This window comes from Delphinus delphis, chromosome 10 (genome assembly GCF_949987515.2).
Source record: "Delphinus delphis chromosome 10, mDelDel1.2, whole genome shotgun sequence".
Classification (NCBI taxonomy): Eukaryota; Metazoa; Chordata; class Mammalia; order Artiodactyla; family Delphinidae; genus Delphinus; species Delphinus delphis.
This window is the reverse complement of record NC_082692.2, coordinates 41,169,243-41,241,331: the sequence shown is the minus strand read 5'-3', so window position 1 is coordinate 41,241,331 and position 72,089 is coordinate 41,169,243. Positions and strand designations below refer to the sequence as shown.

Here is a 72,089-nt window from a genome sequence, read left to right as displayed (position 1 = left end):
TCTGAAAAAAATAGATGAGGGACTTTCCTGGTGGTCCAGTGGGTAAGACTCCGCATTCCCAATGCAGGGGGTCTGGGTTTGATCCCTGGTCAAGGAATTAGATCCCACATGCATGCCTCAACTAAGAGTCCACATGCCGCAACTAAAAAGCCCACATGCTGCAACTAAGAGTCCACATGCCACAACTAAAGATCTCGCATATTGCAACAAAGGATGCTGCATGCCACAACTAAGACCCAGCACAGCCTAAATAAATAAATAAATATTCAAAATCAACAAACTTAAAAAAAAAAAAGATAGATGAAATACAAACCCCAATTTTTTATTTTTAAAAAATGACCAAATAAAAGAAGGAAAAATAAAAATACATATTTATAATAATCTAGAATTAAAACTCTAGATAATATCAACGCAGTGGTGGAGAGGAGAAGCCAAAGGAAGATGAGATGACGTCTCTCAGTTGGAGTCCACTTGGGAGGCGGAAACACACAGCCATTGTTAACAGTGAGTATTGAACATAATTAAGGAACTGCTAGACAGGTTGCAAAGAACTGGAAAATCAAAAAGGGAACCATTACCACCCCTCAAGCCTTCCTTTCCCCAGCAGTGGAGTCCGTGCCAGTAGCAACAGTTGAGCCTGGTTTTCAGGGTTCCCGACATACCCCCAGCCAGCCTCAACATGATCCACTGAGAGCAACGCCACCTCCTCAGAACTGTTAGTCCCGCTCTGCAGGGCTCCTCCTCCAAATTTACAGATTTTAAAAATTTCCATCTCCTCTAATATTCTACAGAAATATTAGGGAAATACAAACACCACTTATTGAAGAAATAATTAAGGAATTTTCACTAATTTTTTAAGCAAGATAATAGCATTGAAGTTATGTTTCCCCCCAAAAAAGTTCTCATCCCTTAAGGATTCAGGCTGAAATAGTAACAGATGAAATAATATAATGTCTATGATTTTTTCAAAGTAATCTGACCAGAGGGATTGCTAAAGTAGGTGGGGCTATAGATAAAATAAGATTTGACAGGAATTGATCATTATTACAAGTGGATGATGCGTAGTTCATTTACTTTTGAAATTTTCCACAATGAAGGGTATTTTAAAAAGCATGCACACAACCGTACTTATATAATAAAAACACACACAAAAAAATTATGACTATCAAGTGCATTAGCAAGGTTGCAATTGCTGGGAGTGGGAAATAAAAGGAAATAAAAATGAATGAATGAACGAAACAGAAGAGTCTAGCACAGACTAATGGCCAAACTTTGCTATAAACTGAGGGGTACCATTGGCTTAACTTTTAGCACAATATAGGACAAAACAAAACAAAGTCCCAAGTCTTTAGATTGCCATTTTATGTCTTCTAGATTTGGATCTACCTTTTAAAACATTTTTTATCATTCACCTTGAAAATCTAACATTCCATCAAAATAGAATATTCACTGTGGATCATGTCCTCTGATTCCATGATGTAGTTCCTAATGGTCCTACTGCCCAAAACTCTGTGTCCATGTCCCAATCTCTACATAACAACTTTTCACTTGTCCTTCAAAGTCTAGCCCATGTATCACCTCCCACTGATGCCTCCATAGTGCCCTTCTCTTCCAGTGGAGAGAAATCTATGTACAAAACAAAACAGAGGGCTTCCCTGGTGGCGCAGTGGTTGAGAGTCCACCTGTTGATGCAGGGGACACGGGTTCGTGCCCCGGTCCGGGAAGATCCCACATGCCGCGGAGCGGCTGGGCCCGTGAGCCATGGCCGCTGATCCTGCACGTCCGGAGCCTGTGCTCCGCAATGGGAGAGGCCACGACAGTGAGAGGCCCACATACCGCAAAAAAAAAAAAAAAAACCTAGCACTTCATCAAAATTTTGCTTAAATAATTATCCTTTTCTAATTTGCACTAAAGTTTTTTTGGTATTTACCGTCGTTCTCAAGATCCAGTTCTTTGCAATGTAGTATCCTAGGAAACGTACCAGCTATATTCATCTCTGTATCCCATTAGCACTGTCTCAAATATTGCAAGTGTCTCCTAAATGATCAATGAAGGAAGAAGAAAGAAAGGGTGGGAGGGAGGGAATAAAAAGATTGGAATGAATGAATGAACTGCATTTCAATTCACTGGTTCTTTCAAGGGAGAAAACTGATCAAAAAAAAAAAAGCCAAACTCACTTAAAATCATAAGAACGAGTTCATAACAAAAGATGTCAGCACTTTTGTAACTATTTCTTCTCAGGTCTCTGGAGCTTCCTTTTTTTTTTTTTTTTTTTTTAAGCATATAAGTGCATATATCAAACGGGATTAAAAAAAGAAAAATACAAGGTAAAAGCTGAAACACATGTTCAGAAGCCTTTTTGTTAGGACACTGTCCCTGCTTTATGCCTGAAACAATGGCAGCAACATGAAAGGGGTGGGGTGGGGTGGGGGTTAAACCAGTTGCATTTGGAGGAAAGATGTGTTTCCCACTTCTTACTCCACCTCCCTCAGCTGATAGGCTCAGCAAGAGACAAAAAGAAAAAAGCCAGGAGGACAAAGAAAACTCAGTCTTCTTGTGGGCAGTGGCATAGAGAGTTTCTGGGTTCTCCGCCTGTCCGTGGTTTTCCTAGTTCTGGGACCTTGGACAAATCATTCAACCTCAAATCTTCTCTACTGAGTCTCTTAATTTTAAAATGGGGCAACAGCTATTGTAGTCTCCATTGTTCTTGCTGACTGCCTTTTCTGAATTTTCTTTTAAATGACTTGATGCGTTTTGGGGGAAAAGGAGGCCGCTGCAGTTTCCTTGTTCAGAGGGGAATGGGTTGGAACCGCCAGGACACTCTTAAGGAGACTAGTCTCTGAAAGGAAGGTGGGCAAAAAGGAGGGATGGGGGATCCAGGCGGCAATGAGGTAAGGAGGTGCCACAGAAGCGTCCCTCGGAGGCTTGGAGACCGTCTGGCTTCCAGCGGAGCCGCCTCCAAACCAAGTGCAGTTCAGCCCTGGAGACATCTCTCCCGGGACTCTGAAGCCGCTGAGATTCTGACGACTGTACACAGGTGGAGGCAGCATCCGGGGACTTCCCTGTCTATACAGACCTGGGATGTCTGAAGAGACCGTCCTTGAGGCACAGGAAGTGCAGTGGGTGTGGCCCAGACAGAGCGGGAGAGAGAGCATGTGGGTCCATCGCGGTGACAGGAGAGGAGGGGCTTATAAGCCTGGTGCAAGGCACCCCTTCCAGGACTCGCAGAAATACCTAGTGGGAAATGTGGGAAAGTGAGGGATGGGGGCAGGGGCTCAGGTCAATCAATCGCATTCTGGGGAGAAGAACCAGGGTAAATTGGATATTAAAAATTAATGATATTCACACACTACTATTATATAAAATAGATAAGGAATAAGGACCTACTGTATAGCACAGGGAACTCTACTCAATACTCTGTAATGACCTATATGGGAAAAGAATCTTTAAAAAGAGTGGATATATGTATATGTATAACTGATTCACTTTGCTGTACACCTGAAACTAACACAACATTATAAATCAACTGTACTCCAATAAAATTTTGTAAAAATTAATGACATTTCATTTTATACCCCAGGTGGAGGAAAGCAAGACTTGCTGCTGAAATCACTACGTACATCATGCCATATTTTGCCAATTCCAAGATCCATTACATTTGACCCTTGAATAAGGAAGGGGTTAGGGGTGCTGACCCTCTTCACAGTTTCACAGCTGAAAATCCGTGTATAGTGGACCCTCCATACCCCAGGATTCGACCAACAAAGGATTCTTGTAATACTGCAGTATTTACTACTGAAACAAATCCATATAAGTGGATCCAGCAGTTAAACCCCTTGTTGTTCGAGGGTCAACTGTAGTTGTCAGCTGCACCATCAATTTAAATAAGAAGGGTTGGGGGAAAAAAATTATTTTACCCCAGCCATAATGCTAATCATAAACAATGATCATAAAACAAATCGTGACTTCAGACTGTAACAAAGAAGAATCAGAACTGAGGAAATATATTTTTACCATTTAACAAGCTTTACTGTTATTCAGCAGTATTAACAGTTAAAAAATTAACAGTGCTTTTAATGGTTTGATAATTGTAAAATTTCTCACACACATTACTTTTACACTTTGAAATATACATACACCGTTTTACATGAAGGTTTTGCACAGAGGTAGGATGAAATATAAAAGATTTTGATCAATATTTATTCCCACTAATTAAGATAACTTTATCTTTAATGTAAAATATTTAAGGAGTAACTTTCAATAGGCCATAAGGTGATAATTCATACTCAAAAGGAAGGGCGAGTGACTTCCCTGGTGGCGCAGTGGTTGAGAGTCCGCCTGCCGATGCAGGGGTTCGTGCCCCGGTCTGGGAAGATCCCACATGCCGTGGAGCGGCTTGGCCCGTGAGCCATGGCCGCTGAGCCTGCGTGTCCGGAGCCTGTGCTCCGCAGCGGGAGAGGCCACAAGAGTGAGAGGCCCACGTACCACAAAAAAAAAAAAAAAAAAAAAAAAAAAGGAAGGGCGAGTGACTTCCCTGGTGGTGCAGTAGTTCAAAATCCTCCTGCCGATGCAGGGGACATGGGTTTGAGCCCTGCTCCAGGAAGAGCCCACATGCTGCAGAGCAACAAAAGCTGTGCATCACAACTACTGAGCCTGTGCTCTAGAGCCCACGAGCCACAACTACTGAGCCCACGTGCCACAACTACTGAAGCCCGTGTGCCTAGAGCCCGTGCTCTGCAACAAGAGAAGCCACCACAATGAGAAGGCCACGCACCACAAAGAAGAGTAGCCCCCACTCGCCACAACTAGAGAAAGCCCACACGCAGCAAAGAAGAACCAGTGCAGCCAAAAATAAATAAATAGGTAAGAGAAAGACAAATATCCTAAAAATAAAAAGATAGGGTGAAAGTACATATTTTATTGTATTTTTTTTGGAAAAGCTTTCTAAATGTTTTATTTGGCCATTAACTGTTGCTAAAATTTTATCAGTTTATTCTCTATGAAAATGTAGATATATCCTAAACCAAATATTTAAGTAACATTTTACTGGAAACAAAAGGCTATGTGGTTATATAAATAAGACTTAAAAATGAGATGTAGCCCACATATTGTAGAATATTAATATTAAAACAGATATATTAAATGGTGAGAAGATAATTTCTATTATATGTACAGAAGGAGTTAAACTTTGGTTAATTGGGGGATATGAGGAAAAGAGAAATCTCTTCACAAAACAATTGATATTTTATCTGTAAAAATCAATGATTATTATGTCTTATTCCAGGTAATACAAAGATAATAATATTTCCTTAAAATTTATAATTATAGCAGATATAGAAATATTCACTTACAGCTGAAATTTACTTTCAAAAACTATAGTATGCATATGTAATAAAAATAAATGCATTTCCTACTATTATGCATAACTTCCATCAAAGGTTAATAGTTACATTATTCTAGAATCATCAATATACAAGTATTTCAATATCAAACAGTCTATAAACATGTTTTCAATATCACTTTCTCAGAAGGGCCTTTTCTGAAACTATCTCCCATATGGGGATATATGTATATGTCTAGCTGATTCACTTTGTCATAAAGCAGAAACTAACACACCATTGTAAAGCAATTATACTCCAATAAAGATGTTAAAAAAAATCTAAAAAGTTTTTTTAAAAATTAAAAATAAAAAAAAATAAACTGTATCCTCCTCTCCTTATTCCTTTCCATAGCACTCTTCTACTGTCCTAAGACATCATAACTTAAAGTTATGCATTAATTCACACATCTCTTTATTTAACACCACTTTCTTTCTACCCAACTTGGCTGTAAACAGAGAGAGAACTAGTCTGCCTTTTGTTCACATCTTTGTCCCAGCACCTACCACAGTATTGGGCACCTATTAGGCAATTAACTACTACTCATTAGATCTCTTCATATTTCCCTAGTACCCTTACTTTACTCCTTTTCCTGCCTCTTTTCCCTTTTTTAAAAAATTATTTTTTATTGAAGTATAGTTGATTTACAATGTTGTGTTAGTTTCAGCTGTAGAGCAAAGTGATTCAGTTACATATATATATATTCTTTTTCAGATTCTTTTCCCATATAATTTATATACAGTAGTATGTATGTTACTCCCAAATTCCTAATTTATCCCTCTTTCCCGTTTTTGAACCCTGACACTTCCCAGTTCCTCCATTAACCCCTGAAAAGTATTCACCAACCTCTGGAACTAGGAGAACATCACTGAGAAGCAAGCCATGGATGCCCTCAAGGATGGTGCCACCACCCCAAGAGGGGAGAAGGAACACAGACACCCTCCGGAAATGCTACAGGAAAGGGGGACGGGTAGGGGAAAAAGGTCTCTGATTCCACAGGGCCAACAGCAGACTTTGCAGGAGAGCCCTGGGCCCCTTGCCTTTGAGCCCCTACACACTGGGGAAGAGCAGGTGTCACAGGTATGCTTGGAGAGCTGAAGTGGAGAAGCAAGGTGGTGAACACCTGGACTTGGAATTGAACTCTGACATTTACTAGATATGTAACTTGTAAATATACTTAAATCCTTGAAGGTTGCTTTTTTCAGCTGCCACGTGGAGCTGTGGCCAGTTGCCATTGCTGGCCCCATAGAGTGGTTGTGAGAATTAAATGAGAGTATGCTTAAGAGTTTGAACACAGTGACGGACACATACTATGGCCTCAGTGAATGGAACACAGCCTCCATAATTATTGGATCCTGGCCTTGAATTGGATGAATCAGTTTCCTTCACCTTTAACTGTCTTGTAGAATGAATCACCTACACAGTATCTTTTGGTTTCTTTGTTTTGTTTTGTTCGGGGGGGTTTGGGGTTTTTTGTTTGCTTTTTACAATAGGCACTAATCAAAGAGATACTGTTCTGTTCCTCCTGCACCCACATGCACCCACTTGAGTATTGAGACACTGCAAGTTTCCTCACAAGATAAAGGATGTTCATCTTACTCTCTGTGCCTGAGCCTGGCTTGGAGGCCCCTCGAAATACCTCAAATATAGTTTTAGAAATAAGATGGTAAATGGGCCTGTACCTTTTATTAATACAGGCGCACCTCGTTTTATTGCACTTTGAAGACATTGCATTTTTTACAGATTGAAGGTTTGTGGCAACCCCGCATCAAGCAAGCTTATTCATGCCGTTTGTTCAATAGCATTTGCTCACTTTGTGCCTCTGTGTCACAGTCTGGTCATTCTCTCAACAGTTTACACTTTTTCATTATCATTATATTTATTACAGTGATCTGTGATCAGTGATCTTTTTTTTTTAACATCTTTATTGGGGTATAATTGCTTTACAATGGTGTTTTAGTTTCTGCTTTATAACAAAGTGAATCAGTTATACATATACATATGTTCCCATATCTCTTCCCTCTTGCGTGTGATCAGTGATCTTTGATGTTATTACTAGGACTCGCTTAAGGCTCAGATGATGGTTAACAATTTTTTGGCAATAAAGTATTTTTTTAATTAAAAATTTACATTTTTTAAGACATAGTACTAGACTACAGTATAATGTAAACATAACTTTTATATGTACTGGGAAACCAGAAAATTCACGTGACTCACTTTATTGACATTTGCTTTATTGTGGTGGTCTGAACCGCAGACTCTGAGGTCTGCCTGTAGTATCTGCAGAGAACTTTCTTCTGTAGAGAAGTTTTTCGAAGCACTTTCATATGTTATGCTGTTTAAACTTCACAATAACTCTGTGGCTGGAATTATCATTTTCAATTTCTTTTCTTACGTTTTTTCTTAATCTTGTATTTTTTTCCCCCAGAACCCAGGCTAAGATGTTAATGTATTTGCCCAGAGTCCTGTCACTAGCACACTAATATCTGAAAGAATGAGTTGGTCCGTAAGGAACCAAAGACACTGCTCCAGGCTGTCCCTGGTTTTTTTTTTCTTCTCTTTCTCCCTTTCTTCTTTCTTTCATTTTCCCCTCAATTCTTTCCTCCTCCCCCTTTTTCCGGTAACCCCTCATAATCTACACCAGTTTTCATGCCCTTCCTCTGGGAGTCTGGAATGCAATACTAATGCGATTACTAAACTGCAAGCCTCAGAGGAAACAAAACACAATAGTCTTTTTTTTTTTAATTATTTCAACAGTCTTCTTTCTCAGTTAAAAGAAACCCAGCTTTCATTAATCATGCAACATGTTACCTGAATTGAGCTGTTAACAGACTTTTAAAAGTCGAAATAAATATTTGCAGGCTTACATTGGCACTTCTTTTTGCCTTTTAAATAAACTACCCTATAACCATCCGAATATAAAACAGCGCTAAAACTATATAAACTGGCCATAACTTGAAAATGAAAACTCAGAAACCTCAGAACATATTACCCTAGTTAAAATGGGATGACCTGAATCTCCATTTTACAACTAGAAAATACAAAAATGGATAAAAGAGAAAACTCTTGCTAGGGTTCCATCTTGAAGCAGAATTTATGTTTGTCTTTTATGAGAAGAGGAAAAAAAAACAGGATTTATAAACAACCTTGGGTGTAATATAATATGGATTAAAATATTTATTTCTTACAAATTTGACCTCATCAAATGTACCAAATTTCAGTTTCCCCATCTCTAAAATGAAGTCAAATATCTGAAAAACGGGACAATTTGCACTTTTTCCCTCTGTTTTTACATTCTAGATGCCCTTCCCCACCCCGTGTTAGGAACTTTCTATCAATGTGGTCTCCATGTAGAAGAGCAGAGTCTAATGTTAGCAAAGGCAATATCACTAATTATCATTTTCAATCCAAGTAAATTTTGGAAAAAAAAAACCCTGACCCAAGTAACATGTCAAGTCAATTTAATGAACATCAAATCAAATATTCTTTGACATTTTGACACTATTTTGACTTACTGAATAAATCCCATCATAAATCTTTCTTAAATACTTGAGGTTTTAGAAGTTGTTAAATGTTGTTTCTAAGATCTAGAGATGCATAACAAACTATCAAAGGTAACTAAAGCATGTCTTTCAATAACAATTACAATGATTATCTCATTTTGAAGGATTTTAGGAAGGAAGCTATATGCCCTACCTGAAGGAAAAGAAGGAAAAAAATCTCTACTTCAACTAATAGATTTTTATCCCCAGCAGGAGCAAAGGAAAATACTCTAGAGCTGGTAGCTTTTTGGGGCTGCAAAATCACAGCTCTAGTAGTTAAATCGTTAGCAAAACTAACCAGAAGAAGGTCTGACATACGCAAATCATCAAATAGTAATAACTTCTCTCTATTACTTTCTTCAAAATGGCACCTAAAATCACTGTGCTTATTCACTTGTTTATTTTTTGTCTTCTCCCTCTAGAAGGAAAGCTCATGAGAACAGAAATGTTGTCCTTCAGATTCACCCCAAATCCCCAGTACCAAGAACAGGACCCACATAGAGTGGGTACCTAGCAAATATTTGTTAAATAAACAAGCACACATTTAATCCGACTGGCAGAGAATTGCCTTCATTATATAATCATGGAACTTTATGTATTGTCTAAATTTCCAAAAGTTCTTTGTAGCCCAGATCAACATTGGTACTCATTTCATAGCTAGTTTATGGACTTATTTAATCCATGTTCTTAAATATTAAAAGACATCTGTAAAAGATTTCTTAGTTATTTGTTTTGCAAAGTGAAAACAAGAAGATAGTGCCTAAATCTACTTCAGTAATAATCTTAACTTCAAGGACAAATTCTCACATTCAAGGTTTTAGCTATCACCCTTGCAATTTAATTATGACTCAGAAAACCCACTGAATTTCCCCAAAATGGTTCGTGAGCTCTCACAAAAGTTACATACGGTTTTCCTGGGCAGGAAAAAGGGCTGTGCTATGTGCTTGAGAGACACCTCTGGGCAGAGAATTTTATTTTCAATACCATGAGTTTTAGTGAATGATACTGAAAAGGAGTGGCCTGTTTTACATCTATGGGTTTACTTTAAGGAGTGTAGTTATTGAAGATTTTCCTTTAGAAAGAAATCATTTCTTGAGAGTCTTCTCAAGGTCATCCAGCCTTTCTATCTTCTTCCATCAGCACATGACTTAGGTAATTATTCTAATGCCTCAAAGTTCTGGACAAAGAAATTAAAAGGCATAGAGAAAGAAACAGAAATTTATAAAAAGAAAAAAATCAAGTTTAAGAATTTCTTTTGTACAGTCTTGAGCCAGCAAGGATGATTGTCTGATTCCGAAAGTCTCTACCGAATGAAATGACACCATCGTAATTAGGGCAAGGAGGGTCCTGATTTTTCTGTCAGAAGACCCGGGTTTAAGTGTAGGTTCTATCATTCAACTTTTCTCCAGCTCAGTTTCCCCATCTCTAAAATGAAGTCATATTAAAACTCTACAAGATTATATAAACCAGTTGTGAAAGGGGGGCGTATATATTAAGGCAGCGTATTATATGTTATATTAAGGCAGTCTATGTGTAAAGGCAGCCTGCAGGCAGGAGTCAGGTGAGGGTACTAGGAGGAAAGACTTTGGGAAAAGATGGGGTGAACCTGGGTGGTCAAGCCATCACCCGGATGAAGAGAGACACTGACCTTACTACCTGCCCCAGGCCAGCAGCTCCTTTACCCAGAGAAGAAAGCCATTTCCTGGGCCAGCCTTCTTTTTGTATTAGCTCTTAAAAGACAACTGATTGGGGACATTTTGTTTGTTTGTTTTGTTTTTCTGTTTTTTGTTCTGTTTTCTTTTTTTTTTTTTTTTTTTTTTTCCTGTTGATCGGGAATATTTTGAAAAAGAAGGGAGGGAAAACTATGTGCTAAGCTTCAACTCTTGAAGAACTGGGTTGGTGATGAAATACTCATGAATCAATGCCCACGGCCAGGTGCTGGCAGGGTTGGAGAAATAATGTGTGTTCTAATCCCAGCCTGGCCTTATGCTAGTGGTGCCACTTTGGGGCAAGGTAGGTAACCTCTCAGCCTCAGTTTCCTCCCTGTAAAATTGCCCTACTCCACACGTGTGTTATAAGAATCAAATGAGATAAACTATGTGAAAGCTACACTCTCATACACAAATATGAGTTATTACTGTGCTTGTTCTTAGAACTCGTGAGGTACAGAGAGAAAATAATGAAAGGGCAACTTAAATTTGTAAAAGAAACCAAGACCATCTACTATAAGTTTTGTGAATCAGAAATTCACACTGTTAAGAAGATTAAATAAAATGGTTGATGGAAAGCACCAGATGCAGTGTAGGTATATGAGAAATGTTCGTTCCCTCCCCTCTTAATTCTCCCTTTCTTCTGTCAAAGCACTTGGTAGGCCATAAAAGCCTAATCAAAATTTAGGTATTACTGTTTATATGGTTTGGTTTGGTTTTTAGCAGTGTGAAGAAGGTGGAATGAACTTGGACTTTGAAGGCAAACAGGCCTGGTATCAAATCCTGGTTTTGCTGTTCACTTGCTGTTTCTAAGTGTGGCCTTTGAGGATGGAATAATCTGTGAGCCTCAGCTTCCCCTTCTGTAAAATGGGCTCATACCTCACAGAAGTCTTTCCCAAACTTTTCCATAATATTGCACACCTTGAAAAGGAGAATATTTTTACTGCAAAGAATGTTGCTGCCCACCATGAGATGTGACCATACCAGGTGGCAGTGATCACCCAGATCAGGTGCTGCTTTATTTGGTTTGTGGGGAAGAATAAATGTGAGCCTTCCTGGTCATAACAGACGTAGCATGATTTCTTAGATCCCTTTCCTTCCCTAGATCAAGGACAAATGGAGCAACCTACTTGGCTGACGTGCATCTCCCAGGCTGAACACTCCTCGGAAGGGCAACCGCAGGCTCTACCAGGGCAGGGCTACCCATCCCAAAGTGATGCTTTGTGGCGACTCTCTTTGTGAACTCACTGGCTCACGTGCCATGTGAGCTGTGGCCTGTCCTCCTTGAAGCCCCTACAACGCCCCTATCTGAGGCCATGGGGCAGCTGCTGTGTAGCAAGCTGTTCTCTACTTTGTCCAGGCTACTTCTTGGGGAGAAATAAGGTAGAAAACCCATAGAGATTTGCCTGAATGACACTTCCAGAAAAGACACTGGCAGAAGTCACAAAACCTTAAAAATGAAAGTCCCAGAGAGGCAGTTTTCAGTGGCCAGGGGGGAGTTTTAACCCCAGCTTTTACAGGTACTGAGCTTTTGAGTAACAAGGGAGTGTCATTCCAGAAAAATCTAAAACTTCTTACCATTCCAGCCATGGCTGGAAGATGCTTCGCGAGCTCACTGCTATTTGAGTGTAGTACTGTTTGTTACTCCTGAAATTCCTACCCTGCCTTGACTGATGCAAAAGAAGTACCGTTTCATGAGCCCCACTATGTGTCAGATGCTCTGCAGGTTATTTTCAATCTTTACAACTACTCAGCAAATTAGCACCCAAGCCTTCTTGCAGTATGCTGTCGGGCTGCACCCCGCAGTTTGCCCAGCTTCAAGACCGAAGAAAGAGCCCGGAGTCAGCAACAGAGACATCAATGGCTTAATGGATTGGGGAGCTTACACACCAGAAGCAAGGTCCTAGAGCGACACCCCACTGTGTGGCAGTCTTTGCTGGGGTTGGGGGGTGGGGGGTAGGAGGGATGTGTGTGCTGGGGGCAGGTTACCAGTTACAGGGGGAACTGACGTCCGCTTGGCCATGGATTACCAGGGGAACTAGCAGAGGGGCACCTCTCCCCACCCCTTTGATAAGTATCATGGTAGAGATGTTCTTATCTAAAGTTAAAACAATCACTAGCTGGGGCAGGGCCAAGTATGTATCAATAGGAAGGTCAGTCACGGGAGTAGGTGTAGGTGAAGCAGGTATTGGTCGAGCAGGGGATGTACAGGGAACAAGAGAATAGCCATCTTGGATGCCCTGATCATACATATGACATATTCCCTGTCCAGGAGGAAAAGAGCTTTTAAGAAAGCTAATGAGTTTTCATTCTTTAAACTGAATTTTTAAGAAATCTAGACAGGGGACTAAGAACTCTGCAGTTTAATATTAATATTGGTACAAATATATAACTAGCCTCACATGGACAGGAAATAAGATGCTATGGAGAGGAGACCGGGATCGGATGACTAAGAGAACACGAGGAAAAGAAAAACAGGACAAAGTAGGGGCCCTAACCTCACCCTCCTATCATAAGCTCCAGAAGCGTACTACAGACTGAGTGTACTAGACAGCTGTATATATCTGTGTTCATGGTAACTGCAAATAAAGTGATACTAACCATTGTATATATCCAGTTCGTCTCAACTAATCATTCTGATGACCTTAGAAACCCTTGCAAGGATTTAAGGAAAGGCATCCACGTAACACACAGAATCAATCCTGATCCATGTAGACCAAGATTTCTCACCCTTGGCACTGCTGACATTCTGAGATGGATGATTCTTCACGTGGATTGTAGGATAAGTTGCATTTAGGATAAGTTGCATTTTAGATGAGTTGATTTTTTTCCCCCAAAGGTACCTATTACATTTCAGCCTAAGTACTAAAATAAATGGCAGGGGTATTGTGTGTGGAAAAACACCTTCAGGAAGTAAAATTACGTTATTCCTTTTTTTTTTTTTTCTTTTAGGAACTGATCTTATCAAAGCAAAATTGCTCAATATTTAGTACAATTGCCTTTTCAAGTATATGTAACTACAGTTAGCACCTTTTCACATCTCATCATCCACAAATGATGGGCTGCTGTGTGCCAAAGGTGAATTATTTGATGCTATCTAATCTACAATGAAGTTTACATATGTCTGTGTGAACCAGTGTAAGCGAAATGGGAGGGAAGGGGTGTAGACTAACATTAGGGATCTTTAAAAGGGTAAATACATGCTTGAAAATCCTTATTCTCCTTTTGACAGTGGGCCTACTTTGACCATAATAATTATCCATGCCAGCTATTGTGAAACAGTTTATACTACATGTGACAAGCACAGTTTTTGGTTTTGTTTTTGGCTTTGTTTTTAAATGCAAGGTCCCATAATTTATAACAATAGCTAGAACATTTGGAATAAAAACCACTGGATAACGTCAAGCGTCTCCAATTTCTGCACGAAGGACACTGATTTCCAGTAAGGGATTAGCCTACTGCTCATTCCTTCCTGTCTTCCTGGATCGCCCCTCATCCCTACGTTCCTCTTTTTTTCTTTAGCACTCACTTAGAGCTAACCACTTGAGATCATACTCAGTAAGATTTGATCTACACTAATAAGAGGGGGTGAATACCCAAAACAAGATTAGCCGTGCAGTGATACTGAACATGGGTAAAAGGTATGTTACACTATGTTCTCCCTACTTCTGTGCTTGTTTGGAAATGTCCATCAAAAAGAGCTGTGTTTTGGGCTTCCCTGGTGGTACAGTGGTTGAGAGTCTGCCTGCCGATGCAGGGGACACGGGTTCGTGCCCCGGTCCGGGAAGATCCCACATGCCGCGGAGCAGCTGGGCCCGTGAGCCATGGCCGCTGCGCCTGCGCGTCCAGAGCCTGTGCTCCGCAACGGGAGAGGCCACAACAGTGAGAGGCCCGCGTATCGCAAAAAAAAAAAAAAAAAAAAAAAGTCAAAAAGAAAAAAAAAAAAGCTGTGTTTCTTTAACTATACTCCAGTGAAAAGAGTGAGTCTGTGGAACTCAGCTACCACATTGCCCATCCCAATACATCTTCCCTAGCATCTCACAGGAAGACGATACTATTATTTAAAAAAAGAAAAGAAGCTCACCTCTTTACGTGTGCTCTGGATCCCATCAAGTCATGTCTCCTGAGAGATCTTGCCTCTAAGGCATCCTTTCTCACTCCCACATCTTTAACCTCATCCCCAGCTGACTCCTACCCGTCTTCTTTACACACTCACGCTTCCCCAGCTTAATAAAGGCTTCCCTTGACAAGCAGATCTTTAGTAACTCTACATGAAAATGAACATGTTTATACTTTTTAAATCCATATAAACTAAAAATTGGCTTTTAGAAACTAAGTTAAAAGAGGTGTTTCTTGGGACTTCCATGGCAGTCTGGTGGTTAGGACTCTGCGCTTCCACTGCAGCGGGTGTGGGCTGGATCCCTGGTCAGGGAACTAAGACCCCGCATACAGCACAGTGCGGCCAAAAAAAAAGGTTTTGTTTTCTTTTTACTAAAAATAGCAATTGCGCGTCTCAGCATCATGCGTTAGAAATACTACACAATACAAAAAGGTTTGCACTTTTTTAACTAATCTAGTAGTATTAACATCAGAGAACGTTTAGGTTGGAAGGGAAACCACATTTCTTCCAGATTCTCATTGGAACAGGTGAAGAGGTAGGGGTCCCCTATGATACATACAACGTTGCTTAGCTCCACCCAGCTGCTTACCCTCTGAGCTAACATGAAGACCCCAATCTCTCGGCTACTGCTCTTCTATCATAAGGTCCTGGAGGCCTTCTTTAGTATAATCAATTCAGATTCAAAGTACAGTGAAATTGTAGGGAGAAACACCTTTCCACAGCTTTTGGATTTTGTATTACATACACTCAAGTTAACTGTCTTTCTACCAATTAATGAAAATAAAAAGAAAGTCTTAAGCCCCTCACTAGCAGACCAGAGGTCTTTGGGGGGAAGGGTGTGTCAAAGGAGGAAGGCTGTAGGGCAGGAAGCATCAAGAACCAAGAGTCCCACTGCAGGAGGCCATAAGCTTCACGCAGGATGTGAAGTGCAGCAGAAAGTGCACAGGCTTTGAAATCACACTGGAGTTCCAAGTCCCTGCGTAGCAACTACCTGTTGCTATTACTGGATCTCAGTTGCCTCGTCCATAAAACGAGACAACCACCAGGACTGCCTCACAGATTTCCAAATCAAAGAGCGTGGCATTAAGCAGGTGCGCCATAAAGAGTTAGGTACTGACACCACCTAAGAGACCATCTAGGGGATGCTCACGCCAAACGGAGCAGTAAAGGCTGGTGCGGGTGACCGCAAGTAGCCTGAACCTCAGAGAGCCCTAGGCACAGCCCTTCTGCTGTCCTCATTCGCCCTGTGCAAGGCCAGCTCCGGGTTCTCCGCGGAGCCGCTGACTCAGGGGAAACTGGGAGCGGCGTGGCCACAGGCAAACATATTTTTTTCCTCTTTGACCGGAGGCCCGAAAACCGACGAGACTGAAATGGCTGCCGCAACATCAGCAGCAGCAGCCCCGGAGGCAGGAGTGCAGGACCACACTTCCACCTTGGCCAGCCTCTCCGGGATTGACTTCTAGCTCTGAGCCGGCACAGAGTGCTGAGTCACGGCGAGGCGGCGCTGTGCGCGGGGGCCGGACCCGCGCAGTCACGTGTCGGGGGCTGGACCACAACACCGTCTCGGCGTGCAGCGCCCGCGGCCGCACCGCTTCCTCGCGCGAACCGCCGGCTCTCCGAGCATGCTCAGAGCGGCGCCCGCTCCCCGCCCCTCGGTTCCACCGCCCGGATTTTCCGGGCGGCCCTGGGGGCGGAGCTTTCGGCCTCCCTGGATACCCCGAGCGCAGGATGCGGTGTTTGTACTGTCGCTGGGTTCCGGCCCAGTGGGTCTTGCTGTTTTGTGCAGAAGAACTGTCCGGGAATCCACCTTTGGTCAAGGCTGATTCTGCACGATATGCGCGCCTTCTTTTCGCTTTAGCCATCATTAAGGCCTTAAACGTTCTGTGCGGGGCTGTCTGCAGAAAACCCTCTCCCACAAGTCGAAACCCAGTCTTGGGTGCAATCTACAGAATGAAATCGAGAAGTAAACCAAAGAAAATGCAAAACACTATCAAATAGAGGGGAATGACTTGTTAAATATGACGTCTGTTGATCTGTAGTTGTTTTTTCCCCTTGTAACAGCAATTACAAGTCACCCTGGAGGTCAATTAATTTAAGTAATATCCTATAACATATCCAAAATACTAGTATAGAAACATGTAATCAATATAAAATTACTAATGAGATATTTACATTCTTTGTGTGTACTAAGTCTTTGAATCTGGTGTGTGTATTACACTCAGCTCATTTCCAGTCCAATAAATTTTCTTTGGAAATACTTGATCCGTATTTAGAGTTCATAAAATTTACAGATGAAAAAGTGGATTTCACATTCCCAATCTGTTCCAGATTTACTTAGAAGCTTTCCAGTAGCCAAATGGAACATCAATTTTACAATTCCTATTTTACTGGATTAAAACAAAAGTAAAATTCACTTTCTCAAATTAGCCACATTTCAAATGGTCAACCACATGTGGCTGATGGCTATTGTATTGAACAATGCCAGGGTATGCAGATGTGAGATGAGATTATGAGAATTACAAAATGATCCTTTGGATGCCTCGCCTGGATGTGAATGCCTCGTGAAACAGTGACCAATACTATCCCTCCCTCCCCATCTCCACACTGCCTCTTTCCATTTATACAAAGCACTTTTCTAGAGTTAAAGATACAAAAGGCGTGAATCATCTCTATCCCAGAGGAAGTCACTACCTAGTGTGGAAATATTTTTTAAATGATTCTATCATAACGTAGAAATAGTGACATGTACAAGTGCAACCAAAAGACAGAGAGGAGTAACTGGGACTCAAAGAATGAACAGGATTGTGTCAGGTGAAGAATTCCAAGCAGAAGAAACAGCAGAAAGCCAGGACCGCACAGGTCTAGTGAGGTTGGTGGGGAGGGTACAAGGAAGAGGGGGCTGTGGACAAAGTAGAATGAGGCTTGGTTTTTATCCTGGCTGTTGAAACAGATGATTGAAACCTCATCTACTGAGCTTCAAACCCCCTCACATCCCCACCCACACTCCAGACACATACACAGACACCCCTGTGGACATTACAGCCAGACCTTGGGTATCCATGTCCCCAAGCCCTGAGATGGGCACAGCCAACATGAAGGGTGTGGGAGAAGAGACTTCTAGGATCATGTACCCATTTGTCAGTCATTAAGTGGTCACTAAATGTTAACTTTGTGGTGTGAGGGAAGAGGGCAAGTAAGTACACACTTTCTGGTCTCAGTACACATATGATCTAGTTGCCGTCACTTTTCCCCTGATCTGTCATCTCATTGCTCTTTTGACATATTTTTTGAACAACTACTTGGGGGCGAGGTACCTCGTTCCTTCCCTTTCCTGCCAGGATAAGGCTAACCCCAGCTGTTTCTAAAACCTTCCACCCCGTGGTAAGCTCACATGAGCATCATTTTAATCACTTGATGGTTGAATCCTAGGTTTGGATGGGGGATATACTTTGGAGATGATTCCTTCTAACGATCCTTATGGAAATGTTGACAAAGCTCCTTTGGTTGCAGTGAATGGTGTCTGTGCCATCCAAAGAACATATGTCATCAAATAAATAGTTAGAGACTACACAAATAATATGTACACGTCTAAAAACCTGGAGACAAATTTTCTTGCCACACCCTGCTGCTCTCACCCTGGTTTTATAAGTGTGAGGCGCTTCTCTCCATAAAAAATAATATGGTGGATTCTTCATTTATTCGAATAATCAAACTTCTTCCCCAACGCAGAGTTTCTCTCTTTGGATTAGATTTTTACACATCGCGTTTGCTTAAAGCGAGGCCGACCCCGGCCTGGTGAGGCCCTCCCCTTGGACTCCGCCCTAACCACGCCTGCGCACGCCTACCCTACAGCCGCCGAGTCTCTGCGGGTGCTCGGCCACGCCTCCTCGGCCGCACCGCCTCCTTTCCCCGCCCCAAGCCCGCAGTCTATAAAATCCGGAGCGGCGGATCGAGCTGGGGAGCGGCGAGCGGTTGGGAGCACTGGGCATGCTCAGCGGCGCAGGTTTTGGTCACAAGTAGGAAGGAGGTAGTGCAGGACACCGGCAAAGAGAAGCGGGAGCCACCGCTGCACCGGGGCTGTGGGTACCGCCGCCGCCGCCTCGCAGCAGGAACGGGGCGGGAGCCGGAGCGGGCGAGGGGCCAGGCCGTCGGGCAGAGGGCCGTCCAGCCGGCCCCCCCGGTCCGCAGCCTCCGTCCGCGCGGTACACCCAGCCCCTGGGTCGGTCCCCCGGGGGGCGAGGAACTCGCGCGGCGGAGCCGGAGCTGACCGGACCCTTCCTCCGCCGGCTGCGGCCCGAGGGCGCCCCCTCGGGGCTGAGCCGCCGCCGCCTTCCGCGGGGAGCTGAGTGTCCGGCCCGCGCCGCGCGCCGGGAGCCCGGAGCGGCCGCCGCCGGCCCAGAGGGCGAGGAGAGGGGGCGGCCATGGGGCTACTGTCCCAGGGCTCGCCACTGAGCTGGGAGGAGACCCAGCGCCACGCGGACCACGTGCGGCTGCACGGGATCCTCCAGTTCCTGCACATCTACCACGCCGTCAAGGACCGGCACAAGGACGTGCTCAAGTGGGGCGACGAGGTGAGCGCCCGGCCCCCGCCGCTCCGCGCCCCTTTGTTCGGCGAGGCCCCTGCGCCCTCGATCCGCGCCCTGCGCTGCCCTGAGGGTCCCCGCCGCGCCCCCGAGGGTCCCCGCCGAGCCCGCGGGCGTCCAGCGCTGTCCAGGGCCGTGCTCCGAGCCTTTGGCCGGACTTCTCTCTCCCATTCATTCATTCGAGGTTCGTTTCCATTCAGCAAGTGCGGAGTAGGCGCTCGGAGGGCGTGAGCGTGCAAAAGTGTGACACTGGGTGCCTGGAGGAGTTTTCAGGCTGGGGTGTCTGCCCACCGCCTATCGACCCACGGTCCCGTCTCAAAATGCCATTAACGTGAAAGGGACTAAAGTTGTCCTAGAAGGCCGGTTGCTGTTAGGAATCAGGTCTTCAGGATTTCGCTTCCGCCCCACCTTTTCCTGGTGCCTTTTAAACCTCCAGCTTCTCCTCATCAACCACCCCCCGACCACCACTTTATAGATATAAATTTAAAAAATCATGGCTTGGTTTAATTCTAACTGGGAACTCTGAGAGCTTCAAAATTAGGATCTGTTAGTGTCTTTCCATGGCCCAGATCTAGTATATAAACTTTCCGAATCTGTGCTTCCACATGTGTGCTGCTTCGAAGTGAAATGCCTCTAGATTCTCAATATTGAACCATTGTTTATTGGAATGATTTGGAAAGCACTGCCTCCTGTTAGTTTTAAAGTCTTTTCTGCCAAAGCGTTTTATGCCTTTCCGTCCTGTTTTTTTAAAAAAGACGTGTATATACAGTTCAAATAATCAAATGACTTCTGGAAAGGTTCGTTTATATTTTTCGTGTTTTTACCTTTTGCCTTCCATGGCTTGCTCAGGTGTAAATAATTTATCTCCTTGTCAGTGTTATCACTCTTCACCTAAGTGTCAAGGTGCTGCTACACCAGTGCCGAATCTCTCTCCTTGCAAAAAGTTAGTTTTTCTATGATTGGAAAATAATTCTGCCTGTCATTTGAAGGAATTGTGCTCTTGTAAGCTAGAAAAGTATCATGACTAGTAATTCACATTTCTACTGTAAGTGGTTTGCCATACTTTATTGGACAGAAGAGGGGTACAGTATGTTTGGTGATGATTCTTCAGTTTTAGACTAAAACTCTTTTTTTTTTTTTTTTACAGCATCCGACATTTTATATATTCGTGTATTGTGTTTATTTTATGATCTATCCTCTGTTCCCTCTAGATGTTTTTTTCTCTCCCACACCTCCCTTTCCCTTTTTTCCACTAACAAACCCATGTCCTTTGGAATGGGGAGTTTACTGTTTAACAGAAACCATGGAGTAGAAAAGTTATCTTAGATTTAAAAAATAACCCACTGATTATTTATTATTACTTTAAATTCTGCTTCAGTCATGTCTGGGTAGAGTGTAAGATTTTCAAAAAGAATAAAATTCCTGCCTGCCAGTATTGACAGTCCTCTTGGAAATAAGCAGTATGACCCAAGGGGAAGAATTGAGGTTGTGAAGACTTCCCCCGTGGTTAAGAAAAAAGCCTCACTCTTCCTACTCCTGGAATAGGACTTCATTGAAAGCTTGGTCTCCCCCAGTTTGATTCTGTAAATCAAACAGGGGCTAACTCTCCGTTGTGGTACCTCTGCATCTCTGGACAGCGATGTGACTTGGGTGGGGGAGCGGGGGTTGTCTCACACCTAAGCATTTGCTGATGCTTCTGTTCCTCCAGCATCATGTAAAGGTAATCACTCTTATGTTACAGAAAATTACTTTTCAAACTGGAGATCATGATCCATTAGTGGGTTGAGAAATAAATTTAGAAGATTTTAGAAGTCTGAAATTCGTTGTTTCTTTACAGTATCTGACATTTTGACCCTTGAAAAACTAGAGTCTGAACTGCTCTGGTTTACTTATACGAGGTTTTTTTGTCGGATAGTGAATACAACCTGATCCACGGTTGGCTGAATCCACAGATGCTGAATGGAAGGCCAACTATGGGACTTGAGCCTCTGCGGATTTTGGTGTCTCTGGCGGGTCCTGGCACCAGTCCCTTGTGGATACCGAGGGACTACTGTGTATTATTTGTGTATTGTGTGTATTTTATGATCTCTCCTCTCCCCCTAGATTTTTTTCTCTCCGAGACTTTAAAAATGAAAATGGGGTAGGATGAAGAGTATTGGTTTATCACACGTAGTGAGAATATTATGTCAAACTTGAGTTATTTGAGAGTGTGTGTAGGGGTGGTATATTGGGTGCATGTAAATTATTTCTTACTGTGGTTGCAGTTATGGGGTTTGAAAGTCAGAGTCCCACATTTATCATGGCAGGCCTCCCTGACGAGGTGAGCCTCTGAGAAAGAGCAGGCCGTTAACACTCTTAGCATTGATCCTTGCGCATAGTGGGAACTCCCTGTCACGTCTACTGAGTAAAAGTCTGCAGGCAGAATCAGCCTGCAAGTGAGCTTGTTTGGATGCAGAAGCCTAGGGAACAACCAAGAATCAGGCTGGGCCGATAAAAGTGGAGAAGGGTGTGGTGGGTGCCGTGGCCCTGGAGATGAAGGATGGCCCCACCAGACAGAAAAGGGTGTTTGGGACGTGATATGTTGGGCTGGGTCAGCGTGATATCAAAATACTGCTCTTTGTGGAAGTTTTGATGTTGTGCTTACAGGACCATGGACTCGGATTAAAAAAGGAAAAAAAGCAGCCTAAACCTATCATTGTAGATCTGGTTGGAAGGAGAGCCTGCCACTTTGGAAATGCTTGGCGCTAGGACAGTATTTGTCTCTGGTGGTATTTATCAGGAAGAACTTGGATTTGGAGTTGCACTTGTGTTGTATTCCAAGGCTTGCCAACCACCTTGGTGGTTGTGAACCTCAGTTTCCTCCTTTGGAAAATGAGAGGGTTGTTCCTCTTTGAAACTCGCCTGGGATCATCTTTAGACTGCTGAGTGAAGAGAAGGCTGCCACCAGTCACTGTGGTAAAAATGGTTGTATTGTACAAGTGTGTGTCTGCTGGCTTTTTGGAATTCAGAAGTATTTTCCTGTGAGAACCTTAGAAACAGGCAGATTCCCAGGTCAGCTTACAAATGCGAGTTTCGCCTTTAGTGTGGCTGGTCCCAACCCATTGATCATGCTGTTACTGTGGGTAGTCGAAGTTCTAACTCCCAGGTACTGGGAAGATATTTCATGCTGCCCCAGATGGGGGTGAGGGGGAGGTGAGATGGGTGTTCCTGGGGGCCCTGATGCCTGCTAAGCGTTCTTTTATGCAAAAAAGTAAGCACTTCTCTCTTCACAGCCCACACACAACTTTTTAGGTACAGATTTTGTAAGTTGGAGTATGCACATTAAAAGACAAACCTAGGAAGTTTATAAACACTGCAAATGTGGCAGTAAATTCGACTCTTGAATGCTTCCTAATATCCCTCTAGTGTCAGCTACCTGCCAGGCTCTTCAGCTACTCAGTGGCAGAGGCATATAAGAATTGAAATCTGTCTGACTTCACGGTCTACTTCTTAAATACATTACACCAGGTTTTGGAATATTTACAATGTATGAGATTTCATCAAATCTTTTTACAGAGTTCAAACTCTCCAGGTTACAGATGTGTCAGAAAAACATTTTAAAGGAAACATCTTTTCTGATTTTTCTTTTTTGCCTTTCAAAGGCAAGAAGGTCAATTGTACTCTAATGAGCAGATAAATCTATGAGAACTTTGAGAGAAATATACATCTTTAATATTTATAAGTGTGTTATTATCATGTGTAAAACCAATAAGAACTGAGATGGGATTTATAAAGGGCTGGCATATCATTCATAGTTAGAACTTCAAATTACCTATGTAGGTTAAGAATGCTTACATGACTAATTAGAAAATGCATAGCTTGTTAATCAGTAAGCTTATGATCCTATAGCAAAAATAACATCCTGAGCTATAAATCTAGAATGGACAAAAGCATAGTCATTTGAGTCTAATTGAAGGTTCTGTGTAGCTTTGGACGAAGTGCTTATCTCAGTTTTGTCATCTGTAAAATGGGGAGAGTAATACCTTCCTTATACAGTTAGTAAGATTAAATGAGATAATGTTGTTGGAATGGTTTACAAGTAAGTGCCTAGTCTTTTAAGTAAGACTCATAAATGTTCACTTGGGAATGTTTAAATACCCAGGATATCTCATTTAAAATATATCATTTAAATAGCCATGGTTATTGGGGAATGAGGCATTCCATGTTTGCCGGTTTTTAACTGAAATTTGCCCATTCAGATATAATTGTATTCCATTAGCTTAGTAATTGTTTATGGTATTTCTAAACTGCATTTCAGAATCTAAATTGTGTTTTTAAAATGCATTATTTGACAATGACTTCTTAGAATAAGGTACTGAGCAAAAATTACTCTGAGAATTCATGAAGATTCCATAGGTCATTGTGTGCTCTCTGCACACGAAGCACAGTTGCTGCATCTTTCTGTCTCTTGCTGTCACTGTGGGCATCAGTTTATCCACATTTACTGATGTGTCTAAAGCACGGTGGTGAAATCGAGGAAAAAGAGTAAAATATGGTTAGAGCTTTCTGGTGATTTTCTTTTTTTTTCAAAATTATCTTTTATAACCAAGAGGTTCATTTTTGAAGGTTAGGGAACCAGAAAATTGACTGTGTGTACAGTTGAGCTTTAAATAACATGGATTCGAGCTGCACTTGTCCACTTATACATGGATTTTTTTTCAATAAATAACGTAATAGAGTACCACATGATCCAGACCATAAAATTTATATGCAGATATTTGGCTGTGGGGAGAGTCAGCATCCCTAACCCTCTCATTGTTCAAGGGTCAACTGTGTATTAGGAATTGAGGCTAAGAATTTAAGCTTGGCTTAAATGTGAGCTTGACTATCACTTCTGGTGTCCATCTCAGTTTGGAATTATTTCCCCCTGTTCATTTCGTGTTATATAGTTTTATGTGGGCTTTCTTTTTAAACCAATTTCATTGAATTATGATTTACATACAATAATATGCACCCATTTTAAACATAGAGCTCAATGACTTCTAACAAGTGTATACAACCAGATATCTGCAACCACAGTCAAAACAAAGAAATAGGAAACATCTGTATACATATAACATTTCCATCACCTCCAGATGTTCCCTTGTGCCCTTTGCAGACGTGTGAGACACACAGCACCCCAGGTGATTGTGATGCTTCAGGCACCATCTTTGGGAAGCTGCCCTAGAGAATTAGGATCGTTATTTATATGAAGAGAAGGGAAGAGAAGGGAAGGATTCCAGGCAAGTGAACAGTGTAATAAAGGCAGAAAGGTGAGAAATAGCATTGGTGTGTGAGCGTTCTGTGTCTGGTGGTGGTGTCAGTGCGGTGAACAGGTAGGATTAGTTTGTAGAGGTCTTTGGATACGTAGAGGTTTTGATGTACTTTAAATATGGCGAAAACACAATGGGAGGAAAATGTTTATTCCTTCTGCACACGTGGCTCCCCTAAGAACATGTTTCTGGGCTCCTGAACAAGTTACTGTGACCCCACCACATCACTGTTGAATTCTTCTTTGTGAAGAGGAATGTCCAGGATATCACTTCTAAAGGTACCACTTCTAGGAATGTCTAGCAGTGGTGTTAGCAAATGTACTAACTAGAACTCTGTAGCTTCATTTTGAAGGAGAAACCTAGGTAATGTTCAGTGTAAGGCCCCATATCTTGAGAAAAGATGTCAGAATATTATCTGAGCCTCTAACATAGAATTTGTATTTCTGTCTAGGAAATCTTTCATTATCTAAGGTTTTCTCCTGTATTTTCCTCTAGAAGTTTTATGGTCTTAGGTTTACATTTAGGTCTATGATCCTTTTGGAGTTCACTTTTGTATATGATGCAGGGTATGGATTTTTGGGTTTGGTTGCTTTTGCACAGTGCCCCAGCACCACTTGTTGAAAAGACTATCCTTTCTCCACCGCCGAAGGCCCTTGCACATTTGTCTGATATCAGTTGCCTATGTGTGGTTTCATTTCTGGACTCTTTGTACTGTTCCATTGCTCTATTTGTTCTTATGCCAATACCACACTTTTTATTGCTATAATTTATAATAAACTGTGAGATCAGGTAGTCTTACCTCTCCAACTTTGCTCTTTTTCAACTCATTTTGACTCTTTTAGGTCCTTTGAATTTACACATGAATTTTAGAACATCTTGGCAGTTTCTACCCAAAACAAACCCTAGCGGGATGTTGACCATGGTTGCGTTGAATCTGTAGATTGTTTGGGGAGAATTGACATCTTAACGATGCTTCCAGCCCATGAACAAGTATATCTCTCCACTTGTTTAATTTCTCTCATCAGTGTTTTGTAGTTTTCAGTCGACAAGTCTTTCATGTCTTTTGTCAGATGTATCACTGAGTGCTTCATATTTTTTTTATTGTAAATGGTATTACTCTTTAAGTTATAATTTCTGATTGTTGTTGCTAATATATTAAAATAAAATTGATTTTGTGTATTTATCTTGTATCCTGCAACCTTACTATACTGCTTTTGAACATAGGGAATACAGTTCTAGTAACTGTTTTAATGTCTTTGCTAATTCTATCATCTCTGTCATTTAAAGTCAGGTTCACTTGACTTTTTCTCTACATTTTGAGTAGGTTTCTCTGCTTCTTTGCATGCCTGGTAGTCTTTGATTGGATGCCAGACATTGTGAATTTTACCTCGTTGGGTGCTTGATATTTGCGTTTTCCTAAACGTATTCTTAAGCTTTGTTCTGGAATATAGTTATTTGGAGATGGTTTGATCCTTTCAGGTCTTGCTTTTACAATTTATTCAGCAGGTCCGGAAGAGTGTCACTTTAGGGCTAATTATTCTCTTCTGCCAAGGCAAGGCCTTCAGGTGTACCTTCCTCAATGCCCTGAACTAGGAGTTATTCCATGCTGGCGGGGGGAAGGCACCCTGTCCCAGCTTTGGGTCCTCACCTCTCACGTGTGGGTTGATTTACTACTGAGTCCTTAAGGGGGGGACCCTCTGCAGATCTCCGGAATTGTCTGTGCAGCTCTCCTCTCTTTGGTACTTGGTCCTGTGACCTCTAAATTACTTGATTTCCTCAGATACTCAGCTCTATCTCTTCAATTCAGGGAGTCCTTCCCCCCATCAAACCCCCACTCCACCGTGGGCTCTGCTTCACCTCCCTGCCCATGGTCTAGTGCCTCTCGCCAGGCAGGAAGCTGGGGCATTTGCAGGGCTCACTCACTTTAAAATTGTCCCTCCTATCACGGGGATCTCTGCCCTTTGTTATCTGATGTCCAGTGTCTTGAAAATTCTTTTATATATTTTCTCTCTTTCTCTCTTTTTTTTTTCAGGGTGGGGGGTGTGAAATTGATCGCTATTACTCCATCTTGAACAGAAGTGGAAGTCTTTCTACCTTTTCTCTGAGCTCTGCTCTCCTTTGTCTGTAAACTTTGTCCAAAGGCTAGCTACCCTCATGGTTATATCTCCAGCAACCTAGATATAGCCAAGTTTTTTAAGTCAGGATTTTCTTTGCCTTTATGCTGTAATGTTCATCACTTAGTACCACTGTTATCATCCTATGACTGGGTATTTGGTGAAAACACAATTATTTTGAAGTTTGCATACATGTTTAAGAATGGACTAACTTGAAGATGGGAGTGCAGCCGCAAGTCTTCCTCCAAACAGTCGTGTGATCTTAGATACAGAACTTAAATTCTTTGGACCACAATTTCCTCATCTGCAAGAATAATCAAAAAATTCTATCATTTGGTTTTGAATTGCATGCTTTTATATGTATATATAATTTCTAATTGTATCTTTTAACAATTTGACTGTTTCGGAATGCTTTAAATGCCACACAACTTACAAAAATCAGGAAATGTGTACAAGAGACAGTAGAATCCGTTTCCTTATCCCGTCACCTTTTGGGTTTTAGGATTTTTCAAAGAGAACGTACTTTACTGGCTACTGAAAAAGTAATCTAATTACAAACCCATAGATACTAGGTTTCTAAAATCTTTTCCTTAACTTCCTAAGTAAACCTGTTTGAACCCCATAATGTTTCTATTAAAAAAAAATAAAAACAAGATATTATCGCAGACTGTTTCCTTCAGAAAAACTGAGACTTAAGCTTCACTTACATGTGGCAAACACTAAAGGCTTTATTTCCATGATGGATGACTTTTAAGTATTTATTGAGTGACTCCTGTTTATCAAGGACTTCCTGTGGTAGGTCATGGGCTTGAAGAGAGAAACCAAGAAAAGGGAGAAGCTCCCTGCCCTTGAAGAACTCCAGTGGCATGGCAGGGTCAGGGGACAGGCTGGAGAGAGGAGGGGAGGAGTTTACTCTCTGCCTGGAGATCCTGGGAGTCTTAGAGATGGGGGGCGGAGTGGGGGACCTTCTGGGAGGATCTCAAAGGGAGACAGCGCAAGGGAAGGGTGTGTGCAGACGTGCGACTGTGAAGTGCCTGAAGTTGAGGATCACTGCCGTGGTGTGGGACCAGAGCAGGGCAAGGGGAGTGGCTAGAGGCTGAGGCTGTCGAAGGTCCTTTGTTTTTTGGGGGTTTTTTGTTTTTGTAATTAATTTTTTTATATTGGACTATAGTTGATTTACAATATTGTTAGTTTTAGATGTACGACAAATTGATTCAGTTATACATATATCTTTTTTTAGAATTTTTGAATTTTATTTATTTTTTTATACAGCAGGTTCTTATTAGTTATCCATTTTATACATATTAGTGTATATATGTCAAGGTCCTTTGTAATGGACCATGCCAGGAGACGTGGTATTGTCAGTCCAGGAATCGTACCGGGAGACTAATCCTGGGTCTCTTCGGTGGTGGTGGGGAAAACGGGCTGGGAGGGTAACTAGAGGCTGGCAGCTCCCACTGCAGAGGTTACCTCGATGCTGAGGGAGGGGAGAGAGTGTAGCCTGTGGGGATAGTTCCTGGGGAACTGCTTGGATCTTCTGGTTTGGGACCTCCTAGGTGAAGGAGCCCAGTGCTCATACAGTGGAGATGCGGGGTAGACAGTGCAGAGGGAGCTGGAGCAACATCTGAGCTGGCTGTGTGTGTGGCAGGGCAGCCACGGGCCTGAAGATGGGGTTAAAACCAAGGAGGAGAGCGAGATGACTAACCCAGAGAGGAAGCATGGCCATCCCCTCCGAACCCTGGTGATACACACAGAAGGACCTGGACGTGTGTGGGATCTGGAGAAGGACCAGTGGGGGCAGTAGGACTGCCCTGGGGGCAGGAAGGATGTCAGGCTTTCGAGAGGAGTGCAAGGATGGGAACGGAAGTGAAGCCAGAGTTGGCCGGTTAGGGGACTGGAGGCTTTGGCAGCGACCTATCTCGAACATACTAGAACTTGGGAAAAGAGCAAAAATTGGTTTCCAGCCAAAATAAATGGCTCAAAGCCCATGCATGTTTTCACAGCTTGTAGGGTCCTTGAAATCTTGGTTATGATTTTCAGAAAGAAACAGAATTGAATTGGGAAAGCATATGGGAAAGCATTTTGGTTACTTAGTAGCCACGGGGATTGTATATTGAAACTGATCATAAAGGACTGAGTAATTTAGAATGATGACCCTGAATCTCCTCCACTTAAGGGCTGGGTTTCTCAGACATTGTTTCAGATGTTTCAGGAGTTAAGGAAACATAAATAAGCATCAGACTTCTAGCCAAAAGAGCACATCTTTTATAGGTGTCCAGAAAACTTGGTTATCTAGGTTGGTATATTTTTGCAGCATTCATATGGCCACGGCTCTACTCTGTTGGACACTGTTTGGAGAGCTTGCTGTGTTCTTAGATGTTTGTGTCTGTTATGGTCAGGATTTAGTAATTAAACTTATTTCCACAACAAGATTACAAAAGAACCCCCAAACCAGATGTTCCTAATTACATAAATGTTCACACAAACCCACTGTCTTGTCTCCCATCCCCCAGGCCCTTTTTTCAGTCCTTTGGATTTAGTTAACACCTTCCTTTTTTTGTACTGGATGATGATTTAGCAGAGTTAAAACAAACCCTGAAGGCAAGAGCCTCCGTGAAAGTTTACATTTTTTAATTTAAAAAGTTTTTTTGCTTGAAAGGATACACTGAGCACTGTAAGCCTCAGAGGAACGTTAAAGAGGTTATTTGGGAGTGCTTCCCTCATTTCCCGCTCAAGCGTTCACGTATTTACGCAAGTCGGGCACTTGGAAGGCATATCGTCCAACACACCATGCGGCAGCAGCCCTGCCTGTGGTCCTCCCTCCATGGCTGTGTGAGTGGTATCCAGGGCTCAGGAGCTGCTGGCCCCAAAACACAGACAGCGAGAACTAGGAAGCAGGCAAAAGCCCTCTGGGTACAGAGTGCATGCACTTTACTCCTGGAAGCCTGTCTCAAGCCCTCACCCGGAGATTGCTCACTTTGTCCACAATTCCTGCAAGCTGGTCATTTCCTTCCACGGTTCAGGATGAACTACAAAAAATCAGTCGAGGCAGCAATCAGAGACCAAGTCAGAGAGCAGCTTGGAAAAGCAGATCTCGACACGGCAGCCGGTGCCTCCCAGGGCCTTGCTCTGTTAAAGAAATGAAATTGCCCCGAGTCTGAAGCCTTAATAAAAAAAGTGGAAGTATGTTTAGTATCTTCTTATTGTAGCAGAAGAGGATGTAATCAATTTTAGAAAGATTTCCACTGATGTATGCATACAATTTAAAAGATCATGTGCTTAGAAGGGGTGAGCTTTAGGTAGCAAGACGATGCATTTGAAAAAAATTCCCTTCCTGGCAATGCAGTGTGTGCTGTCTTATCTTTGAGAGGGAAAGAAAAATGGATGGTTTTATACCACAAGAACTTCTGGAAGAGTTTAATGACAGACATAGTAGTTTAGAGTTGGAAGGGACACTTTGTTAGATTAGGACATGTTCCAAATGTCCATAATTGTAATATTTGTGAGGAGAGAGGGGAAATTAAGACTGCTCTGGCCTGGGTAACCACTTCCACAACTCCACAAGGCACTAGTGTGGGTGGCACCCCTGGGCATGGGACAAGAGAGGTCCTAGTGTTGGGGGTTAGCCAAGGTTGCTCCGAAGAGGTAGCACGTGACTAGAGCCCATCGGGAGCCAGCTACTTGAGGGGCTGCGGTCAGAGCTTTCCAAGCAGAGAACAGCGGTGCTGTCCAGGCCCTGGAGTGGTTGACTGGCGGAGAAGCAGAAGGAAGGCCTGTGTGGGGGCAGCCTGGGGGGCGGGGCTGGAGTGGAGGGGCGGCACACGTGGTGAGGGTGCTAAGATGTGCTGAGTTTGAGCCATTTGAAAGTGTCCGGGAGGGGGGTGACTTGACCTGTGCCCACTGTCGCAGAGCTGGCGGTGTTCTGCATGAAGTCTTTCCTTTTCCTGAGACCGCGAGTGCCTGAAACAAACACAGCGCGAAACGGTATTTGGGTGAAATAGTACTTCTTTTCCATGAATGACATATTCTGGTATTTATTACTCATTTCAACGTTTTTTGGTAATGTTGATTACAGGCCACCATGGACCCATAAGAACACTTAAAAGACACTGTTCTGCCTCAATACGTGTGTCCCTGCCCGAGAGCTAGAAAATCATCACTAACACGTGAGGATATGTGTACTCAGCTACCACTTTAGGCACTTGACACATTACTTTGTGTGCTCCTCCCCGGTGGCCCCTTGAGGTAGGCGTTATCCTCATTTTATAAAAGAAAAAAACACAGATGTTACTAAGATTCAAACTAGGCTCCAACCCGAGGCGAGGCTGGAGGTGGAAGGGAAAGGCGTAGAGTGTGGGGTGGGGTAACAAGGCAGGTGGGCTGCTTTGATAAAGGTCTCGAGCAACAAGTGCAAGCTTCGGTGTTTTTGGTTACCAGATGATCAGTGGTTCCCTCCTAGTGAAATGCCAGCTACACTTTCAGATCTGAAAAGTCGAGGATGTGTGGTCAATTTCTCGGTCCGCAGGGCAAATGCTAACAGGTTTAGCAATGTGGCTGCGGCCTTTCCAGCTAATCTTCTGCTGGCAGCCTAGCCCTGTGAAAGGGCAGACACGGATGAGCCTCTGCGGGGATGAGGCTGACCTCACTTGATAGCTATGCTGCCAGGCGGACCTTGTCCCGGGCCGCAGGTAGTGGGCCAGCATCAGAGCCCCAAGTCAGGAGCTCTGGTTTAAACTCAAACAGAGATTGTAATCCTTTCCCGTGAATTCCAGGTATGGCCGGAAGGGGTTTGTCTTAGCACGTCTTGCATCCTGCAGACCCTGTCTTCAGCAGGTCAGAATTGCTGTCTTGGTGGGACCTGCCTCAGCATCCAGGCACCCTCAGATGCGGTTATGAAGGAGACTCTCACTGTGGTGGAATGGCATTGCACTTGGAGGTCTGGAATCGCTGTCACCTGCCCCTGGGGGCCCAAGGGCCCCTCTGAGCACAGCAGTGACTTAGGAGTTGCACGTCCTGTTTCGGCACTGGATCTAGGTCTCTTTAGAAAGCATCACCCTCCCTTTGTTGGGTGGGTTAATCTATCACCAGTTCCTAAGAACTAAAGCCCTGAATTTCTTATCTCTCGATGGTGGTCCCTGAATTTGGGCCAACTTCATCTCTAAACACACTTACAGGGACCTAGCTTGCTTTGTCAGTCACCTGCTCCAGGAGTGCCTGGGGCCCTGAGCCAGCCCTGCTGAAGCCCTGAGTTCTCCTTTACCTCGTGGGAGTCCTTCAGGGGCCCTGACCTCTCACTCCCTCACCACCCCCTCCCCACCTAAGCACTGCAGAGCAGTTGGTCCAAGACACCCTCTCTTGTCAGCCGCGCGGTGACCAGGACCCTGTTCTCAGGAAAGAAGCAAAGAATTCACTTGTCCTCAGAACCCAGAAGCTATAGTACTAACCTGCAGGTGTTTTGAGGTAAATAAGAACTATTTATATTTACAGTATTATTTCTTTAGGAGGACGTGTCTTCTGGCTTAGGTTTCTAAGTTGCAGAGTGCCCGTGTTGGTGGCCACAGCAAACATCTCCTTTGGTAACTTCACGTGATGTGCTCTCTTTTTAGAGGTTAATTTGTGGGAGCAGACTGGTTGGGTTCTACTTTGGTTCAGAAATAAGGTAGGAGTGACTTAGCCTGGTCTTTGTAACCATCAGAAAATGAAAACTGACACACGCCTGAAGTGTAGTGGCATGGTTAAAAAAAATCAGCCAGTGTCAATTCAGAGGCCCAGAAAGTAAATGTCTCACACCATTTGTAGGACATGAAAGAGCAGATCGGCATGCGGGGCTTTCCTTTGCACCAGCAGTAATGCATCAGTAAGTGTGTCCAGATATAATTCCGAGAGGTGATTTCTCTCGGGTTTAAGTCCAGTGCTGTCCAGTACAACTTCCTGCAGTAATTGAATTGTTTGCGATATCGTTAGGGACTTGGGAACTGAAATTTTTATTTTACTTTAATTTAATTTTATTTTTTACAAGTTTATTTATTTTATTTTTGGCTGCATTGGGTCTTCGTTGCTGTTTTCTCTAGTTGCAGCAAGCCGGGGGCTACTCTTCATGGCGGTGCACAGGCTTCTCATTGGGTGGCTTCTCTTGTTGCGGAGCTCTAGGTGCATGGGTTCAGTAGATGTGGCACATGGGCTCAGTAATTGTGGCTCACGGGCTCTAGAGTGCAAGCTCAGTAGTTGTGGCACACGGGCTTAGTTGCTCCACGGCATGTGGGATCTTCCTGGACCAGGGCTCCAACCCGTGTCCCCTGCATTGGCAGGCAGATTCTTAACCACTGCAACACCAGGGAAACCCTACTTTAATTTTAAATCTAAAAAGGTCACACGTGCCTAGTGTCTACCATAAAGGAGAGGGTGTTTTTTTTTTCCTTTCCTTTATCGAAAGGTGTCATTGTCCCCTTTATGAGATTCATCACAATTTTCTCTGCTCTCTACTGAATCTTAAAATTTTTCACTGAGGCTTCATATTACTAATCTTGGCATGTGAAGAATTTGTTTTGGGAATGATGCAAGGAAGTTACTTTACGTAATCGTATAGGAAATTCATCATTTTACGCAGTGTTAAAATTGAGATTAAAGAACCTCCTGCTCTGTTAGCTGAAGTCCTGGTCTAGGACACTGGAGGAAGACCAGGCCAGGGCAAGGCCACGTTTATTTTGTGTAAACTTCCCTGACGTGCACCCTGTGTTATTCTGTGGTATGAAATGGCATTTCATAGTGGGGGAAAAGTCAGAATATAGCAGATATTATAAGAATTTGATGTAACTTTATTTTTGGCCTGTGTGTTTCTTTTTTTTTTTTTTTTTGAAGTATAGTTGATTTACAATGTTGTGTTTCAGGTGTACAACAAAGTGATTCAGTTATACATACATATATATACACATACATATATGTGTATACACATATATATATTCTTTTTCAGATTCTTTTCCCTTATGGGTTATCACAAAATATTGAGTATAGTTCCCTGATGTAACTTTAGAGTAAACTACGAAAACGTTTCCTTTTGGGGAAAATAGAGCAGTTTAAAATAACATTTCAACAGTTATAGTCTAAAATGTCACCATATACAAAGGGTTCCTGGACCTGTGGTGGTCACCTCAAGTTCACCTACTGTTTCAGGCACAGCTGCTCTTCTGGTCTTGCCACACAGGTCTTCCCTAAATCACTACAAGTGATTTTGAAACCAAGTAGCATCACCATTGGTTCTAGGACCCCTTTGGGTGCTCCAGGCTTGAGTGTCTTGCTAGATACGGAAATGGGGGCCATCCAACTGGATGGTTGAAAGTGCTCAAAAATACTGGTCATTACTATTTGGCTGTGTGAGGAAACCATCTTCTGGGCAGAAGGCACAGTCACTAGCTTTAAAACAGTTTACAGTCTAGAGGCGGGACTACTGTGACATGGTCTCCAGGGATGGGCCCAGTTTAGTTTATCTGCATCTCTGGGCAGCCAACCAGGTGATTACGCTGCAGTCAGGGTGGTGGTCAGGGGAAGCTCAGGGGTCAGGAGTGGGGGCTGTATTTATGACGACCCTCTCCTTTGCCTGGCCACCCTCCTCCCCCCAGGAAACCTTCTGATACCCCAGGCGGGACCAGACCCTCCTGTTACACGTGCCCCAGACCATTTAGCTCCCTTGAGTTGCTGGCTGTCATTTCAGCCACCTGTGAGCTTGACAGCAGGAGCCACATCCACCTGGCTCTGTGCAGTGCTCCCAGCACCTGCCGACCACAGGACTTTGGGTGAAAGGACAAAGGGTGTGGAGGCAGCAGGACGCTGTGTTTCAGCACTGATGGGTCATCAGCTAGTTAGAGCCTTATCACAAGATGGCTGCAGGCTTGTTCAGGAGTCGGTGTAAGGAGAAAACCAGGTCTCTTAGATGCAATGGGTGGTTCCCACCGAAGTCAAGACTGCTTACTGCTTGGGCCGGTGGAATGGAGGAGCTGGCCCTGAATCCTGAATTGTGAATTCCTTTAGGGTGGCTGCGGACCCCGCCCTGCAGCCCAGTCCTCCTGGGCTGAGTTACCCCGCACCTTCCCCCTCCTCGGCCTGACCACCTGGTTGCAACCCCTTCTCCAGGGTGCAAGGAGGCCAGAGTCTTCATCCCAGTGCCTGGGAAGCAATGTAGGACCTCACTGTCCCACAGGGACGCAGTGATGGGTTCCCTGTCTCCAGAGGTCAGACGCATGATAGGTTAAATACTTCAGAGAAGTGGCCCAGAGACCTTTGTATAACATTGTTTCAAAGGAATTTGAAAATTCCTTTTTTCTAATGTACACAGAAATTGACAGGGGAGCTTTCTCAAAGTACAATCTCCCTAAATAGGGAACTGCCTGTAGCTGCTTCTGAGTCTTATGGAACTAGATTGTTACCAAATTAAGTGCTGTTTTCACCTCAGCGCTGATGACTTGAACTCATCAGTAAGACAAACTCTCTTGTCTGTTCAGGCTGCTGTAACAAATACCACAGACTGGGTGGCTTAAACAACAAACATTTACTTCTCACAGTTCTGGAGGTTGGAAAGTCCGTGGTCAGAGGTGCTGGTAGATTTGGTTTCCAAGTGAGGTCCCTCTTCCTGGCTTACAAAGGGCTGCCTTCTCGCTGTGTTCTCACACAGTGGAGAGAAATCATCTTTCTCGTCTCTTCTTATAAGGGCACAAATCGCGTCACAAGGGCCCCACTCTCCTGATCTAATTACCTGCCCCCCCCAAGGCCTCACTTCTAAATACCATCACATTGGGGGTTAAGGGCTTCAACATAAGAATGGTGTGGGGGGCACTAACATTCAGTCCATAACAACAACTAATAAAAATTCATCAAAAGTTTATTTTTGTTGTCATCTAAACCTGCCAGGCTATTTCCCTATGGTTACTAACATTTTTTCCCCCTTTTATATTTCTTAGCTGAAGGGCAAACCAGTCTCTTGAATAGTACTATTTCTGTGATAGGGAGGACTGACTCAGATGCCTTCCACCTGGGACGGTGGGTCTGCAGACCAGAGCCCCCCTCAAAGGGGGGCTGCCCAGCCCCAGCCCCTCTGGACCCAGGCCTCCTGCTGGGCTTCTGCACTTTGGTTTGTTTTTAAGGCTGGGATCTGGATTTACATGTGAAATGTCAGGTAGATAAGGTAGATAGTGGATGTATTGTTGCCTTTCTCTTTTATAATAAGCCAAACAACGTACTTTCTGGGGGCTGGTCTGCCACGTGCCACAAGTTTGCCATCCGTGTCTTGGGGTCGTGTGCGAAGGGTGCTCTCAAGGGTTTGCCTGACTGATCCAGCTCCAGTCTTTTCACCTACCTTTGGATGATGTGTGTCTATATTAACCGTGAATAGGGAGTCACAATCTTCATTATTAATAGCAACTATCATGACTTAACAGCGTGCGATTTCACGGAAAACAAATGCAGGTTCTGTTTGTACTCTGCCCAGAAAAGTCTTACTTTGGTATTTCACTCTTGATTTTTTATCAGAATTCCACCAGGTATTGTTATGAATGCACTAGTGCACCTTGCGTTGTAAATTCTGTATGAGTTCAGAGTGGGGAAGTGGTCTTAAATTATTCCTGAAAAACCAAAACAAAATTGCCAAAACTCCTAAACTAATACCTCTACATTGGTGTATTTGATTTTGATTTAACTGTCCATTAGTGAGGCTCATAGTGGGATGATTAAATAACCTACCAGTGAGGAAGGATAATCTACCTTGATTAGAACGCTCAGGTAACCCCTTTCATAAACTTACAGTAAACCCACCGAGGAAATACGTTGTAAACTGCGACTACTACGTGCAACTGCGATTTACAGAATCCTGGCTTTGAAATACTTCTTTCTCGAAGGACAATTTGTCAGAATGGGCATCCTGACCTTTCTATAAGGTGTTAAGTAGAACGAGGGAAGACGGAATCCCGTAAGAGTCCTTGTACTCCCACAAGGCCACTGTTGGCCATTCTCTCCAGGTTTTTGCATTATGCAAACCTCACTCAGTAAGCACCGTTGTGTAAGCAGATGTGACTCCTCAGGACACTGTCATCCTTTCCAACCTTCACGTTTCCCTACTTTTCCTAAAGGTCACATCAAGCACGAGTCTGGAGGAATGTTCATCTTTCTCTCCTTTATTTTCAATAGGTGGAATACATGTTGGTATCTTTTGATCATGAAAATAGAAAAGCCCAACTGGTACTGTCTGGAGAGGAACTTCTTGAAACTCTGCAAGAAAAGGGGGAAAGGACAAACCCAAAGTAAGCTGATGTACTGAAGGCTTCTTTGAGAGTTTCTGAAACTGTTAGAACCACTGGAATATCATCTCTCCTCCCACATACAGGAGACAGGAGAGCACAGCAGTTTAGGGCTCTGGCTCTGGTTCCCAGTTGCCTGGGTTCAAATCCTGCTTCCTCTGCTTAATAGCTGGGTGTCCTTAGGTGGGGTACTTAACTTCTCTGTGCCTCAGTTTCCTCAACTGTAAATCAGGGATAATAATACCTACCTCTTAGGGTGTAGACATTCTAAATACGTTAGTAAGCACTTAGAAGAGTAAACTCAATATAAAGTTTGTTTACTATTTAAATATTTTTTTAAAAAATTGGCAGTTACCAAGATCACAGACCATGGTGTCAGGGAAAACTTGCAGATGGGTTTTGCTTGGCTGGCAGGATATTTTTAAAATATTTCTTTATTTCAGTAGACAGAGGTGAAGGGGGCATGTACCTCCAGTTCATTTTTCTACCCACTACATTTTGGGAGGCTGGGTTTGCATTTGGAACCCAGTCTTAAACTGAAGGAGGCCTTAAATCCCCACGTCCTTCCCCGCAGAGTGGACAGGCTTGCTTGCCTTGGACAGCGCATGCCCTGTGTGTGTCTCAGTTACTTATAAATATTTTAGACCCAGCACTTGTAACCCTTATGTAGTTGAAAAGCTGTGGAAGATTAACAGCCACTGGGAATTGTAAAGAGTTCTTGGCTTCTTGTATACCCAGTCGTTTCTAAATTTTTGGAAGCAACTTTTTCAAAACTAAAAATGGAGCAGACTGCAGCAGAAGAATAAGATGGACTGAAACCTTTGCTCCTCTGTAGCCACCCTACCCTTTGGAGACCAGAGTATGGGAGCTACATGATCGAGGGGACACCTGGCCAGCCGTACGGAGGGACCATGTCTGAGTTCAACACCGTCGAGGACAACATGAGGAAGCGCCGCAAGGAAGCGACATCTCTGCTGGGGGAAAACCAGGCCCTCTGCACAATCACTTCGTTTCCCAGGTTAGTCCCTGTGTCAACGTGCATGGCTGGCATTTCAGAGCATCCGGGTATCAAGAGAGCAGATCACAACCCAGCACTTGACCCCACAGCTCTCATGCTTTGCAGACAGTTCATCCTCATCACACTGTGTCTGGTAGAATCTGTAACATTAGAGCTGCAGGCAGAGTCATATGCCAGCCTCTGCCGGTGGTGGTGGTGGCCGGGGGGACTGTGGAAGGACCCGAGGGCCACAGACTCCGCAGGCCGAGGGGAAGGAGCAGTGCACAAGGAAGAATGTGCGTTACCCCCAGATCAGATCAGGGGGCCCCCCGACGGGGGGATGGCATCAGCGCTCCCAGGGTCTGTTGATACATATTAACAAAGAACAAGGGAGTCACTGGGTCACGTTTGGATTGTGCTGAAAAGATTTAGGATTTGTCATCAAATCTAGTTATGGCTAAAGTTTCATAAGAGTAAATATAAGGTAAATATGAACAGTGAAATTCTGTCCTTAGCTTAGTATGAGGTACGTAAATATCACACAGTTAGTTATACATAGGACCTGTATGCAAGAATGCAGTTCTACCAAATCGTAAATCTGGTTATCTCTGCTAGATATCTGTCAGACTGTGGCAAAGTATGCTTACCTCCCCAAAGTTCAAAAGCACTTTGGGGATTGGTATCCGTGGCCTGGAACACTCTGAACTATTTTTATGCTTTCTTTTTCTTTCCTGATAAATGTCCACGATGAACATAGGCATTCACAGTCACACCACTGGTCTTAGGACACTTAAAGGGAATTTTGTTTTTTAAAATCTCCATGGTCACATATAAATAGTTGAAACCTTATTTAAGCAACTCATCAGACATTTAGAGAAGTATCTTTTTCCTTCTCTTAAGTTATTATGAAGGGAGGAGAGTTGAGCTAGGAATAAGTTTTATTCTAAAAATCTAATTTTTTTTAAAAAGCCTAACCATATCTTGTGAGAGGGTATTTTTGGATTTGTAAACAAAACAAAGATAATAATTATTTGTTTACATCCACAGTTAAATGATAAGGGAAGTTTTATTTCGGGATCAAGAGGGAGAGCAAGACTCAGTTTCTTCAGTGTAAACAGGGTGATTCTCTTTCCGTAAACAGGTGCAACTGTAGTGTGGCCTAGCAACCCTAACAGTGGTCGTGTGACTGTTTACATTTAAATCAATCCGACTTGTATACAATGAGAAGTTCAGTTCCTCAGTCTCATTCGCCTCCTTCCACCTGCTCAGTACCCACCTGGGCAGTGCAGGTCGTGAGCATTTCCATCCCTGCAGAGGTTCCGTGCGACGGTGCTGGCCTGGAGGAAAAGTGGGGCTGGGGGTGCGGGTCTGAGTCCTGGCTGCCCGCTTCCTGCCAAGTACACACGTGCTTCTCCAGCCTGATTCCGGTCAGCAGAGAGACCCCCAGATCTCAGTTTGTCACTCTCTGCAAGGGCTTTTCCTAAGGCTGCAGGCTGTCAGTGAATAATGTACGGAGCTGCAGGAGCTCTGAGGAGCCCCATCATAGCTGGGGCTGTTTTCCAGATAAGATCAGCAAGTTCAGTTTTTGTTCACAAGGCGAACATGGGCGGCCAGTTTTATAAAAGGTGAGGTTGAAAATAAGGCACCGGCTAGTCTTGGCTCCCAAGCCAGAAGTTTCCCACTGCCGATCTACACCCTGCTTTGTTTCTCTGTTGGAATTAAAGCTCTTCCTCAGGTCAAGTGAGATAATAGGGTTGGGTTTCAGCCTCCAGAGGGAGATCCTGGGGGTGGACAGGGGCACCGGCAGAGAACCTGCCTGATCTGGACGGAATCATGAGGTGCCTGGCAGAGGCAAGGAGCAGGAGGCCTGTCCCAAGTCGAACCAAGCTGATGGGGAGGTGGTAGTGTGCAGGGGTCAGAGCTGGTAAAGGAAGACGCCTCAGAAACCGCGTGGGGGAAACAGCCAAGGCAGCCAGGACGTAAGTAAGCGCTCTGCAGACCCTGAGTGGACGGAGGCTTCTGATAAAATCGGCAAAAGGGCTGCAGTCACAAGAGAAGAGCTTGGTGAGCAAGGCAGACTGCAAAGGCGTGGCTGCGAGGGGCACAGTGTTTGCAGAACACCTGTGTGCCGGACCCCTGAAAAAGGCAACATTACACATGCATGTTTTTAATCCCTGAAGACAGATTCTATCTCTTTAGTTCTTCAATTTCTTGTAGATTAGGCTGCCCTGGGTTCACACTGCCCGAGTTCAAGCCCAACCCAGTGGAAGGAGGAGCTTCCAAGTCCCTCTTCTTTCCTGATGAAGCGATAAACAAGCACCCGCGCTTCAGGTAAGTGTGTGGATGACTCAGATCCCTGGATCCCTGCCCTGGGGGTGCAGTGTCCCTCCCGGAGTCATTACTGAGCGGTTCCTGAACTCCAGCTCCTGTGGTAATTAACCAGAGGAGCCCACAGACCCACAGCTACGCCTGTTCTCGGTCCCCCAAGGCTGCTCGGTTGGTGCTGCTTGTTTCCAGGCTGGATCTGCCTGTTTTCCAAGTGACCCTAACGTTGTTCACTTAGCCACAGATGCATTTCAATCCTAGTTCTGTTAACACCTGTTTGGAGAAGCTTTCTTGTCATCACTTTTACCTTTTCCTCCTCTGAAAATGACCGCCAGTCTCTGTGGTCTTCTCATCCCACTCCATATACCTTGACAGTAAGGTAAAATGTGTACAATACCTGTGTATATAGTAGGCACGCTCTACCTTCTGTTCCACTAACTCCTAAGTCTGTTGGTCTGTAGTTTTAATTCTAGGGTTTCAAGTTGCTTCAGTCTGATCTCAGCTTTGGACCTTTGAGTCTCACCTGTCATCCTGAACCCGGGCTCCTGACCTAGAGTTAGGGACCTGTGACTTCTCAGTGTTCATTCCTGTAACGGGTCTGCACACCTGCGACGTGCAGAGTCCGTGGGGAAGATAAAGACATATAAACATAGTTTCCGACATCAAGTGTTTATAGTGTGCCAAGGGGAAGGTGGAGATATTCAGCTGCAAGAAAAGGTAGATTATGACAGGTGTCCAAAGATGATAACACCAGAGAGAGGAAGGTGCTTCTGACTGAGGGGGTCAAAAGCAGGCCTCCTGAGAGAGGTGGCATTTACACCGTCGACAGCAGCACTGCCCAGTAAAACCATAGTGCAAGCCACACGTGTAATTTTAGTAGTAATTTTGTAGCCACCTTAAAAAAGTGAAAAAGGTGGACTTATAGTGTATTTTATTTAACTCTATAGATCCAACTTGTGACCAGTATTTTTTAATTATTAATAAGTTTTACTTTATTTCTGTACCAAGTCTTCAGAATGTGCTGTGTGTTCACCCTCAGAGCACATTTTAATTAGGACTGGCCGCACGTCCAGTGCTCACAGCCACAGCTTGCCTAGGGGCTTCTGGATCAGACATCGCAGGCTGGAGGATAGTATTAATGCTGCAGGATGGGTGGAGGGAGTGATGAGGTTCTGGGGTCCAGAGATGCCCGGGGAACATGAGTACCACAGTTTGGCTCAAGTCTTTGGACTTAGCATGGAAAATGTTAGAAACATACGGTGAGGCTAGACCACGGCAGACCTTGGACACTTGAGCTTGGTTTGGTGAGTCACACGGAGCCGGGGATCAGGGCTTGGGCAGGAGAGAGAATGACATTCTCAAACAAGAACCAGGGGACGTGGTATTAATGCAAAGCCTTCTTTCAGGAAATCCCCTCAGTCTCTCGGTCCACATGAATTTTCGGTAGGGATGTCTTAGAGGATTAGTTTGAGGGAGGATTTCATTCCATGTACTTGCATATTGTCAAATTCTTCTTTTGCATGATGGTTCTTAGGTGACCAACTTAGGACATTTGTTGTCTGTTTTTTAGTACCCTCACCAGGAACATCCGGCACAGAAGAGGAGAAAAGGTTGTCATCAACGTCCCAAGTGAGTCTACAGAGGTGGCGGGTGGGAGGGGACCCCCCCCCATTGTTGTTAATCCTTGACTCTCACCCATTTCCTGCTCTTTTCTTTCTTTCTTTTTTTTTTCTTTTTTCAATTAATACTGCAGTATTTAAGGACAAGAATACACCATCTCCATTTATAGAAACATTTCCTGAGGATGATGAGGCAGCAAAGGCTTCTAAGCCCGACCACATTTACATGGATGCTATGGGCTTTGGGATGGGCAATTGCTGTCTGCAGGTATCATTTCAAATATCCAGAGAGGCAAGCTGTCCTCATCCATTTCTATTTATTAACTTCTTTTCTTTATATGTGCATGTTTCCTTTTTAAAAATCACATTTTAATCAGGTTGAAATAGTAGCTAGTACTTCTTTCTGAAAACCAATGAAGTTATCTTAGTAAATTCACTGGAAGTTGTCTCTGGACGGAATCTACAGTTCACTACGAAGACATAGTTGTTAATGAACTTAAAAGGTGAAATATTCTGCAGTCACTGTCTCTGTTCTCTCTGTGCCTCATTTTTGCTGCCATCTAGTGACTAGCTTTGAGATTGTAAACATTGCTCAAATCTTATCATTTCTGAAAATGAATTCTGGATGCACTCCAGTGAGCTTGTGATCCAAGGGAAGGATTATTTGGACTTTAAATTTTTATTTTCCTGCAAGGCCATCTAGTGTTATAAAAAGAATAAATATTTAGCAGCCCATGTTTGCCTTACCCCTGGCTAAGTTTCACAGGAGGTATTGTAGAATAGCCTTTCTCTCAATGACTTGGTTAAAACTTCCCCTGGATCTAATCAGATTACTGGCACCTGTGGCAGGGATGGTGTCCCACCACACAGGGGACCTGGAGCGGGGAGCAGGAACCCATCGGGCTGCCCACAAGCCTGTGTCTGGGCTTTAGCTGTGATTTCTCAGGTATTTGGGTAACTCTCCTTCTTCTGGTCTTGGTTTTCTCAACAGCTGAAAGAAGGATTTATATTAAGGCTGCTTCTAGGTCTGTCTCTGAGCTAATATTCTTTAATTGTTTTTATTAACACCAGTATTGGTTTTAACCTTTAATTTGTTTAAAATCATGTTAGAACAGAAGTAAAAGTGGCACATAATTAGAAGTTTCAAACTGAAACTTTCAAAAGAAAAAAAGAGGGCCTCTTGTTATTATCCAAGGAGATTTTATCCAGTTCTGATCATTTGCTGATTGGAGCAGTGTGAAGTCTGACCCCACATGAGCACCCCCCAGCCCACCCCCAGCCCTCAGTCTGCCTGCCCTCCACACGGCTGGGGACCCAGCATCCCATCATTTCAGGCAGCTGCACACAGACACACACCTTCTTGCACATGTATCTTGGATGTGTTTATTTTACAACTACGTATAATCAAAATTGAATGCCAGAGTCAGATTTTTACATGCTAAGTGTGTTCAAATAACCATGGCCAAGGATACCATTTCCCCTGCTTTCCCTGACTTATATAGGTGGCATGAAGCGTGTCTTCCAAACAAACCTAGGCTATGAGTTTCCTTCCAGATGGACACACTTCATAAAAAAGAGACCTGTTGACTTTTAACTGCCTTATCTGCTTCCCTATCTTAATTCCAAATATTGCTAAAGAGAACCATTAAGCTCTAGAACTTAGAGTGCACAGCTTTAAAATCTATCAGTGCTCTTGAAGGACCGATTGCCTCTTTTTCTTGGTTTAATATTAAACCAGGGTGTTTTGCCATGGACAGCACAGTTGCCCCATTCCAAAGGGATAGTCTTTCCCTTGAAACACTGTGTTTACACAAATAAATATGTCCTAATGGTAGGTAGTTTACATTTTTATTGCTTGTAGATACAGTTTTCCATCCAATTTAAGCTTTGTCATGGGTTTAAGGTTGTTTTCTTTTTCTCAGTGGTGTGTCCAGCCACCCCACTTTCAATACTCCACTTAAAAGTCTTTAGCACAGATAATGTAAGTATATGGTAAATGAGACAAATTCCATCAATCACCACAGAAATCTCTGCTTTATCTCTTAAGTGGAACACTAGAAACTACTTATTACAATAAGGCAAAAAAAATGGTTTCAAAGTTTTTGTTTGTTTGTTTTTTAAGGTTACTGAGCATCTTACTGTACAGAACAAAAAGTACTTCAACTATATTCAAATTCTTGACTCTTGGTGGGGGACTTTGCAGGAATCATTTAATAAGTTCATGCATATTGTGATAGGCTTCCCCCCGCCCCCCAAGAAAATCCTATGGCTTCGACACTGGGTTCTGGACAAATTTTAGATATTTAGGTTTCTAACATCAATTTTTCATACTTTCTCTTTTTTTTTCCCTCATCAGTTTCCTGGTGACATTGCTTCTTTTCTTTATATGATACTTTAAAAGGATACCAGAATCCAAAACCGTTCATATATTCATATCTTTTTAAGGTGTTAAGAACTCTTTTTTTTCTTCCCCCATTAAAGCCTTTACCACAGTGATGTCTCAATGGCTCAATCAGCCCTGGGGTAAAGAAGCTAGTTACTAAATATACTTAGAATAACTAAGTCGTATCACTGTTCTAACTCGGCTATTGAATTCCAAGTGCCAGTTTTCTTAAGCATATTTTTCTAGGGTTGACTTTTTCAGAATTTGCCTGTGAATTGTCTAGTATATACTAGGCCATCTAAGAGAAGCCAATCAAAAACCTGAAAAGAAAAAATGCTTGTCATAGGATCTTCTTAAAAACAAAAATAACAGACTCTAAAATAGCTAAGAGTAACTCAAAAAAGGACCTAAATAAACTAAGAGATGTATGTTCAAAAGCATTCAGCAGTCAAAACACTTGGGGGAACATTTAGGTATCCCTGATCTCAATCCATATAAGTTTGGGCTATAGGGTCAGCTTTTCAAGTATCCCACCATTTTATAAAAATAAAACTTATCTTTGCTCCTGTGTTCTCCTTTTTAGCACCCTCTTTCCTTCAAGATACTCTATTCACTTAATAAATATTAAGGACTAAGTGGGTGTCAGACCCTGTCCTACACACTGGGGATAGAGAACCGCAAGGCAGACCCCTGCCCTCCTAGGGGCTTACACTTTAGGGGTGGGGTCACAGCAGATAAACCTGTAAATACTCTGCTCGCCATCTCCCCCACTTCTCATTTAACTCTTACCCACAGACAAGCTGATTTCTGCATTCCCACCTCTTGGCAGAAACTGCCCTGGTTTGGGTTATTAGTGACCTGTCAGTTCTTCTCAATTTCTGTTTTCACCTTTGACATTCTTGCTCCTTTACACCTGTGACACAGCTCTTCTCCGTGTGTTGAATTAATTTGTAATGGCTGGGTACCTATCATTATGTTTTAATTAAAATATAGCACTGACTTAATAATTCACATAGAAATGGTAGGAAAGTCAGGACACAGTAAATGGTCTGAATCATCGTTTTCTGTAGTAGTCAGTCACCACACTGACGTGAAATGCCATGAATTCAGCGGTTAGACCCTTGAGTCTCCAACAGAAGTCCTCTGCCATTTAAACAAAAACCAAAACAAAACAAAAAAAAGCAAAGTTGAGACCTGGCTAAAACTACTGGAACTAACAGGTTGCGATTAGAATAGTAAACATTCACTCAGCTGCTAGTTCAACTATTAAGCACTTAAATTATTTACTGCACCAACACAAAATCCAAACTGTCATTATTAAATAACAACAGAACATGAGAACTGTTCCCAGTTTGCAGTTATTACAAGTGTGCCAACACAACCACAATTTGCGGTCCCTGCCCCTTCCGCTGCCCCAGCCCTGCAGAGGGCAGCACTTTTTTTTTTTTTTTTTTTTTTTTTTTTGGTTTCTTTTGGGTAATTGCTTTAAGAGGATTTGCACTAATCAATTACGTGATCTCCTTCTCTGCCTAACTCTTAAGTCCTACTTACCCGTCTAGTGCGGGCTTCCTGGGCAATCTGCCCTTCTTAGTACATCATCTGGGCCTACTCCCCAAATACTTCTCCAGCTCGGATTTTTCTTCCTGGCCCCAGCCCTGGAGACCAAGCCGCTTACAGGGCTGTTCCGCTCTTCCTTGGCCTCATAAGCCCATTGTGTCTTGGCGCCGCTGCTTCCCATCTGTCTGAGGAGCACCCAGGCCAAAACCCAGGTCACTCCTCACTCCGCTGTGCCCACTGGTCACCAGGCCTGCTTTGGCCCTGCTGTGCCTCTTCCCACCAGACTTCCTCAGTTTTTTCCTGGACAGTTGCAGTGTTTTAACTGCCCTCTCTTCCTTCCTCCAGTCCTGCCCCCTTCCGAGCTATCCCCCACTGTGCCACCAGTGAACTCTGAAACCCATCCTTCGCATCTCCAGATCCCCCTTTTGTACCAAAATGTATACAAGCCCACAGATGTGGATGGGCAGCTGTAGAAGGAAATAAGTCAGTGGAAGAGGAAACGCCTGGCTGAACTTGATTGTTAATCTAGTTCTTATTTATAGTAGATGTGAACATGATTAAAGCCATTTTCTAGCAAAATTCATCTGAGACAGCTCTTAAAACTCCTGTGTTCAATGTTGTCATCAACGGAATGACCATCACATGCCATGACCAGCCACCTTCCTTCTCAGACTTGGCTCCTTGTGGAGGATGGTACTGATTTTGTGTTGTTGTTTAATAACTTGGGATTCTTAAACAGGTAACGTTCCAAGCCTGCAGCATATCTGAGGCCAGATACCTTTATGATCAGTTGGCCACTATCTGCCCAATTGTCGTAAGTAGAAATCACACCTAATTTTAACTACTTCTTTGTATAAAATAAAGACTGCACGTGCAAAATTTGCTGACCATGTACTATTTAAGTCCAGTTAAGACTTCATTTAGAACTGAACTAACATGAATAATATGCAGACTTAGAGCTAATGGATAAGAGTCTAAGCTGTAGAGTTTACCGTTGCCAGTAAGGCATTTTTGTGTTGAAGTGTCGAGCTTGAGCGTAGCCGTTTTCCCCCTCCCATCCCGCCTGTCCTCACGGTATAGAGAAGATGATTTAAAAGAATCAGAGGCAAGGATTGGAGTCACTTCTGGTGTATTTCACCATGAGAAGGCAGGTGCAGTAGATGTAGTAGAAATCTGTAGGGGTTGCATAAACTGATTCTTCCAGACCAGAGGTAACTGCATGAAGCTTTTTTCAGCATGTAAATGACACTTTGAACTTGCAGGTGCTGACTTCTGTTTGTTTTTAGATGGCTTTGAGCGCTGCGTCTCCTTTTTACCGAGGCTATGTGTCAGACATTGATTGTCGCTGGGGCGTGATTTCTGCATCTGTAGATGATAGAACTCGGGAGGAGAGAGGACTGGAGGTGGGAGTGATTTTCCTTAATAGTCTTTTAAGTCCAGCAGGTAAAATGGGGATATTGTCACTGCTTACAGTTTTGAAGTCGCCCTTAAATTTTTATCCTGAGTGGGTTAGTCACACATGGGAAGAAGCTGACAGGTTATCAACCTGTCTTTGGCTCCACAATGTGTGTTTGGGGTGAGAATGTAGGAAATGTGATTTGCTTGGCGGGGGCGGGGGGGGGGCGTTCAAGTTAATTTTCATCATTTGTTGGAACCAGTACTTGTTTTTACCTTCTAAAATTAGTAGTACAAGTTTTCTATATTTTGGGAGTCAGTGCTGATGGCTGTTTTTACCAGAAAGCTTTTTGGTGCTACGTGAGTGCTTCGTCTGTGGTGCTCTCTGTTGTGGAAAGTGTCATCTGTTGTAAGGTTCTTTGGCCTGTTACAGAGGGTTAGGTTTGCCTAATGAGGTAGGTTTGTGCCTCTTGTTTGCATGTTGAACTGCATCTCTCCAACCAAGACTGTGCGTCAGAACCACCTATAGAGATCTTTAAAAATAAGTACCCAGGCCCACCCTAGCCCAGTGAGTAAGTATGTCCAGAACTGGAACCTAGACATACATGTTACTAAAGGAGCCCTCACAGGTGATTCTGATGTTCTCGACTGGGCTGCCCTATTGATGCTCTGCTCTTTGTGTAATTGTTCATAAATTGTTGAACATGCCTTCTAAGTAGAAATAAACCTTAAAGCAGAAATCATTTTAATAGCTTTGTTTTACATTATAGTTTTATAGTTTTGCTTTCAACATTGGCATTTTCCTATCTTAATGAGAATGAAGGTGATCCACTTTAAAAAAAGAAAAAGAAATATATATATATATTTAAGTCATGTCAGAAAACAGACTACTTAAATTGTCTCCAGATTTTTTTTTAATATAATTTTTCTAATACTTTTCAGGATTAACTAGCTTTTTTTCGGGATCTCGTGTTCAGGTTGGACAGTTTTATGTAATTACATATATAGTATATAGGCTTTTAATATAATTATTTGGGGCGTTAGTTTGTTTCCACATCATTTTATATGGCATTCATTTGTATTTTTTTCAATTTTAGCCGCTGAAGAACAACCACTATAGGATCAGTAAGTCCCGATATGATTCAATAGACAGTTACTTATCTGAGTGCGGTGAGAAATATAATGACATCGACCTGACGAAACACAAAGAAATCTATGAACAGCTGTTGCAGGAAGGTGAGCCTCTGTTCCTTTTGTCTAGATTTGATTGTAAGCCTTTAGTTCTTCAAAGCCCTTTTAAATTCCTTTGCTGACTCCTGGCCTGGCTTCTATTTTTAGTGTGAAGTCTCTTAACTTTTCTCATGAGGCTGCTTGTTCTTAAAGTTTCAAGTTCCAGATACTTGTGAGATCTTAACTTTTAGCAAAAGGAGCTGACTTTGGAGGTCTGTCCCTTGGTCCACAGCTCTGCCCCCACGGGCGTTGTGTAAGGAGCGAACACACTCCATAGGATAAAATCCTGGGAGACACGAGAATCCTGCACAGCCCAGCCATTTCCTAAGCTTCTAGATGCCCTTTCTTCAGACTTCCCGAGCTGTCCTGCCGTCTTTCTGGGCATGGAGAACAGCTCCGATGTGAGTGGTGTGACCTCTCTCTGCAGGCATCGATCATCTCCTGGCCCAGCACGTGGCTCATCTCTTCATTAGAGACCCGCTAACTCTGTTCGAAGAGAAAATCCACCTGGACGATGCCAACGAGTCCGACCATTTTGAGGTATCTGCTCCGCTTTGAAGGTGTAGCACTTCACTCTCCAGGGTGGAGGCCGTTGTCTGGAGGGGCAAGGAGTTGATGACAGTAGAAGCCTTCTATGACCTCCATGACTGCAGCAAAGATTTTAAATTGGTTCAAGTACCCTTATTTTGTGATTCTTACTCTCCGGTTCTGCATTTTTCATTCAGTATTTTCTCTTATTTTCATAGCGATGAAAAATGCAAATATGCGGCACAGGAAAATTAACACGACCGCTTCTTTCAGGACTGCTGTCGTGTCGCCTGACTTCCGTTAAGCGCTTGCTGTTTTGTCTCCCTAGCAGGTCACGCTCCACGAAAATCTTAAATTGTACCTTTTTGTATTTGTAAATTGAAGAGTATTTGGTATGGACAGTAAACAGTCTGCTTCACGTATTAAATATCAAATCATCTTAATACCTTACTGGAAAATTGGTTTTATTCTCTGCTTTTTGAATACAGAATATTCAGTCCACAAATTGGCAGACAATGCGATTTAAACCTCCTCCTCCAAACTCCGACATTGGATGGAGAGTGGAATTCCGGCCCATGGAGGTACGCAGCCCGTCGGCAGGAACCGACTTGGACGCACCCGTTCCCAGCCACCTGCCACCCACCCGCACCCTTGTCAGAAGCTCGGGTTACTTGGAAGGCAGCACAGATCATGTGTGTGCGTGTTACACGCAAGTGCAGCAGCTCGGGAGGACTGCTTCTGAGAATAGATTGTGGGCAGAGGCTTCCAGACCCAGGTGGGAGGTTAGGAGATGCTTGGGAAAGACATGACCCTCAGGGGCCTCTCAGGGAGGAGCTGTTTGCATGGTGGGCCCCTAATGTCTCGGGCCCCGTGTCCAGGTTCAGTTGACAGACTTCGAGAACTCCGCGTACGTGGTGTTCGTGGTGCTGCTCACCAGGGTGATCCTTTCCTACAAACTGGACTTTCTCATCCCGCTGTCAAAGGTAAGGATGAGTTTCAGTGTAGGGCTGGGTGTCTGTAGGTTATCATCCATTGCTCATTTATGTATAATAATTGTTTCAACTCTGACCTCACTTAGGATTGTTCCTCCCTTAGAATAAAATGCTCTTCTTCCACCCTTTTTTTTTTTTTTTTTTCTTTTTAAACCTAAGTTTATGCTATAGATTTTGGTACCGTTTTGGTGGAGACTCCTGGAAAAAAATGTTAATAGTAGCTCCTTACTCAGCCCATTTGGAAGACATTTAGGGTTGCATTTGAACAATCTCTAGTTTCTAGAGGCTTTTGACTCAAGATGATGGCGGGAGGGATTCCCAAAAATGGGTTTTGTCCTGTCCAGTCCCAGGCCGATCACGATATTAGACTCAGGACGGAGGGACGTGTAACTTTGGTAGTGCAGGGAATGGAACCAAACTGGAGAGGTTTCTGAAGAACATAGTTGACACTGCACTACTGGAAAAACAAATCTGAATCAGCCTCAGCCCAACAAAAACCAAGAAGGAGCTTTCTGGAAGCAGTTTCCCGGCAGAGCCTTGGAACAGTTCCAGGCTGTGAGGCAGCAAGGCTGGGGGCCGCGGGGCAGTAGCCAAGTGAGTATAGAGACCTTTGGTTCCTGGCCGGTGGGTCTCTTGGCACAGAGAGTGGCTGGGAAAGGCTGCCGGGCGGAGTGAGGGTCTGCCGGGGCTCAGGGCTGGAGGGAAGAGAAGCAGAGCTGCCCTGTCCCAACACACACACACACCCTGAATGTGGTACAGCCACTGGGGAGATGAACGCACATAAGGAGGGTTCACGTGAGCTGCCAGTTTATGAAATACACTTGACATGCGTGTAACTTATAGTCAGTTCCTCCGTATCTGAGAATTCAACCAGCAGCAGATCATGGAATACTGTAGTATTTACTGCTGGAAAAATCCTCATATAGGTGGACCCACATTGTTCTGGGGTCAGATATAGATGTCTGAAAGTCAGTATAAAATTGAAAACTTTTAAAGAGAAGAGCCCATGGGCCTGCAGAGTCTATTATCCTCAGTGAAATACAGTTAATTTTTTTTTTTTTTTTTTGGCCGTGTAGCATGTGGGATCTTACTTGCCTGACCAGGGATCAAACCCGCACCCCCTGCAGTGGAAGTCCAGAGTCTTAACCCCTGGACCGCCAGGGAAGTCCCAAAACACAGTTAAGGTAGAAACTGGAAAGAATTTTAAAATAAATTCTCATTAGTGCCCTCGAAGAAATTCTAGAGAAAGGTCACATCTTAAATAAACAAGCCCTGTGGACCAAAGAACATTTGGAAAGTAAGAGTTCTCAGAAACACGGGACGTGGTAGCCACACTCAGTATGCTCACCAGTAAGCAGGTGTGGTTGAAGACCAAAGTCTGTGATTCAGGGGAACCACACTGAGATTCATCCCAGCAGGATGGCAAAGAAACAGAGATTATGGGAAAAAGGATGAGAGGATTTCTCTGGAAAGTTCAGGGTTTGTATCAAAATTTAGAAGAAGAGAACAGTCTATACAAAAGAGATGTGAGATACAATAAAGAAAATAAAGAAATAGAATTTCCCCTGAGTGAGAGAGTCCACTGAGGATGAGACAGAATTATTCAAAGAAGAACCCAAGTCTAGGAATTTCTGAATCTCAAAGAGAAGATCAGTTGTCCAGACAGGAGAGGAAATTAGGATACCTAAACTTCCTGCCAAGAGGGAGAAGAAAATCAATTGATATCATTTCTCATCTACAACATTAAACGCGAGACGAGATGGCGAGAGGTCTACAGAATCCGAAGGGTAAAGAATTAGAACCATGCCAACCAAACTGGTCTTTAAATTGCAAGTGATTCTAACAAAAAAGATCAAATTAGGGCTAAATTAAGCCAGAAATCTTATCTAGCAAGGGGATAGTGGAAGGAGGGGAATGGTAGATACTTCTTAATGCTTGACATTTGGAGAGAGAATTTCAAAACTACTTGTCTAAAAGTAAGAAAGACCACTAATAGTGTAGAAATAGGATTTGTCGCCTCTAATCTCCTAGCTAAAGAGGTGGGAAAAAAAACAAAGCTTCCTGGTGCCACAAAAGTGGGTCTGGGGCCATGGGCGTGATAAGACATTATGGTCCAGAGAACATACAGTGGTAAAATAAGATGAAAACAAATTTGAATAGACTAAATTCTATTCAAAAGCTAAAATGGGTGATATAAAATAGCAATGTAATGGTACATGTTGTTTGCATAAGATATACTTAAAACAAGGACAGATGTTGACAGTAAAGAGCTCCATATGACCTCTTAACAATTCAGGAAGGACAAAGTCTTAACAGACAAAATGTGAGAAGGTCTTAAATGAGATACAGGAAACAATTTTATATACTCTTTTCAAGATAACATTAGAGCCATTTTCTTTTTTTTAACATAAAGTGTAGCAAACATTTCTCAGCAGCATAAGAAGAATTTAAAGGCACTGTAGTACGGTGGGTAAGATGTGGCTTCCGGGTGAGCACTCAATTCATAAATCACTTGCACTACTTACTAGCTTTTTCACCTGGACAAGTTAGTTGTCCTCTCAGTGCCCCAGTCCGCAGGTGTAGAACAGAGACACATGGGCTGTCGTAAGGCCATGTGGGGTTCGTGGAGTAAGTCACTTAGCAGAGTTTCTGGCGTGTTACTCAGTAACTGACAGGCCATATAATCAAAGGATGAGAAAGACCACAGGGGAATTAAATGACACAGTTAATAAGCTTGGTTGTGTCGCCTGATCACAAATCTTATACCATGGCACACCTTTTTTAAATGCCCTGAGGAAGAATAACAAAAATTAATTAAGGAAAATTTTCACTTCTCAGAAGTAGACACTGTATAGGATACATTCCCACCAAAGTTGAACAAGAAAATGTTCAGGAAACATTTAACTATTGGAAATTTTAAATCGTTTTCCTAGTAGGTTCTAGATTAAGTCAAAACTAGAATTATAGATGCAAACTAGTATATATAGAATGGGTAAACAACAAGGTCCTACTGTATAGCACAGGGAACTATATTCAGTATCCTGGGATAAACTAGAATGGAAAAGAATACATATGTGTATAAGTAAGTCACTGCTGTACAGCACAAATTAACACAATATTGTAAATCAACTATACTTCAATAAAATTTTTTTTAAAAAACTAGAATTATAGATTGTTTAGGAAAATGATGCCAGCAAAGATAATTTCTAAGGGAAAATCACAGCTTTAAGTACTATAAACAGAAATATTAAAAATAAACCTAAGTAACTAAATAAGAATGTGAAGAGCTGTAGTAAAATTACAGCTTTGTAAAAGGAATTCATAAAAGCAGAAATTAAAACTGATGATCTTTGTGAGTTTTTGTCAAGACTAAGAAAAATACAAACGTTATTAGAAATGAAGCCAGATGTTCCTAGCCAGGATAGAATTTGAGATTGCTTGAATATGTTCCTGTATCTAGATTAATCCGAAGGTCATATGTGCCTTAAAACAAACAAAATAATGATAGGAATTGATCAGTGTGAGGGGGCAAAGCTAAGTAACCAAAGACTCTGCACTGACCGTCCCTCTTCAACATGACCTCTGACTTGTGTCTGTTTTGAATATGGAGAGTCCCCTAAGATTTCATTATAGAAATAAGGGACTACTACTAAAAAGTTTTAAAAGCTCTACTTTGAGGGTCTTAAAAAGTCATTGGAGAAATGGAGAATTCACAAATAGGGGTTGGGGTCTCCTGAGGGAGTGGGCACGGCAGAGCCGCAGGTGGGCAGGCAGCATCGGTGACCCGCCCTGGGAGGGGTCACCTTATTCCAGATCCCACAGCCCGCCTATGAGGCAGCAAAGCCCCAGAGGCAGGGAGGGCACAGCCCTCAACTCTAGGTGGCAGGAGAGGCAGGAGCGTGAGTCTGGGCTGTGAGGAGGGACCAGCCCCCTGACCTCCCAATGCCATAGAGTCATCCCAGGGTGTCTCAAGGGACCTCGAGATGTGGGCGGCCTACATGAGTGTAAGTTTCGCATTGATTTTTAAGGTAAGCTTCTCTTAGAATTGCCCCATTGTTATTAAAAAGCACATCCCAGCAGTCTGGGGTTGAGGGACACAGCCCCACATGACAGTGCAAAGTCTTATCTGGCCGCCAGCAAGCGCTGGCTATGGGAGGCTTCTTCCCAGATGGGTCAAGATCGCGAGCTGAGCGAGGCACCACAGCCCCCAAATGCGCCGGAGCGGGAGTGCCCTGACTTTGGCAATGTTCTCACTTGGCTGCGATGGTTTTCCTCCCTCAGGTTGATGAGAACATGAAAGTAGCACAGAAGCGAGATGCCGTCCTGCAGGGATTGTTTTATTTCAGAAAAGATATTTGCAAAGGTACTGCCTCCTCTTGCATTTTTGGGGTCCCTGTAGGCCACACGGGCCGCTAACACCCTCTGCGCCCCTCTGGCAGGTGGCAACGCCATGGTGGACGGCCGCAACAAGACCACGGGCAGCACCGAGCCAGCAGCCGAGGAGTACGCACTCATGACCATCGACACCATCATCAACGGCAAGGTAGGGCCCGCGCCCCAGCTACCCCGCCCCTCCCCCACCCCACCCCCCGCCCCCGGGGAGTCGGATGACAGCGCACCCCGCTTCTTGCAGGAAGGCATGTTCCCCGGGCTGATCCCCATCCTGAACTCTTACTTGGAAAACATGGAGGTGGACGTGGACACCAGATGCAGTATTCTGAACTACCTGAAGCTGATTAAGAAGAGAGCATCCGGTATGCCATTCTGCACTTTGCTTTTTTAAAAATCTCTTAACGTAGGCGGAACCTCACAATCTTACAATATTCAGTTTTTAAAGCAGTCTTTTATTAAAGTACATGGTATCCTAAATCAATGAACTTTCCCACATTGTGCCGTCTCGGCGGTTGGATGCACCTTGTAATCTTTGACAGTCACCGTTTGATTAGCAGTGCTTTTGTTCTTGCTGGTTCATACAATAACGCTGCATCTTTAAGCCGATGGCCTCTTAGGCAACGAAATACAGTATCTGGATTGCCTGTTCGACATTTATGCCCGACTGTGTGTGTCGTGAGGCACCCTGGGCTCTTTGCACAGTGAGTCTAAGCCAGTCCTCAGGTTAACTAATAGCACAGCTAAGACAGTGGCCCTCCAGCCTGCCTCCCTACAGGGGTGCCCTGGAACCCCACTTTCTCAGCTTTGAGATCATGGTGGCTGGGGAGCTGTCAGCCGTGACTAAGAGGACAGTAGCAGTGGCATCTGTATTTTGCTCGAGGCTTCTGTAAAATTTCCAGATCCACAAAGGATATACCCCACCCCGCAAATGCTGTATCTGCCAGTTTCTATCTTCATGCATCTACTTCTCATTATTCTCTCCGCCTCTTTGATCAGATGGCTCTGGGGAACTCGGGGGCCCTCCTGTCCCAGGGCAGTCTCGTGACACCGGCATGGGCAGGACTTGGCCAGATGGGAGAACTCGGGCTCTAGTCCACACACATTGGCTCCCGTGTCTTAGAGCCGACAGCATCACCATGTGGGTGGCATCTAACAGGTCCCATAGCAGTGGGATGTGTGTGTTCTCACTGCCTGCCTACAACATGAAACCCTTCCCCAGGAGGAAGCCACGTAATACAGCTCATCCTGGCCCCTGCCAGGTGGCTACACCAGAAGGCCACACTGATTCTTCTTCAGGATTGTATTATATGGGCCAATAAATGTCAACTTACGAAAGAAAAAGACCAAACAAACAAAAAAAAAACACTACCATTAAGTTGTTAAAAAAAAAAAATTTTTTTTCAGGAGAATTAATGACAGTTGCCAGATGGATGAGGGAGTTCATCGCAAACCATCCAGACTACAAGCAAGACAGTGTAATAACTGACGAGATGAACTACAGCCTTCTTTTAAAGTGTAACCAAATCGCAAATGAATTATGTGAGTGCCCAGAGTTACTTGGACCAGCGTTTAGGAAAGTAAAGTACAGTGGCAGTAAAACTGACTCTTCCAACTAGACGTCCTGCAGAAGGAGAAATGCTTCACCGTGTTAGTGAAGGACTGACCGCAGGATCAGCCCGTGTGCATGGTGTGAGGACCAGATAATAGCACTGCACTGTTTCTTGCGCTGCTCGGCAGAAGTGGGTTTAGGCAAATCTAGAGTTTATACAGTGTACATGTACATAGTAAAGTATTTTTATGATTAACAATGTATTTTAATAACACTGTATCTAAAGTCATTTGTGAGCTGGCTTGTACATTTTTCAGTTCTGACTCTGGAGCAACTACTGTGGAAACGGTTTTGTAAATGTAACTTACTGATAACTATATCTGCATTCCAGAGTTTAAAATGTTTACTGTAAATTTTGGGGTTTTTTTAAAAGACTTTACCTGGACCTGATTCACTGAAATCTATCACTTCACCTTGAAAACAGTTTGTCCTGCTAATTTTCTTTGAGTCCTCTCCTTTGGCATATACATGAAATCACTATTGAATCCACCAAAGTGCTTTGAGGGGAAGCTTAGATTTCCGGCACCTTATCCATGACGATTCTTTTGTAATTGGAATAGCTAACCCCTCGGTAACCCTGTCCCAAGCTTTTCCTACTAAACAGAACCCACTGAACTGACAGTACTTTCTGTCGACGTTTGCTAATTTTGGCATCAAGTTTGAAGACAACTCTGGAGAAAGACTCTGAGTTCACGTGTAGTGATTATTGGGGGTAATTTTTTTATGGAAAAAGGGGAGAATTGTTTTTCTTCTTGTACATACCAAGAGTAATGTCAAAAATGCCACCAGCTCTTCTGTTGTGGTCACCTGTTTATTCTGATTGCGGCTATCTACTTAAATTTTCAAATCAAACGCAGCTGCTGAAGTTTCTGTTTTGCTACTTTTTCTCTAGTTTCCAGTAAGCATATTACAGACATTCTTCTAAAAGCCATTCATTCTAGATTTTACCTGGGGATTATTCTACATACTACTTACCTTCTCTGTGAAACTCATAAATTAATCATGATATGCACTAAGTTTTGTGAATCAGGACCCTAAATGTTTAATTGTAAATAATTTAAGTTTCACAGAATTGTTAGAGCTTTTTGTTGAAGTTTTTTTTCCCCAATTAGTTAAAAGTCTTAAAACTGCTTCTGAAAAAACTATGTGTAGTAGATTATGCAAACTCTACAGGCATAAATGTCTAAACTGTCATGCTAATTTTAAGAAATGGCCATAAGCTTCAGCTAAACCTGTTTGTGTATAGATACTAGGGTTTGTGCTATATTTCATACATGCATTTTGGAGGATTAAAGAACACCTGGTTTTCCTTTGCAATTTGCTTGTGTAAATTCAGTTTGTAAAAAGGCAGTAAAGTGTTTGTGGTATGAGGAAATAAAAGAATGGAATTGGCATTGTGAAAACTCTTGAATGTGTGAGTTCTACAACTAAACGGATGGTGGTGAGGGTGGTTTTTTTTTAATTAGCCCAGATATGCCAGGAAATAATTTCTTCATCATGATCCTCAGCTCCTTCTAGAAAGACTCATAGTGATGAAAACAGATGCCTCACCTCCCTAGTAGCTGTCAACCCCTGTGGGGAGAGGAGAAATGACCACTGGAAGTGAATTTTTCTTCTACTCCAAACTGTCGCTGTGCCAAGTCAGTGGTCACATGGTGAGTTACAGGTAAATCGGGCTGTGTGCGCACTGGGGTGCTGTCCTGCTCAGACTGGCTCAGCAGGCCCTGCAGAGAACTGTTTCCAACCCATGTCTTTGGACTCACATCCCTCTACTACCCCCAACCCCTAGTTCATCTTGTCCACCCACTTTTCTCAGCTTCATCTGCTTGTCTACTTTTAACTGAACGATCCTAGGGCAGGGTCATTGTCAAATTAATCTGCATACATGTCTCTTACTGAAGTGCACCTCTGGCTCTGTGGGCCTGACATGGGGGCCCACGTTCCTGCATTTCTAAGAGGCCCCCAGGCAATGCTGACGCTGCTGGTGTGTGGGCCACGTCAAGTAACAAGGACTTAGATCACTTCTGTACCTCAGACACAAATCAATTCTAAGTCTCAAATGACACTGGTCTTCAATTCGAATGTGTGTTTATCTGAAAACCAAATAACGGCACCCTATCTATATCCAAGACAGAAAGTACCACCTTTCATAAGCTTTCCTGCCTGAACTCAGCTGAGGGTTCAGGACTTTGGGAACAGAACGATGAACACTGAGATAAGCAAAGAGGGCCTTTTCCTTGGTGGAAATAGCTGCGGCTGAGCCCAGACCCTCACTTAGAACACAACTGGCCCTAACTTAACCCATCCAGTCTCCTGGATTAACAAGCGGTTTCCTCCTGGTCCCAGGCTGCCTCTGCCCCTGCCACCGGCTCCTCCCTGAGGCTGTTTGTGAGCCTTCTGTCCCTCAGTGGAGGGAGCTGGCCTTAGCCGCCGCCTTCTAAACCACCTACATGAAAGTTAACTAAGAGTGGAAAGTGTGGAAACCCAGGATGTGGTGAGAGGCCATGTCTCAGGAGGTTTCTTGGGGATCTTGCAGAACAAAATGTGACAGTATCCTTCAAGCAGCTGGTGGTGTCTGACGTGGGGGAAGGGACGTGCGATGTGTGCCTGGGGTGCCTGGGCATCAAGGCTTTTGGCTAGGAAGGGGCCCCTTTCAGAACTGTACATAGGCTGCGTCACTGCAAGGTTCTTGGGGCTGGTGCTAATGAATTTTCCATTTAGGTTAAGGCTCCCCCTGGCTTTCCCTGAAGATAAGCCACTGAGATCTACCAGCTGCTCTCTCCTCTCCATTATGCTTTTGTGTAAATATTTAACATTCCCTGTAAAAACTTCGGAACATACATGCCAAGTGATATTTAGGAAAGTGTAAATTGGAAGGAAACTCATGAGGTCTGGACTGGACGTGAGGAGGCCTTGGTGGGTGACCTTGGCTGGGAAAGATACACTCCTCCGACTATTTGCATTTTCTTGGTAAGTGGTGGCTGAAATTGGCTGGGAAGTCCCTAAAGCCCCTTTCATGCTTAACATTTTATGAAATGAAACATTATAAAGTTAATTATGGAAAATGCATTAAGAGTAATGGTGCCTCCAGCTTTGATTTCAAACCATATTAAAAAGCTGTGGTAATCAAATCCGTACGGAATTTGGAAGAACAGATCAATGGAACAGAATAGAGAGCCCAGAAATAAACTCACATATACTTGGTCAATTAATTTACAACAAAAGAGCCAATATACAGTGGGGAAAGGACAGTCTCTTCAATATATGGTGTTGGGAAAACTGGACAACCACATGCAAAAGAATGAAATTAGACTACTATCAATATTCACATTGTACACAAAAATTAAAATGGGTTAAAGACTTGAATGTAAGACCTGAAACCATAGCCTCCTAGAAGACAACATAGGGTGTTAAGCTTCTTGACATAGGTCTTGATGATTTTTTGAATCTGACACCAAAAGCAACAAAAGTAAAAATAAACAAGTAGGACTACATCAAACTACAAAAATTCCTTTGCAGCCTTCAGAAAATGAAAAAGCAACCTACTGAATGGGAGGAAATATTTGCAAATCATGTATCTGATAAAGGGGTTAATATCCAAAATATATACAAAAATTCATACAACTCAATAGTAAAAAAAAAATCCCCTTATGGGCACAGGACATTTTCCATGAGCTTCCCATTTTATTTACTCCAAGGCTACCCTGAAAGATGCCCTGGGTACCCCATCCTCATCAGTACCTTCCTCCTAGAACCCAAGGCATTCGGCCTGATCATCGGCAGCCTCATTCTTTAAAAAACAGTCCCGTGATGTCATCCTCCCACCCCACCCCCACCAGCTGCCCCCTTGCTCCCGGGGTCCAGAGGAACAGGAAGCCGGGGTCACGGAGTGGCTGGTGGGCAGGCTGCATCCACCATTGGCCCCAACAAAGATCCGGGTAGGCTCCAGTGCTGGGTCAAATCAGGCCAAACAACCAACAGGGAGGAAACGCAGCCCCACCCGTCATCAGACAAGCAGATTAAAGTTTTACTGGGCTGTGCCCACCAAAGCAACATGCAGCTCTACCCACCACAAGTCCCTCCCATCAGGAAGCTTGCACAAGACTCTTAGATAGCCTCATCCACCAGAGGGCAGACAGCAGAAGCAAGAAGAACTACAATTCTGCAGCCTATGAAAGGAAAACCACATTCACAGAAATATAGACAAAATGAAAATGCAGAGGACTTTGTACCTGATAAAGGAACAAGATAAAAAAAAACCAGAAAAACAACTAAATGAAGTGGAGATAGGCAACCTTCCAGAAAAAGAATTCAGAATAATGATAGTGAAGATGATCCAGAACCTCAGAAAAAGAATGGAGGCAAAGATCGAGAAGATGCAAGAAATGTTTAACAAAGACCTAGAAGAATTAAAGAATAAACCCCTAGAAGAATTAAAGAACAAACAAACAGAGATGAACAATACAATAACTGAAATGAAAACTACACTAGAAGGATTCGATAGCAGAATAACTGAAGCAGAAGAACGGATAAGTGACCTGGAAGGCAGAATGGTGGAATTCACTGCTGTGGAACAGAATAAAGAAAAAAGAATGAAAAGAAATGAAGACAGCCTAAGAGACCTCTGGGACAACATTAAAGGCAACAACATTTGCATTATAGGGGTCCCAGAAGGAGAAGAGAGACAGAAAGGACCTGAGAAAATAGTTGAAGAGATTATAGTTGAAAACTTCCTTAACATGGGAAAGGAAATAGCCACCCAAGTCCAGGAAGCACAGAGAGTCCCAGGCAGGATAAACCCAAGGAGAAGCATGCCAAGACACATAGTAATCAGATTGGCAAAAATTAAAGACAAAGAAAAATTATTGAAAGCATCAAGGGAAAAACAACATACAAGGGAACTCCAATAAAGTTAACAGCTGATTTCCCAGCAGAAACTCTACAAGCCAGAACGGAGTGGCACAATATATTTAAGTGATGAAAGGGAAGAACCTACAACCAAGATTACTCTACCTGGCAAGGATCTCATTCAGATTTGATGGGGAAATCAAAAGCTTTACAGACAAGCAAAAGCTAAGAGAATTCAGCACCACCAAACCAGCTCTACAAAAACTGCTAAAATCACTTCTCTAAGTGGGAAACACAAGAGGAGAAAAGGACCTACAAAAACAAACCCAAAACAATTAACAAAATGGTCATAGGAACATACATATCGATAATTACCTTAAACGTGAATGGGTTAAGTGCTCCAACCAAAAGACACAGGCTGGCTGAATGGATACAAAAACAAGCCCCATATATATGCTGTCTACAAGAGACCCACTTCAGACCTAGGGACACATACAGACTGAAAGTGAGGGAATGGAAAAAGATATTCCATACAAATGGAAATCAAAAGAAAGCTGGAGTAGCAGTACTCATATCGGATAAAATAGACTTTAAAATAAAGAATGTTACAAGAGACAAGGAAGGACACTATATAATGATCAAGGGATCAATCCGAGAAGATATAACAATTATAAATATATATGCACACAACATAGGAGCACCTCAATACATAAGGCAACGGCTAACAGCTATAAAAGAGGAAATGGACAGTAACACAATAATACTGGGGGACTTACACCTCACTTACATCAATGGACAGATCATCCAGACAGAAAGTTAATAAGGAAACACAAGCTTTAAATGACACAATAGACCAAATTGATTTAATTGATATTTATAGTGCATTCCATCCAAAAACAGCAGATTATACTTTCTTCTCAAGTGCACATGGAACATTCTCCAGGATAGATCACATCTTGGGTCACAAATCAAACCTCGGTAAATTTAAGAACATTGAAATCATATCAAGCATCTTTTCCGACCACAATGCTATGAGATTAGAAATAAATTACAGGGAAAAAAAAGTTAAAAAACACAAACACATGGAGACTAAGCAATACGTTACTAAATAACCAAGAGATCACTGAAGAAATCAAAGAGGAAATCAAAAAATACCTAGAGACAAATTACAACGAAAATATGATGATCCAAACCTATGGGATGCAGCAAAAGCAGTTCTAAAAGGGAAGTTTATAGCAATACAAGCCTACCTCAAGAAACAAGAAAAATCTCAAATAAACAATTTAACCTTACACCTGAAGGAACTAGAAAAAGAAGAACAAAAAAAACCCAAAGTTAGTAGAAGGAAAGAAATCAAAAAGATCAGAGCAGAAATAAATGAAATAGAAACAAAGAAAACAATAGAAATGTCAATAAAACTAAAGCTGATTGTTTGAAAAGATAAACAAAATTGATAAACCTTTAGCCAGACTCATTAAGAAAAAGGAGAGGACTCAAATCAGTAAAATTAAAATGAAAAAGGAGAAGTCACAACGGACACTGCAGAAATACAAAGCATCATAAGACACTACTACAAGCAACTGTATGCCAATAAAATGGACAACCTGGAAGAAATGGACAAATTCTTAGAAAGGTACAATTTTCTAAGGCTGAACCAGGAAGAAATAGAAAATATAAACAGACCAATCACAAGTAATGAAATTGAAACTGTGATTAAATATCTTCCAACAGCTCTCTTGGTAGGAACCAAGATGGCGGAGTAGAAGGACGTGCTCTTACTCCCTCTTGTGAGAGCACCAGAATCACAACTAGCTGCTGGACAATCATCAACAGGAAGACACTGGAACTCACCAAAAAATATACCCCACATCCAAAGACAAAGGAGAAGCCACAGTGAGATGGTAGGAGGGCCACAATCACAGTAAAATCATATCCCATAACGGTGGGTGGGTGACTCACAGACTGGAGAACACTTATACCAAAGAAGTCCACCCACTGGAGTGAAGCTTCTGAGCCCCACATCAGGCTTCCCAACCTGGGGGTCTGGCAATGGGAGGAAGAATTCCTAGAGAATCAGATTTTGAAACCTAGTGGGATTTGATTGCAGGACTTTGACAGGACTGGGGGAAACAGAGACTCCACTCTTGGAGGGTACACACAAAGTAGTGTGCACATTGGGACCCATGGGAAGGAGCAGTGACCCCAGGAGAGACTGAGCCAGACCTACCTGCTAGTGTTGGAGGGTCTCCTGCAGAGGCCAGGGGTGGCTGTGAATCACCGTGGAGACAAGGACACTGGCAGCAGAAGTTCTAGGAAGTACTCCTTGACATGAGCCCTCCCAGAATCTGTCATTAGCCCCAAAAAAGAGCCCAGGTGGGCTCCAGTGCTGGGTTGCCTCAGGCCAAACAACCAACAGGGAGGGAACCCAGCCCCACCCATCATCAGACAAGCAGATTAAAGTTTTACTGAGCTCTGCCCACCAGAGCAACACCCAGCTCTACCCACCACAAGTCCCTCCCATCAGGAAGCTTGCACAAGACTCTTAGATAGCCTCATCCACCAGAGGGCAGACAGCAGAAGCAAGAACTACAATTCTGCAGCCTGTGAAAGGAAAACCACATTCACAGAAATATAGACAAAATGAAAATGCAGAGGACTTTGTACCCAATGAAGGAACAAGATTAAAAAACCCAGAAAAACAACTACATGAAGTGGAGGTAGGCAACCTTCCAGAAAAAGAATTCAGAAAAATGATAGTGAAGATGATCCAGAACCTCAGAAAAAGAATGGAGGCAAAGATCGAGAAGATACAAGAAATGTTTAACAAAGACATAGAAGAATTAAAGGATAAACCCCTAGAAGAATTAAAGAACAAACAAACAGAGATGAACAATACAATAACTGAAATGAAAACTACACTAGAAGGAATCAATAGCAGAATAACTGAAGCAGAAGAACGGATAAGTGACCTGGAAGGCAGAATGGTGGAATTCACTGCTGTGTAACAGAATAAAGAAAAAAGAATGAAAAGAAATGAAGACAGCCTAAGAGACCTCTGGGACAACATTAAAGGCAACAACATTTGCATTATAGGGGTCCCAGAAGGAGAAGAGAGACAGAAAGGACCTGAGAAAATAGTTGAAGAGATTATAGTTGAAAACTTCCCTAACATGGGAAAGGAAATAGCCACCCAAGTCCAGGAAGTGCAGAGAGTCCCATACAGGATAAACCCAAGGAGAAAGACGCCGAGACACATAGTAATCAAATTGGCAAAAATTAAAGACAAAGAAAAATTATTGAAAACATCAAGGGAAAAACAACAAATAATATACAAGGGACCTCCCATAATGTTAACAGCTGATTTCTCAACAGAAACTCTACAAGCCAGAAGGGAGTGGCATGATATACTTAAAGTGATGAAAGGGAAGAACCTACAATCAAGATTACTCTACCTGGCAAGGATCTTATTCAGATTCGATGGAGAAATCAAAAGCTATACAGACAAACAAAAGCTAAGAGAACTCAGCACTACCAAACCAGCTCTATAACAAATGCTAAAGGAGCTTCTCTAAGTGGGAAACACAAGAGGAGAAAAGGACCAACGAAAACAAACCCAGAACAATTAACAAAATGGTCATAGGAACATACATATCGATAATTACCTTAAATGTGAATGGATTAAATGCTCCAACCAAAAGACGCAGGCTGGCTGAATGGATACAAAAACAAGCCCCATATATATGCTGTCTACAAGAGACCCACTTCTGACCTAGGGACACATACAGACTGAAAGTGAGGGAATGGAAAAAGATATTCCATGCAAATGGAAATCAAAAGAAAGCTGGAGTAGCAATACTCATATCAGATAAAATAGACTTTAAAATAAAGAATGTTACAAGAGACAAGGAAGGACACTACATAATGATCAAGGGATCAATCCAAGAAGATATAACAATTACAAATATATATGCACCCAACATAGGAGCACCTCAATACATAAGGCAACGGCTAACAGCTATAAAAGAGGAAAACGACAGTAACACAATAATGCCGGGGGGCTTACACCTCAGTTACACCAATGGACAGATCATCCAAAATGAAAATAAATAAGGAAACAGAAGCTTTAAATGACACAATAGACCAGATAGATTTAATTGATATTTATAGGACATTCCATCCAAAAACAGCAGATTACATTTTCTTCTCAAGTGTGCACGGAACATTCTCCAGGAGAGATCACATCTTGGGTCACAAATCAAGCCTCAGTTAATTTAAGAAAATTGAAATCATATCAAGCATCTTCTCTGACCACAATGCTATGAGATTAGAAATGAATCACAGGGAAAAAAAAGTAAAAAACACAAACACATGGAGGCTAAACAATACGTTGCTAAATAGCCAAGAGATCACTGAAGAAATCAAAGAGGAAATCAAAAAATGCCTAGAGACAAATGACAATGAAAACACGACGATCCAAAACCTATGGGATGCAGCTAAATCAGTTCTAAGAGGGAAGTTTATAGCTATACAAGCCTACCTCAAGAAACAAGAAAAATCTCAAATAAACAATGTAATCTTACACCTAAAGGAACTAGACAAAGAAGAACAAACAAAACCCAAAGTTGGCAGAAGGAAAGAAATCAAAAAGATCAGAGCAGAAATAAATGAAATAGAAACAAAGAAAACAATAGCAATGTCAATAAAACTAAAAGCTGATTGTTTGAGAAGATAAAATTGATAAACCATTAGCCAGACTCATGAAAAAACAGAGGGAGAGGACTCAAATCAATAAAATTAGAAATGAAAAAGGAGAAGTTACAACAGACACTGAAGAAATACAAAGCATTCTAAGAGACTACTACAAGCAACTCTATGCCAGTAAAATGGACAACCTGGAAGAAATGGACAAATTCTTAAAAAGGTATAACCTTCCAAGACTGAACCAGGAAGAAATAGAAAATATGAACAATAGGGAGGGTGGGAGGGAGGGAGACACAAGAGGGAAGAGATATGGGAACATATGTATATGTATAACTGATTCACTTTGTTATAAAGCAGAAATTAACACACCATTGTAAAGCAATTATACCCCAATAAAGATGTTTAAAAAAAAAAGAAAGAAAATATGAACAGACCAATCACCAGTAATGAAATTGAAACTGTGATTAAAAATCTTCCAACAAACAAAAGTCCAGGACCAGATGGCTGCACAGGTGAATTCTATCAGACATTTAGAGAAGAGCTAACACCCATCCTTCTAAAACTCTTCCAAAAAATTGCAGAGGAAGAAACACTCCCAAACTCATTCTGTAAGGCCACCATCACCCTGATACCTAAACCAGAAAAAGATACTACAAAAAAAGAAAATTACAGACCAATATCACTCATGAATATACATGCAAAAATCCTCAAGAAAATACTAGCAAACAGAATCCAACAACACATTAAAGGGATCATACACCATGATCAAGTGGGGTTTATCCAAGGGATGCAAGGATTCTTCAGTATATGCAAATCAATCAATGTGATACACCATATTAACAAATTGAAGAATAAAAACCACATGATCATCTCAATAGATGCAGAAAAAGATTTTGACAAAATTCAACATCCATTTATGATAAAAACCCTCCAGAAAGTGGGCATAGAGGGAACTTACCTCAACATAATAAAGGCCATATGTGACAAACCCACAGCCAACATCATTCTCAATGGTGAGAAACTGAATGCATTTCCTCTAAGATTAAGAACAAGACAAGGATGTCCACTCTCACCACTATTATTCAACATAATTTTGGAAGTCCTAGCCACGTCAATCAGAGAAGAGAAAGAAATAAAAGGAATACAAATTGGAAAAGAAGTGAAACTGTCACTGTTTGCAGATGACATGATACTATACATAGGGAATCCTAAAAAATGCCACCAGAAAACTACTAGAGCTAATCAATGAATTTGGTAAAGTTGCAGGATACAAAATTAATGCACAGAGATCTCTTGCATTCCTATACACTAACAACGAAAGATCAGAAAGAGAAATTAAGGAAACAATCCCATTCACCACTGCAACAAAAAGAATCAAATACCTAGGAATAAACCTACCTAAAGAGGTAAAAGACCTGTACTCAGAAAACAATAAGACACTGATGAAAGAAATCAAACATGACACAAACAGATGGAGAGAGATATACCATGTTCTTGGACTGGAAGAATCAATATTGTGAAAATGACTATACTACCCAAAGCAATCTACAGATTCAATGCAATCCCTATCAAATTACCAATGGCATTTTTTACAGAACTAGAACAAAAAATCTTAAAATTTGTATGAAGACACAAAAGACCCCGAATAGCCAAAGCAATATTGAGGGAAAAAAAACAGAGCTGGAGGAATCAGACTCCCTGACTTCAGACTATACTACAAAGCTACAGTAATCAAGACAATATGGTACTGGCACAAAACCAGAAATATAGATCACTGATACAGGATAGAAAGCCCAGAGATAAACCCATGCACCTATGGTCAACTAAGCTATGACAAAGGAGGCAAGGATATACAATGCAGAAAAGACAATCTCTTCAATAAGTGGTGTTGGGAAAACTGGACAGTTACATGTAAAAGAATGAAATCAGAACACTCCCTAACACCATACACAAAAATAAGCTCAAACTGGATTAGAGACCTAAATGTAAGACCAGACACTATAAAACTCTTAGAGGAAAACATAGGAAGAACACTCTTTGACATAAATCACAGCAAGATATTTTTTGATCCACTTCCTAGAGTAATGGAAATAAAAACAAAATAAACAAGTGAAACCTAATGAAACTTTTGCAAAGCAAAGGAAACTACAGTCAAGATGAAAAGACAACCCTTAAAATGGGAGAAAATATTTGCAAATGAATTAACGGACAAAGGATTAATCTCCAAAATATATAAACAGCTCATGCAGCTCAATATTAAGAAAACAAACAACCCAATCAAAAAATGGACAGAACACATAAATAGACATTTCTCCAAAGACATACAGATGGCCAAGAAGCACATGAAAAGCTGCTCAACATCACTAGTTATTAGAGAAATGCAAATCAAAACTACAATGAGGTATCACCTCACACCAGTTAGAATGGGCATCATCAGAAAATCTACAAACAACAAACGCTGGAGAGGGTGTGGAGAAAAGGGATCCCTCTTGCACTGTTGGTGGGAATGTAAATTGATACAGCCACTATGGAGAACAGTATGGAGATTCCTTAAAAAACTAAAAATAGAATTACCATATGACCCAGCAATTCCATTACTGGGTGTATACCCAGAGAAAACCATAATTCAAAAAGAAACATGCACCCCAATATTCGTTGCAGCACTGTTTACAAGAGCTAGGTCATGGAAGCAACCTAAATGCCCATCGACAGACAAATGGATAAAGAAGATGTGGTACATATATACAATGGAATATTACTCAGCCATAAAAAGGAACGAAATTGGGTCATTTGTAGAGACGTGGATGGATCTAGAGACTGTCACACAGAGTGAAGTAAGTCAGAAAGAGAAAAACAAATATCGTATATTAACGCATACATGTGGAACCTAGAAAAATGGTACAGATGAGCAGGTTTGCAGGGCTAAAATAGAGTCACAGATGTAGAGAACAAACATATGAACACCAAGGGGGGAAACTGATGGTGGGGGGTGGTGATGGTGGGATGAATTGGGAGATTGGGGTTGACATATATACACTAATATGTATAAAATAGATAACTAGTAAGAACCTGCTGTATAAAAAGTAAATGAAATAAAATTAAAATTTTTTTAAAAGAGAAAGAAAGGGAAATATCCCCAATTAAATGAGGAAGTCAAAAAGGGAACTAGGAGGAATGGATTGATCACTTTTTCACATAAAATATTAATTATTCTAAAGCAGAGTTGCTGTGCCAAAGGCTGATTTGAGTCCTTTATCAATCTCTCAGCCCCCTGTAGAATGTGATTTAGACATTGACCCTATTACATTGTTAGTTACATGCCCTACAAAGGTACCTTCAAGAACCTCCATTCCACATGGAGGGTCTTGTAGAATGTGATTTGGACATTGACCTTATTACATTGTTATTTACATGCTCTACAAAGGTACCTTCAAGACCCCCCATTCCACAAGGATTGCCCCCGATAAGCCGCTTTCTCTATGTGTATCCTGGAGGTCCCACTAAACTCAGTGACAGTATCTGGAGACAATCCTGAAAAACTTGGGTGACCATCGCTGACCAGCACAGAGCTGGCTCACAATAGGGCCCCAGTTAAAATGTTACAAATACAACTGGATCAAACCTTTAAAGCACGAAATTAAAACAATCCTCCTAAGGAAGGAAATCTGAGTTTCAAAAGAGGAACTTCATATTGAGTATCTAACCAGCAACTGATGATGATATTCACAGATGAATCTGATTGGTTCTCCAAAACTGAGACGACCCAATCCAGGAACAAAGAAATGAGTTCCTTGGTTGGTAATGTTTGAGATGTGGGTTGGAGGAGGGTCCTAGTCCTCACTGAGATTTGTCTGCTCCCCTGCACCCTGTCTTCTTCTCTTCTTCTGCATGGTGTGCCTTTGGTTCCCCGCAGGCTCCTGGACAGTAATACTGACAGTGATACTGATGGTGCTGAGCCCGCTCCTGGCTTGGGCTGGAGAGGTAAGCGCACACCTTTGATGGTGAGCTATTTTGGGGTGTGGGGGAAGGGAGGGAGTTAGTTTTGTCTGGGTCCAGGCCATGTCACTTAAAACACCGACATCTTCTTCAGTGACTACTTACCTTTATCACATGGATCCTCAATTCCTTCCACAAACAAAAGGAGCCTGGATACTTGCCCTCTTTATAAGACCAGCATAAGGTGCCTTCGTATATATACATATAGGCTATTTCTTGTCAACTCTCTTCTAATAAAACCTCTCCAGCCTTATATCCCATTCCCTCGGGGTTTTGAGAGGATTTAGAAATGCTTTCAAAAATGATCTAAAATGATTATTAATGATTTCAAAACAATTCCCATCCGTGGTTCCCTTTATTCTGTTGAGTTATGCCAGAAAATGGGAATAATCCTCTGAAAATTTTATGGGGACTCAAAAGGAATTAGAAAGATCTCTCCTAGAAGATCCTGTGTTATGTCCATGGGATCTGTGATGCGGCTACCTCTCACTAATACGTGAGGATGTATCAAGAGACCTCACCATTGTCTCCTTTTCTTTTCTTTTTTTTAAGTTGAAGTATAGTTGATTTACAATATCAAGTTAGTTTCAGGTATACAGCACAGCACTTCAGTTATATATATATATTATATATTATACATATATATATTCTTTTACAGATTTTTTTCCCTTATAGGTTATTACAAAATATTGAGTAGAGTTCCCTGTGCTGTACAGTAAGTCCTTGTTGGTTATCTATTGTCTCCTTTTCTTTCTCCCTAAACCCCACTGTTCATAAGGCCTGTATGCCTGTACTGGAGGTACTCTGACAAAAGCTGGGGTTAGTTTTCTCCCTATTTCTCCTGCGTAAAGCACTCTGGACCTGAAGCAGGGATCCTTAGTACTAAGAATGACCCTGTAGTTAAGGAGCATCTAAGGGGCATTCTGTGATGCCTTAAAGAACTCATAAGAACTGAAAACCTGACACAGGTTAATTCTTATTAGTGCTTATTCTATTTTGAACCTTTCTATCCTATCAGTTTCTCCTATATCTCCTCTTTCTGTGGCCTGAACCCACAAGAAGAGATTCAACTAGTATAGAATAAATTATGAAATTATATTTTTATAAACTCCAAATAGTCAAATATCAGCAATTTCATATGGTTCAAACCATACACCCTGAGCAGGATACAGAGCATGTGAAGGCTGTTTCCATCCCATAGGGCTGAAAGCCAGTAAGGAAATCAAGGGAACTCATTGACCTCTTGGAGTCTTGGGCCCAAATTTCATAGGTTCATTCATCATGCCATCTATTTTCCATAATTAGCCGTCTTTGGTTACCTCTCCTTCCAGTTTTTCCCTATTCTTTCCCCTACTATGTCATCACTGTTACTAAAAATCCCCGGTTTGCACAAACCCTCAGCAACTATAACAGACGCATTGGATGAAATGAAACTTCATGAAATGTTCCCTATCTCCTAAAAATCACCTTTTCCTTACCTGTGAATGTTTCTTCCAAGTAGTAAGAGGAGAAAGAGGAAGTTAGTCTGAATTTCTCACAGGAAAGTAGAAGAGACATAAGGTGTCATGATTACAAAAGTGTGTTGGAACTGGAGCCCCTTCTTGCTTTACCAGGAGCCCCACAAAGATCAATTCCCAAAACTATGGCTTTATTCATTTAGATGACAAATACTTCTTTGAGCAACTATTATATACTGGGCTCTGTCCTAGGCACAGAGGATTCTATTTGAATAACAGAAAAAAAAGTCCCCCATGATCATGGAAGTTACCTAATGACAAGAGAGAAAGACAACAACCCAATAACCATTGAACCAAGAAGAACATTTCAAACAGCAATAAATGCTCTGAAAAAAAATATAAGGGTTAAGGGTCTGAGAAAATTGTATTCACCTGACTTCAGTGCAAGTGTCTACAGGGGTCTTCCTGTGACATTCAATTGAGACATAAATGATGAGAATAAGCCAGACATGGGAAGGATCTAAGGGACAAATGCTCCAGGGAGAGGAACCAGGGGAAAGGTCAAAGTGTGGGAAGATGTTTGCTATGTTTAAGGGATGGAAAGAAGGTTAGAGGAGCTGAAGCAGAGAAAGCAAGTTGGGGAGTGGAATAAGATGAGGTTAGAGAGAAAGTCAGGAGTCAAATCATGTTAGGCCCTGATGGCCATAGTGAGAAATTTGACTTTTATTTACAGAGCTGTGTGAAGCTACTAAGGGGTTACAAGGAGAGTCCATTTATATTTATTTTAAAAACTAATTCTAGCTACCACATGGAGATTGGATTGCAGGGGTTCCAAGTGAAGTTACAGAGACCAGTTAGGGGACAGTAGAAGGGTTCTCCAGGGAAGATGTGCCTGTGACTTCATTTAGTGTAGTAGCGATGAAGTGAACAGATTTGGGATAGACTGTTGAGTGACTTGTTAATGAATTAAATGGTGGGAGTTGGAAGATAGAAAATCAAAAGCTTATCCCTCAGGATTTTGTCTTGCATGATAACTAGGT

General features: G+C 42.6%; 1 protein-coding gene and 1 pseudogene across 2 annotated transcripts; both read left to right on the top strand.

The window, feature by feature from the left end:
- The first annotated feature begins 18,716 nt into the window (after positions 1-18,716).
- On the top strand, positions 18,717-57,123 carry GCLC (glutamate-cysteine ligase catalytic subunit). Of its 2 annotated transcripts, XM_060022055.1 has the most exons (16): positions 18,717-19,320; positions 36,911-37,023; positions 37,856-38,038; positions 40,235-40,348; positions 41,913-41,971; positions 42,096-42,229; positions 46,641-46,715; positions 47,188-47,304; positions 48,394-48,532; positions 48,954-49,066; positions 49,543-49,635; positions 49,933-50,037; positions 54,328-54,409; positions 54,486-54,589; positions 54,680-54,800; positions 55,843-57,123. In XM_060022055.1, exons 1-16 carry the CDS (start codon positions 19,171-19,173, stop codon positions 56,052-56,054), a joined length of 1,914 nt encoding a protein of 637 aa, XP_059878038.1. In that variant the 5' UTR covers positions 18,717-19,170; the 3' UTR covers positions 56,055-57,123. The 2 variants fall into 2 exon arrangements, with proteins under 2 accessions (XP_059878038.1, XP_059878039.1); XM_060022056.1 differs by lacking the exon at positions 47,188-47,304.
- Positions 57,124-69,484: 12,361 nt separating this feature from the next.
- LOC132432110 (DLA class II histocompatibility antigen, DR-1 beta chain-like) overlaps positions 69,485-72,089 on the top strand; it is a 9,867-nt pseudogene continuing 7,262 nt past the window's right edge.

Bases quoted from the DNA above. Each gene is read 5' to 3' on its own strand.
- GCLC (XM_060022055.1), top strand. From the start codon at position 19,171: ATGGGGCTACTGTCCCAGGGCTCGCCACTGAGCTGGGAGGAGACCCAG. The intron at 41,972-42,095 runs GTGAGTCTACAG...TTAATACTGCAG, and splicing joins GGTTGTCATCAACGTCCCAA to TATTTAAGGACAAGAATACA. The intron at 54,801-55,842 runs GTATGCCATTCT...ATTTTTTTTCAG, and splicing joins GATTAAGAAGAGAGCATCCG to GAGAATTAATGACAGTTGCC.